Source organism: Salvia miltiorrhiza, chromosome 3 (genome assembly GCF_028751815.1).
Source record: "Salvia miltiorrhiza cultivar Shanhuang (shh) chromosome 3, IMPLAD_Smil_shh, whole genome shotgun sequence".
In the NCBI taxonomy this organism is placed as follows: Eukaryota; Viridiplantae; Streptophyta; class Magnoliopsida; order Lamiales; family Lamiaceae; genus Salvia; species Salvia miltiorrhiza.
In genome coordinates this window covers 24,449,249-24,521,337 of record NC_080389.1, presented here as the reverse complement: position 1 = coordinate 24,521,337, position 72,089 = coordinate 24,449,249, and the positions used below count along the sequence as shown (strand labels likewise).

The window sequence follows — 72,089 nt, the reverse complement described above, 5'->3', positions numbered from 1 at the left end:
GAATTAGACATCAAAAGTTTTCTTGTGACAACGTGGAATAGGAATTCTAGTTCTCAGGTGCAGAAGTTCTGGAAGGCTGGCATAATTACGATTATTTGGGCGGTTTGGACACAGAGAAACAGTTGTATCTTTGATAATAAGCAATTCTCTTATAGATAAGTTCTTTACTTAGCAAAAGTGGCCTTTGTCGAGATGGAACAGAACTTCAAACATCTAGGACATATGAATAATGAGTGGTCGGACTATGTGGTACTTCGTAAGATTGGTGTGAAGGGCAGAGCTGCGCCACCTAAGAATCTCATTTCTGTTAGCTGGTGGCCCCCCTCTCCTACTTGGATGAAGGTTAACACAGATGGCTCTGCTATGGGGGCGCCGGGAGCTATTGGCGTTGGAGGAGTTTTCAGAGATAACTGGGGTTGGGTAAGAGGTTGTTTCCACTACAAGCATGGCATTGGTTACGCGTTTGAGGCTGAGTTAATGGCGGTGATCACTGCCATTAGGATTGCTCATGCAAGAGGTTGGTTTCGTCTCTGGATGGAAGCTGATTCGACTTACGTTGTGAGTCTTCTTCAAGAAAGATCTAAAAATGTGCCTTGGCGCTTCATTGCTCTTTGGGAGAATACTTTGATTTTGCTTGATAATTTTCAGCTCCATGTCACGCATATTTATCGTGAAGGAAATAAAGTGGCGGACATCATGGCGAATCCCGTTCGCACTGAAGGGTGGTGGCCTCACGAAATTAAAGAAATAAAAAATGCAGCACGCTTGGACATGTGCTCTCATTCGCATGTTCGCATTGCATGATTTTCACCGGCGTTCTTATTCGCACGGGGCGTGGCTCCACAGGTGGTGGCGTGCTGCTGTTGCGACCTTCATGGATGCGCAGCCTGCTGCTGTTGTGCTTGCTCAGGGAAGGGTGACTTGGTTGAAGGTGGTGGCTGCTCGGTTTTGGTTAGGCGAGCGTGTTTTGGCTAAGCAGCTTGCTGGTGCTGCGCTTGTTCAGCGAAGGGTGGTTGCGGTCGGGTCTTGCTGGAGCTTTGTGGCAGCGTTGGTGGTTTTGGAGGCTGATCTCTCTTGTGGTGTTTGTTGGGGCGACACACAGCTTTTTTTCAGGTTCTGGGTGCGCTCGGGCTTGGGGCTGTGGGGTGCGTTTTTGTTTGGTTGCAAGGCGTTGGGTTGCGTCTGTTTTAGCCCTTCGGTCTTAAGTAGTTTAGTCATCAACTGGACCGTCATCGTGGAGTTGGTGATGGGTTTTTTAGCCCGACTTGGTTTGACGTCGTTTCTCGGCTTGTTTGATAGTGTTTGGGTTGTGTTTGGTTGGTTTTGGGGTGGCGGAAGGGACCGGAACTTCTTAGGGGCAATGGTTAGGCCGGAGCTCCTGAAGTCGTTTCACCTTTCGTTGCCTGTTTTTGGTCGTCTCTGGTTGTTCTTGTTTCTTGGTAGACGGGTACTCTTTTTCCTTGTTAAGGTTTTTCCCATTGGGTTTTCCTTAGCAAGGTTTTAACGAGGCCCGACCCTTAGTCTGCTTTCTGTGCTTTCAAGGGTTCCTTTTAGGTTTTCTTTTTAATAAAATCGCTAATTTAATAATTTATTGCATCTTTCAGTGATGAAACCCAATGATGATCTATGATTGATTTCGGCTTATGATTTTGATTTATATAATACTTGAAGCAGAGTTATTATTTTATTTCGCGTGAGAAACCACGATAAGGATTATTGAGCAGTCAATAATTTTTATTACAAGTTTATAAATGACTTAGCAAAGTCATGTTATTTAGTAGATGTATTATTTATATTATTAGCCATTATTATTATTTCACTTGAGTCGTGGATTATTCCGGCTTGTGAGGAAGATTAAATCTTCGGATTTAATTTAGATATTAGATGAGCAAATGAATTAAATCTACGGATTTAATTTAGAATTATTTTACAGTACTCTATTGACATTAGCAAGTCAAGAAATAGAATATCGAGACACGAGATTTATTAGAATATTCAGATACACAGATACGCGATATTAGCAAAAATCTGAAGCTAGTATTTTATTAAACACGTGTTACTATATTACAGATTTAAAATTCTCAACACTGAGGGATTTCCTTGTACATCCACCAAATCCTCTATTACTACTTCTTTATACCTATCTGCCAACACCCCATTGAAATTGGAAGAGAAAAGGGATAAGAGGCGTGTGTGCGTGTGAAGCTGTTATAGCCGTACTCCCCTCCAATCACCTTCTCCCTACCTATGCTCAAGCTGCAGCCGCAATATCCCCCAATCCCCTTCACTCTACCCCTATATCTATTCTCTAGCACACTCAAGTGTGCAGCAACAACTCCTCATTCTCTTAGTCTCAACTCCAGCCAAAGAACACAAGATTCACTATCACTTTTGACCAAGAATTTCCCAAAGAGCAGGGAAGCCTCCATTTCAATCTGCCAAAGTTCTCAGGGTAAAATTTGCTTTAATGCTCCATCTTCTTCCATTATCCACCTGCAATCACTGAGACAACAACACCAATTTATTTCAGCTTCAGTCCATTCAACACACCATAATCGAAAAGTGAGAGAAATCACTCATTCACTCTCTGCCAGAAACTTTAAGGTAAAAGTTTGTATTGATTCATCATCTCCTTCCAATTACAACTTACAGTTATTGAAAGGAACAAGTTCAGTCTATTCAGTTCAGTCATTCCAGTTCATTTAACTCAGCAACAACAGCCAACCAACATTTATACTTCAAGGTATTTTATACTATCCCAGTTCACTCTCTCAACATACGCATCTCACATCCTCAAGCATGATATGTTTATACATATGAGATAGATTTCACAGACTATAGAGATCGGACACAATTTTAGCTATGACATCCTCATACTGTTAGATGTTTAGTCCTGACTTTTCTTGCTCAAATGAATCAATATGTGATTTATGCCCAATTGTTCTTATTTTAGGGGTTTGCATGTGCGTTTTTTAAGTTAAATATCCTGGAAATTGGTGCAGTTATGGGTTTGTTTTATGCTTTTCAGGAGATTTAGGTTTTATAGATGGAAGAGTGTGATTTTGGAGATTTTTGGTTAGAATGGCGTTTGTAGGCGCAATCTGGTGTCCAGAGCTGAAAAGCCTGCGCCAGAGTAGAAAAGCCCGCGCGCAGAGCAGAGCTGACTTCATAGTCAGAGCTAAAATCTCCAGAGCTGAACTTCCCTATCAGAGCTGAAATCTCCAGAGCAGAATAAAACTCGACAGAGCTAACTTACGCGCCAGAGTAAACTCGGCAGAGCAGAGCTAAAGATCGACAGAGTCAACACTTTTCTCCAGAGTCAACATATCCAGAGCTGACTCTCAGCTCTGCCTTACCTTTCCAGAGTTTACGATTTCTCGCCAGAGCTACAAATTCTCGCCAGAGTTGAGATTACTTGCAGAGCACGCTGCCAAATGGACTTATCTTTGGATGCACGATTCTATTTCCTTAAGAGTCCAGTTTTGCAAGGCGAGTTTGATGATGATTAGGATTGGAATGAAGTCTATAAAAGGGGGCTTGAACTTGAATGAAGAGATCAATCCTTCTGCCTCCGGCACTTAGTTAGACTTAGTTAGATAAATCTTTGCCATAATCTTTAGTTTCCGCCTAGGTAGCCAAAGTTTAGGTTTACATGCTTTCTTAGTTAATTTAGTTTTAGTAACTTTTTGTTCTAGTTTATTTTCAAGTTTAGTTTAGTTTAGTTTTAGTTTTGTTTCGAAGATTGGGATTGAGTGACAACAATTTCATCTTTGTGACGTTTACGGTATTTCTTAATCAAGTTTATTTATTTGTTTTTACTTGCTTTGTTTAAATTATGCTTTCCTTTAAATTATGCACTTTAAATTCTGCAGTTTCAATTATGCGTTTTCATGCTTTCCTTTAAATTCTGCACTTTTAATTATGCTTTACTTTCAATTATGCAATTTCGTTTATGCCTAGTTAGATTAGAAGTTTTTAATTAAAGTTATTTAAATTCAACTCGCCTAGTTAATTCTTTTAGTTTATGCTTTTAATCATGCCTAGGTTTAATTGTTTAATTCTGCTGAAGCAGTTACGTTTGTTCTTTTCTACCTAGTTAATAATTCGTTTATGCCTAGTTAATTTTAAGATTAAGTTTTAGCTAAGTTTAATTTACGAGCATTAGTTAATTCCTTTTCGCCTAGATAATTCTTTAGTTTAAGTTCCTAGTTAAGTTTAAATTCCAAGTTTTAGTTAATTTTACTGCTTTCAATCCCTAGTTTACCGTTTTCGTTGTGACATAATTAAAAGCCCTTAAAGATCTTCCTTGAGAGACGACATTGGGTTAACTTACCACTGCTAGAGTGTCCTTGTCCTATTGCAAGTCAATCTAGAGGTGTTCTAGTTGAGTCCATATGTATACTCATTGACACCCAATCGCGTAATAGAAAGAAATGAGGCCAGAGACTTAGCTTTTAGAAGAGTGGGCGGCGACTCATGGGGACAACAACGTCGACAGCGTCGAGCGATGAAAGGCAGATGACTCCCGACCCCAACGATGGCTCCTCGTCGATTTTGGAGTAGCAGCAGCGGCTCGGTGCGCGGCGGCGGTAGAGTTTTAGGTGGAGACGGCCGAATTGAATCGGCATGAGAAGAGTTAGGGCTTCATTTGCTCTGCTCGCCAGAGCAGAGAGCGAGTGTAACACCCCGTACTTTTCCTTATTTAGAAATAGTGCCTTAAGGGCTTGTTTGATATGGGTTTAAAAGCAGGATAAGTTAAATTAATATGGATTTATGTAGTGTTTGATATTATGTGTTACTAATATGGTCAACTCCAGGTTTATCCTAAGACCTAGCTTATTTTGTGGGATTAACCCACACTAATTATCCCACCTCCCCCATGGGATTAACCCACACTAATTATTCCACCCCCTCCATAGGCTACTAATTTAGGTATTTGATATGTTAATTCAACCTATTTCAATGGATACCAAACATTTTTTGAGATTAATTACCAATGATATCAAACACCCATCTGAGATTAGAAATCATGACTAATCCACACCAAATTATCAGGATAATTTATATCCTGATTAATCCAATACTGAAAATCAAACGGGCCCTAACACTATAGAGAGTACTGAGATGTCGAGATGTGAGATTATTTTTTTTATAACCAGATAAGACAGATTGTCTTTTAAATAGAGATATGAGCGGACAAACCAATGATAGAGTTAGAGTGAAGAGATTTGAGAAATGAGTTGAGTTAGAGATGCTGATTGAATTGAGCTGAAATTTTATTTTATTTCCAACTACCGGGAATAGAGTTACCGGATACCGAGTTATCAAAGAGATTGACTGTCCTATTAAGAAAATAGGAATAATGAGTTGGAAATAGAGTCGAGAAAGAAAGAGTGAGAACCCTTGATGAAAAGAGTCGGTCTGAGAGACGTTTGGTTCGTCCGTGTTTTGCCGATTGCTTTGATGTGATGTTATGTGAATTTACGTGACTGATTGATTATGTGATTTTTATTACGTGTGCCATTATGAGCAAGTTATTATGATTTTTATTTGAGAACTTTAGAACTTGGAATTTTAATTAAGTTTCCAAAGCAAGTGCGGCTTATTTTTACCGAGAAATCAAAGAATGCCGGTTTATAGAATTTTCTCCAAACAAAATATTTTCAAATTATTTTTCCTATGATGAGGAATATTATAATTGAGTGAGTGCACTAATATTAGTGCTATAATTATTTTATTTTGGTCACATAAATAATTATGCTATGACATTTTATTAATGTGTAACATTTCATAATTATTGTTATTTTTCATTTACTACTCTCTCTCACATTATTATTTTATTTCCTTAAGCATGTGCCTAAATACAAATTGCCAAGTGGATTAGAGCATTAATTTAAGAGTGTAGAGATTAGGGAATCATGGCATTAAATGCCAAATCTTCTCAAAGATTTGAGAGATCCTCCATATCAAAACCAATCTTGGAAAATTCTCTCTCTCACTCTCTCACCCCCATTTTCGACCACCCCTCTCTCTCCCTCATCTCTCTCTCTTTTCCTCCATTAACAACCATAGATGAAGACCTTCGAAGCTTCATAAATTCATATCAAAAGAAAATCCACCTCTAGATCTATCCAAAACACCCTCTATCTCCTAGAATTCAAGAAAATCCTTGGAGTTTAGATTCAAGGTTAGAAAGAGAAAGTTTGATTTTTGGTGTAAGCTTGGGTAAGTGATCTTTAATTCCATAGATCTATCTTGTATGATGTTATATGTGAGCATATTTGGAAGATTGAAGCAAGAAATCACCCCCTTCTTTTTTTGAGAATTTTCGAAAATTGTGGGTTTCTACCCTTCGAAAAAAAATTTCTTTTTCTTTCCTTAAATTGGGGTGAGAAATGTGATCTATGATATGTTTGATGATGATTGATGTGTGAATTGAAAAGCTATGTCTTGAGATGCAAAGTTTGAGTGAGTTTAGTTTACCCAAAATTGGGAATTTGTGAGTTGATTTTTGAAATGATGAATTGATGATGAGTATGAGGTTATGAGGTGTCTAAGATGATGATTGATGGAGTAGATTGAGGATGTGATGTTAATTGATGACTTTGATGTGAATTAGTTTGGTGAAATTAGGGATAGTGTATCTATGCCCTAAATTGTTAATTGATGGTTTATATGTGTGATTAAATGGTTTTAAATGATAGATCTAAGGTTGGATTAAGGTTTCATATGTGTTTGTGAAATTTCAAAGAGTTTAGTGTAACCAAAATTAGGACTTTCATGCCTATGTGTTAAATAAGTAAATTGGCTTAGGATAAATGTAATTGAGCATGATATTAGAGTCTAATTATGCTTGGTTAGGTTAAATGTTAGCTATACAAAATTTTGACTTAGTTTAGTTTACACAAGTTTTAGGTTTTCATGTGTTATGAGGTCAATGATTGGTTTAATGAGGTTTAATTGCTATACGATCATTATGTGGACGTTTGTCATGCTTTATTTAAGAGTCCACGTTGATATGTGAGTTTTCTCCGAGTTTAGTTTGCATGATAAAAGAGAGTCTATGTGTGTATAATGAGTTATATGATGTATAAGGTCAAATATGTGTATTTGAGTACTTTTGAGCATGAAAACGAGATGAGATTTGAAATGATGCGTTCGTTGAAACGTTTTCTTGAGATTTGAGTTTGAGATGTAAGAGAAGAGTCAAGTTTGAGTTGTGATGAGTATTATGTTCGTGCTTGAATGTTTTGAGTGTTCTAAGTGTTTAAGATGAGCTTTGATAAGTTTTCGTTGAAGGAGTGTAGAGTTGAGCATGTTTGCTTGTGTGTTTGAGTTGGGAGTCATTTTTTGAGACGCACTGACCTACTGTTTTCGATGGGTTATCGTTACCTAAACACCTTGAAAATTTTGTGGTAAGTATATTTGAGAGTCTTGAGTACCCCGGTAAACTTTCAAGTCATTTGGACTTTCTTTACTATTTTTATAAAATGGAAAACCAAAACTGCTACGTTCTGCCAAAATGTTCGGTGAGTAGCCAATAGAGTCACCTTTTCCAGTATATTTTCCTAACCTTTTGGAGCCCAAATTTTTATTTTTAAGACATGAGTGTCTTATCTAATTACCCATCAAATTTCAAGCCTTTTTGACAACGTTTACTAGTTTTCAAAAATCAAAGTTTTCAATTGCTCAAAACTGCCGAATATGGTAGACTGTAGAAAAACAGTCATATATCCTAAAATACTTGGAGTTTTTCATCCTACTTTTTTTCTAAATGAAACTAGACTCAAAGAGGTTTTCAAATGGTATAGGTTACGACTCCATTGGAGTTCTGTACCGAGTCTGGTGAAGTTTTTAAATCGAGTCAGTGCAGAATGAAGTTTGTTTGCGACATGTCTATGTGTGAATTGATATGCTTATGTGTTTATGCTTGTTTATGTGCTTGATTGCTATGAGTTTGATCCGAGTTGAGTGTTAAGTCGAGTAAACCTAGGGGTTGAGATTTATTGGGTAAATAGAAGATGAGTGAGAAGTATTAGTTTGAGACGAGACTGGTTTTAGTAACGAGTTCTAACTAAGGTTTGTTTTATCACATGAACCTTCGATGACGATGATGATGATATATGAAGGCCCGAGCGAGATGAAGAAATAAGTCGCCTGTTTTCCTTTCCAAGTTGAGCGAAGGACTTCAGGTGGGCAATATTTTGAGTATACATATATCATATGAGCTTTCTAAAATGATTTGATGATGTTATGAGTTTAACAAATGTTTTGAGATAAATGATGTTTGAGAACTGTTTGACTTGCCAAGTTTTTGATGTTGAGCCTGTATGTTACCCTCTACGGATGAGATGAGACGAATTCGGATCCTGCCACAAGTGGGGTTGTGTACACAGAGGTGACCGTGAGCCGTCTTCGGGTCGGCCGGTCACGGTGCTTGAGAAGGAGGCCTACTTCTCAGTACCTTGATTATGATGATGAGTTGTAGATGCGGTACATACATGTCGAGTACTTGTCTGCAGACACTTATTTATGATGTTTATTATTAAAAACTGCATGCACAGATTCATTTACGCTAACTTTATTCCTGTGTATTGCTGAGATGTGGCAAGTTTCAAACCTATAGCTCTAAGAGCACCTTTCTTGTTTTTCGGCGTTTGCCCACTGGGTATTATGTACTCACGCCCTGCATGTATCTCTAAATGTGCAGGCTAAGCGAGGAGCGAGATTGGTCTGGTGCTGGTGGGGGATTGTTTAGTTGATGTATTTACTTTATCGCATTTCCATTTTGTCGATACAGTCTTGATGATTGAGTTACTTTGTTTTCTTTTGAATCAAGCAATGTACTCTCGGTTATGTGTCTTCATACATATAATCGGTTCGCCTTTTGCTGCGATACTCTGAATTTTATGATTCCTTATGAAAAATGAACTATACCCGCTTTATTTTTGTTCTTGAAATTCCTGATAATTACGAAGTTATGACGATGTTGACGTTTATACCCCTGGAGTTGATTTATGAAGTTTTCCTTAGCATTTTTTTATGCGAGCTTCCGCTTGATGTTCAACCTTTTCTTCTTGTCTTTTTATTCTTTTAAAATAGTCGTATCGATACTCGGTCCACGCTATCACTAGCGTCGGGGATCGGGCTGCGACAGCGAGATAGCAGAGCAGAGTAGAGTGAGCATAGCAGAGAGCGAGAGAGCATAGCAGAGTTAAGCAGAGCAGAGTAGAGAGAGCAGAGCAAAGTGGAGTGAGCATAGCAGAGAGCGAGAGAGCAGAGCAGAGTAGAGTGAGCAGAGCAGAGAGCGAGAGAGCAGAGCAGAGTAGAGAGTACAGAGCAGAGCAAAGAGTAGAGCAGAGCAGAGAGTAGAGAGAGCAGAGCAGAGAGCAAGAAAGCAGAGCAGAAAGAGCAGAGCAGAGAGTAGAGATAGCAGAGCAGAGAGAGAGGACCGAGGGACGAGTTTGAGAGGGAGGGTCTTGGGCCTTCCCCTTTATTTTTACTTTGTAATTGGGCCTTTGGAACAAATTCATTTTAATTATATGAGTTCCCTTAATTGGTTCATTATGGATTAATTATTATGGGATTATTGCTCGAGTAATCGGATTCAGCTATTCCCCTTTTTCGATTAAATAGGGCAAGATCTATTAGATTCTCATGTGAGTTAAAACACCCTAAGACGAAGGGGTTAGTCATAGTTATTTACCCGATCGTGCGAAACGAGTTTCAGTTAGTTTATTTTGCTTATTTAATCCGAGAGTTAGGATTAATAGTAGAATTTTCCGAACTATTAAGTCGGAATAATGAATCATGCATAAGAGATTCATGCATAGTTACTCACGCATTCTCATTATTCGAGCAAATATCTTATTTAAATTCTCGCAATAAAGGTCAAGTGCGAGAGTAATACCTAGACGAGAGTTATTGCACCATAACAAGAGTTGCCAGCAGGTGGGCATTACTTTCATATATATCAAATGAGTTTAAATGTTACGTTCAAGCAAGTTATTTCATGACAAAACCTTTGAGTTGAAGTTATTTCAAGTATTGTCTTGCCATAAAATGTTTCAATTTCAGTATGATATCTATCTGATGTGACTTTGCCAGTTATTATGTAATCGAATTCGGGTCTTGAGCAGTTGATAGCTATCCTTCCAAGGCTAGTGTACACCAGTGACCGTGAGTCATCGAGCGGGTTGGCCGGTCAAGTGTCCGTGAGAGGTGGCCACCTCTCCGGCACGCAGCTTCAGTTATGATAGATTATGAGAACTTAGTCTGCAGACGAACTTTAAGAATCACAAATGAATTTAGTAAGCTTGGGCTTTTTTAGCGAAAAACTCCCTTGTTGTGCTGTTTATGATGGCATGACAATTTACAGTTTTGAAGCATGTATTTTTATACTTAGGCATACGTGCCCACTGAGTACTTTTGTACTCAGCCCTGCATATATTTCTAAATGTTCAGGTTGAGTAGCTGTCGGTGGTGATGAAGTGACGAGTGGAACCCTTTTGTCTTATCTCTATGTACTAATGAACTCTAGGGATACATGTCTTCATACATGTAATCAGAACCCTTATTCCGCTGCATGCTCAGAAGTTTTATGTTATTTTGGCTAAGTCGGAGTTATCCGAACTTACTAGTTTATTTGAGTCTATATGACTAAACCTCCGTTATATTATAAATATTCCTTTTGTTAACAATGATAGAATACGATCCTCCATGTTTGATTATTCCCCTTTCTACCCCGCTTCTAATCTCCCTCCCTTAGTCACGATTTTCCCGGCTTAATTATCCTTAATTAGGCTCGGTCGTGACAGGATCCTTGGTTACCAGATGGGTCCGGGAGGTACTTTGTTGCGCGTGTGCCGAAGATATGGAAGGAGACCAAACTACAGGAGGTCTTGCTCGATGATAGGCTTTCATGGGATATGGAGAAGCTGTCGGAAATCTTGCCACCTTGCGAGCTTTGGAAGTTTTCTTCTTATTTTCGTCCGTCTGGAAGCATGGATATTCCTTTTTGGGCATCGGGAAAGTTTGACTCTTATTCGGTTAAATCTGGGTATATTTTAGCTTGTTCCATCAAGAAGCGAAATGAGGCTTCGGCCTCTTCATCCTCGGCCGAGCTATGGAAATGGATTTGGGGTCTGGAGGTTTTGCCCAAAGTTAAGTTCTTTATGTGGCGTTGTTTGGCGGGGGAGATTCCTACTGCTCAAGCTCTCATGAGTAGATCGATTAATGTCGATCCGATGTGTCGGCGTTGTGGGGATAAGGTGGAATCTTTGTAGCATGCTCTTAGAGATTGTCATTGGGCGGCGTCGCCTCTTCGCCGCTCACCTATTCCTAATTCCGGTCCTTGTTCCGTGGTGGATTGGTTTGATAGCATCAGAAGGATACCCCATCGCGAGGTTCACCAGACCTTTGCTACTCTTGCATGGGCGCTTTGGTGACCATTGTGCATTCTCATGTCTCTCCCAATAAGGTGGACTGTTGCCGAGAACACCAAACTAAGGTTGTGTGTGATGCGCTTGTTGCTGTCGGAATTGGTGTGGGGTTTGGAGTGGTGCTTTTGGATTTCAATGGCGTGATTTTGGGCTGCCATTATGGTTTCGTGCCGGGAGCCTTCACTGCTGAAGAAGGCGAAGCCATGGCCATTCTTGAAGGTATTCAGATGTGTGTGGATCGGGGAGATAATGATATTATTCTGGAAACTGATTGCCAAACTCTCTACTGGCGCCGCTCCCATCGCAATGCCGACCCCTCCTATATCGATGTTACTCTCTCAAGGATTTTTCTCCATGCTGACAGTTTGAGGCGTTGCGTTTTCAGTTGGACTGCTCGGGACGGGAATGTTATGGCAGATTGCTTGGCTCGCATGTCAATCGTTTTTCTTCTGTTAGTTATGAGGATATCCCTCATGTTTTGAACTTTTCTGGTTCTCATTAATCCAAGGTTTTCCCATTATTCAATGTTAAAATTAGACTTAATAAATAAAGCAATTTTATTTATGAAATAAATCATATCTTATTTGCATAATTTATATACTCATAATACAAAAGAGAGGTTCTTTTACCTTTAAATTTTTTCTCCTTTCAATTTTCCCACTAAATTTCTTTCTTACTCTTTGTTTTTTCTATTTTAATTTTTTTTTCAGAAAGTCGTTAACTTAAATTCATAAAATTTTAAAATTAAAGATTAGGAGAAGATCTTTAATTTGATGAAAAAAATTATAAAAATGAATAAGTTATGATAGTTTAAAGTGTCCAAATTAAGTTTTTATTGCTCTTATTTATCTCTAATGTTGAACATCATACTCTTTTTTCATTTTTTTTTCGTTTGTTGGTGAAAAAATAAGTAGACGACATTTTTTTCCTTTCAAAAAAGTTTACATGATTGGTTAATTATAATTATTTTAAGTTTAAATATTTTAAAATTATAGTAGTAGTTTTTAATGCAATTAATTACGGAGAATAAAATTTGTTTTAATTTTAATATGAATTTGTAGATAAAAAATAAGTTATATATCTTAAAATTAGAATTTAAATATTGCATAAATGTATTTAATTATGTGTATGAATTATTTATGTATATAAATATATTGATTGTTATATTATTCGTAGTTTTTATGATTTTATATTGATGGTTTTGTGTTATTTACTCAAAACGATATTTGATTTAAATTATTTTCTTTACAATCTATAAATTATTATACATATTTAATTATTATTATTATACAATATTCATTAAAATTAATATTATACTAATTAAATTCATAATATTGTTATTATACACTATTTTAAATCAAACATACTAATTTTAAATTAATATGATTTTTTTGTTACTAATTAATCTAATTCATATATAATAACATTAATTTTAATATTTTTATATCGTGGTCCGTGCATCACACGGGAAGGCATACTAGTTAAATAAATAATGCAAATTAATTAATTGATCTGGGATTTCAATTGAGAGAGAATTATACAAAGGGGAAATTAAAATTTACGTAGGAAAATTAAGATAATTAGTTAATGGCTGAGAGATGAAGAAAACAAAAAAAAATAAATTCTTGTATTAATAAATTTAATGAGTGAAAAAAGAAGAAATTAAATCAACAAGTCAATCCGTACAAACGATAATTGAAAAGGGCCAAGATGGCAGGAGCATAGCAGCAGCCACGGGTGATGAGGAAGCGCAAGAAGAGCTGCATGGTGAGGAGGCTATCGGAGCCGGCCTGGTGGCTCTTGCCGACGGCCCGCTCCACAAACAAAGTCTTGGCGATGGCGTCGAGGCCGCCGTGCAGCGCCATGGAGCGCGCAATGGGCTTCACATCATACACCTGCACCCCCAAATAGCGGCGCAGCAGCATCATGAAGTCGTGGAGATGGTCGGGCAGCGCGGCCCGCGTCAGGATCTTGATGAGGAAGCCGAAGTCGTAGAGGCCGTGGAACGTCACCCAGGCCCGACCCGAGCCGAGCCCGGATTCCAGGAAGTGGGCCGCGAAGGAGCGGGAGTTGATGCCCCTGCGCTTGTTGAGGTCGAAGTTGATGCCCTTGGAGCGGAGGAAGGCGACGGAGTAGGGGTTGTAGTCGTCGTAGTCGGAGTCGAAGTCGCGGAAGTTGAACTCCCAGACGCAGCAACGGGAGGAGGCGTCGGAGAGGGTGAGGCCGAGTTGGATGATGTTGAGCGCGTCCACATTTTTCTTCATCAAGGCGTACTGTTGGGCGGGGGAGAGGGTAGAGAAGCGGTGCTTCGGGATGTCCAGGCTGAACACGGTGCCCGGAAATTCAGTATCCATGGATGCCAACCTTAAATTCTTGGAGCAATGTTTGATCAAACCAAATTCCGCTTCAAGATTGCTCTGCCACACTTTGCGTATTACTACCGCCATTTTCTTTCTCTCTAATTTTTTGTTTTGTTTTGGGATGCTAATGCGTAGTGCTTATATATATAGATACCTAATACCAAGTCCTTTCCTTGCGTGGATTAGGAAACTTTATTATATACATACTTCAACTCCTCTACCAAAAGGATACTATCCTTATTATTATCAAAATATAATTACCAAAAGGATACTATCCTTATTATTATCTTAAATTGAGATTTATTAAAAAAGTGAAAAAGAAAAAAGATCCCTTGAAAGCACAAAGACGCAGACTAAGGCACAAAACTTTAAAAGCGAAGGAAAACAACTCAAAAAGGAAACTCAGGATAATTATCCATATCATTCGACCAACGCCTATGGACGACATTATTCATTGCAATCATACTAGGCCTATTGGTGACGTCAACCACAAATTCCCTCGGCTTGTGACCCCTTTCTTCCGCATTCCTGAGACGACTTTTAATACAACCTTCCGGAATTGCATGTACAGGTTCTCGTCCCTTTACCGAGCTCTTTGGACGACCACGTCCGCGCTTCTGCTCCGAGAGCAATTGCATCCCCTGATTAACCTGCTCCTCTAACCTAATTATACGACTCGCCATGTCATCCGGAGTAGGATTGGATTGCTTATCAAAATCAACGCCCTTAATCGGAGAATTAACCCGCTGGCTCGCTGAAACTTCTGCCCCAACTACCAATTGCTGCTCTACCACATCTCCACTATTCGTTCCAGGATCCAACTCCAAAGTTCCCTCTACACTCGAGCCCTCCTTATCACTAGCCTTGTCCGTGTGAGGCGACCCATCAATTTCTCCCCCATTTAAAGCCTCTGCTTCATAAATGGAGTCCGCAATGATAGTCTCATCCACTTCCTCTTCCTCATCCTCCTCAAGCGCTTGATATCGGTTAGCATCCCCCGCCAGAGGGAGATCATTTTCCTTAACCGGCACTGTAGCCGCTTCTAGAAGATCAGGACCTGAAAGAGGTTTAACAATATCAACTTTGGGCTGCCATGCAGGAGTCAGACCCTCTCCCTTATCAAGATTCTTCACCACCACAGCAGGAGGCTCAGTGATCTTTTGATTGCTCATGGCCCTATCAGCTCTCCGGCATTTATCCGTTGAATGACCTGTAAGTTTACAACGCGAGCAAAAAAGGGGCATAGATTCAAAACCAAACTCAATGTAGAATGATCTATCGCCGTCATCAATGTACATCGAGTTGAGAATAGGCAAAGCCATGTCAAGTTCCACCAAAACCCGCGCAAAATGTCCCACATGACCAGTAGCGGAGGCGTTATCAATTCGCAGCGGATGACCAAGCACACGACCTATACCAGCAATAATCACCGGAGTCCATAACTCCACAGGGAGATAATATATCCGAACCCAGACCTGAGCCAGAGACGACACTTCCTTATACGGATCGAAATACCTAGTCCATTCACGGAAACGTACGTGGCCGATTGACAGTTGGAGAAAAGAACTCCCCTTAGCTTTCTTTTTCGCTTCCATCATCAAAAATTTAACAACGAAGAATCCCTTAGCCATGGGCACCAGTTGACAGTCGGCGCACTGCCATATGGTTCGAAGTTCATGAGAGAGGTCGGCGAACGAGCGTGGCTTGTCCCCTTTACGTTGGATAAGCCTACCGATTAGTGCAAATTGAAACTCTTCCCACTTTTTTTGATATTCCGATTTGGGCACTGAGAGGGTGACAACCTCTCCTTCACGCTGTAGTGGAAGAGCTCGAAGGCCATGTGCAGTAACATTCGGTGCCTTGGGTTGAACTTTAGCAGCGAACGAAACAGCCGGGGCAGATCCCGACACTATCTGCGCCGCTGAAGCAACTCCTGGCAGCGGCTGAATCGAACCAGGGAAGTCCTGGTTAGGAGTCAATTGCTCACCAATTTGACTCGGTGAGAAGCCCGACGAGCGCTGCCCAGCAGCCACCGCGCCGGAAGAAAATCCTGGCGCTATCTGCGCCGCTGAAGCAACACCAGAAGGCAGCGGCTGAATCGAACCAGAGAAGCCATGGTTATGAGTCGATTGCTCATCAATTGGACTCGGTGAGAAGCCCGACGAGCGCTGCCCAGCAGCCACTGCGCCGGAAGAGAGGGGCGGGTGCCGAGACAGAACATTGGCAGGGGATTTCGATCGAAACCCGTCAAAATTAGTAGAAACCGGGGGAAGGTTGAGGCCCCCCTTATCTCGATTGACAGCCGGCGAACTCGAGTCCATCACCGGCAACGATCGGAAACTTAGGATTTAGGGCGGCTAGGGTTAGTGGCTTGGGGAGAGAGCATACCTGCGGCTAGGGTTAAAACATCGGGGACGGAAAAGGCCCACTATCCTTATTATTATCAAAATATAAAACTCTGCTTATTATACTTAATTCATTTATAATTTATTACTTATTTGTGTGTTAAAACTTAAAAGAACATAACATACGCGTGAAATTTGTAAACTTAACTTGTGCCATTTTTTTCAGTAAAGTTTAGAGTTTTGAATTAGACGGTGGGTTTGAGTTCCCACTTAATCTATATTCATATAAGTTAATACACATATAAAAAAATTATTATATCACATGGATTAAATTGCATTATAGTTTTATTTAAAAAATATTTAAATACGATGATCACTTCATAATATTTCTATTATCTTCTTTGAGGTCGGACAATGTTAGGTTAATTGATGATGAAGATAAAACATCTACAGTAAGGCACTTGAGTATAAATCATTCTTCTAATCTAAAATATATCAGTGGTGAAGCGTCTAATTACAAATTTCCAAAATTCATAAATTATAGAGAAAATAATAACCTCGTGTCGAGAAATGAAGAAAATTCATCTGAATTCACAATGTAAATGTGTGAATTTTGAAAATTAAAATTTTTGCTCAGTATGAGATTCAAATCTAGTACCTTAAATTTATCAAACAAAGTGATGAATTAACTGTAGATCATGATGATCTAAAGATTGAAAATGGTTCATGTTACATTGTACAACAGTTGTATTTGCATTTTTACTTTTCTCATCTTCCTATATTATATAAAAACTAAATTGTTGAAATAATATATAAATATGAAGATAAAAAATATAAGAATCCAAGTATAAACTGTTGTAAAATGCAACAAGAATTATATTATTGTGAATTTATAAAATTTGGTTCACTTCTAAAAAAAATTGGTTATGATTTCTTACAAAAGTTTGGTTCCACTAACAATCCTCCGAGGGATTGAATTTTTTGAAAAATAAATTTGATTATTTATTAATAACAAATATCATATTAAAATAAATATATCACACGACTAAACTAAATATATAAAAAGTATTATAAATAAATGTAGAATAAAAAATATATATAAAAATGAATTATTGCTACAGATGTTGACCAACGAAAGGATTGCTAATTAGAAATATAAGGATTTTAGGATACCATATAAGGATTTAGAATTAGTGTACTCTCTTAGTACTAGTTTGGTTCAAGTAGAAGAATAGAAATGGAATGAAATCAAATAAAGGGGAGAAATCATAATAATAACTACTCCATTATTTTTATTAACTGTTTGGTTTAATAACGGAAAGGAATCAGCAGTAAAAGATTCTCTTTCTTTTGTTTCTTCTCTATTTTGAGGGGTAACAAATTGAGTGATTTGGTTACGATTAAGTAAGGGTAATTTTTAACTCACTAGCAGAAAGAACGTAAGTCGTACGTGTAATTAATGTTATTTTAATTGATAATCTATAATTTTAAAAAAAATCTATTAATTCATTACTTTTATCAGATAATTTATTGGAAGGATATATTTATTTATAAGCTTTATCAATAGCAAATGTTAATAGAGATAAATCTCTAAACCCTACATGCCGCCTCCTCTAGGGTTTGTGACTGCTGCCGTTGTTTGCTGCCGGAGTTGCTGCCGCTGGGGCTCTGCTGATTCATGGCAACCTGTTCTTCCCTCATGATTTTTCTCGCAACTTTCCTCCTCTCCCAAATGGTCCCATGATGAAGACGTCGTCTTCTTCTCTCCAACAACATTCTGTTGCGACAACTGCGAAAGTCAACAACTCGAAAGAGACGATGCTGGATTTGGGGAAATGTATCTTCACTGAACAGAGAGATAACCTAATACAGGCCAATAAACCGCCGCACAATACTGAAACTCAAAACCCTAACCATGCTGGATTCATGTGATTAATTTGTTAATATCTATTTGCCTTCCAGTTTATGATTCATAATTCCTGGTGCTTGATTTCTTGTGGATTATCTTGCCAATAATTTGCATGTGTAGCTATTCGATTTGAGACCTGACGGAGATAACTGTTTAGCGGATTCAGGAATGTATGATATGATTTTAACCTTGAGACATGACGGAGATAGGTGGATCTAGGGAGCCATTCTTAGGAGCTATTGAGAGTTAGTAGATTATCTTGAGACCTGACGGAGATAGATAATTTATTAATCTATGATCTTTGCTGCTCTGATGAGAGTAATTGATTAAATGTGTGATCTCTCATCATAACTGGATTAAACTGGTAAATAGGATTAATAGGTTGATTGTGTAAATTTAGTTAACGACTTTACTACCCTAGGATTAGTTGCTTTATCATTTGATTTATTTACCTAAACTTTATTTGTTATTGTTTGCAATTTAGTTTTGATTAAATCTTCTTCCTATATCGATTGCCTGGATACTGTGATGGTTTAGATTAGTAGTACTTAGAGTCATTTCATTTATCAGTCCTTGACGATACGATATTCGGTTGCTATTTATTACTACAATTGCACTGTGTTAGTTGCAGTTTTAATTGCTAATAAATTAGTGATTAGTGTTTTCCCCTGTTATCAACATCAGATTACTCGTATTCTTGGGTTCCTGATCAGAAAGCTGCCTATGGTTTATCTAGGAGCCCCACTTTTTGTGGGACGTCCTAGATCGATACATCTTATTGCGATCAAGGATCGCATCATGAATAAATTTGCTCGCTGGAAAGGTTACAGCTCTCCATGGCTGGGAGAATTTGTCTGGTGAAGTCTGTCATTCAAAGTTCTGTAGTACACACTATGATGGTCTATATGTGGCCTAAGTAGCTTATTGCTGCGCTGGATACTGCCTATCGGAACTTCATCTGGTCTGGTGATATTACTAAGCGCCCTTCTTGCTCGGTGAGTTGGGATCGGGCCTGTGGAATCAAAGAGGAAGGTGGGTACTGGGTATCCGTTCCTTTGCCATGATGAATGAAGCATTTCTGATGAAACTTGCATGGAAAATTATTACGGGTCGCCAATTCAGTTACAACATGATGAAGAGTAGATACTTGGATGATTTCGGTCGCCCGTGCTCGATGATTTATGCTTAATTGTTCTAATTTTAGGGGTTTGCATGTGCATATTTTGTTGGATTTGTATACTGAAAGCAAGAACTTTATGCTTGTATACAATGATTCCTGTTTTCACTATTCTTATCTCCTATCTGATTGTGTTCATGATTGCATATGCATGTTCTTTATCTCTGTATAAGTAGATTATATGGTGTGTTGTAGATCACATAAGACCATATAATTGGAATAACCTTAAGAGATATAATATGATCACAGCCGAAATAACTCTAGGACAAGTTATTGGTTTAGGCTGCAGTATAGATGGAAGTAGTTTGTCTTGGCTACTTGTCTATACTGGTACGTCATTACGTATTGATAGGACCACAGTTTGAGATGTATTCTTCTATCTGACTTAAGTGAAGAATAAAGATCTCGGTGACTTATAAATCTTAATACTAATAAGTATTCAGATATATATATTAATTCGTATATCACTTTGACTTACTATGGGTGAAAGTTATATACTAACTTGAGTACTCTGTATCTTGGGTGATAGCGGTTAATATATGATGTTTGATTATCTGTATTAGTACCCGTATCCGGTATAGGATAATGACATCCCCTTAAGGAGCTCAATAAGGTTTATTACGCTAAACCCTGCAGGTTGATTAAGTTCAGGCGTAATAATAAAGTTTGAGTGGTACTGCTTAAGGAATTATTAAGAGATTAATTAATTTAAGCTGGCAGAGCTCTAATTAATTAATGGATGTCGGATATTTTAAATACGAAGATTTAATAAGTCTAAATACAAGCCCCGACTCATCACCGGCAATAAAGGGGTAAGTCAGTATTGGTTCTCTAGTGGAATGAACTGATATTTATAAATTAATTATGGTCTGGGCTGACCATAGATAAATTAATTTATTTGAGGTCCATCTTTATTCCTTGTATCTGGTCCCTGGGCTGGCCCAATGTCTCCTAGCCCAAGAAGATAGATTTTCGGCCCTCACATAGTGATTGGCGCCTCCTCCTCTTTTCTGTATTATTAAATACAGCTGTCAGCTCTCAGGAAAATACACTGATAATATTAGGGTTTTTTGAGAGCAGAGGGAGGCGCAGAAACGTGTGTGGCCATTCTGTCTTGGGAATTTCCATAGCTCGTTGTCCATCCAACGTTGGGAATTGAGCGGGATACAGTCGAGAAGATCAGAGCTGGAGTCAGATTCTTTCGACGCGATCATCAACAGTTTGTGCATCCGATTCTCAAGTAAGTTTTCCTAACATCTATGTGCAGCTGTTAAATTCATAGGAGCATGTTAGGAATTAATCGTTGTATGATGAATTAATAATAATCCAAGAAACGATCATCGGACAATCGAGTATTAATTCAATTTAATATTCCTTCAATTGGTATCAGAGCCCAGGATTAATTTCTTGGCTCTATTATTAATTTATGTACGATTAATAATGTGCGTTTGTTTAACTGCTGTTGTTCTTCGTGATTCGTTGATTCGTGGGATACGTCGTTTGACGTTGTAATCGTTTTTCACCACGAGAAAATCCGTGGTTAGATTAGAATTTCAATTGTATTTGTTTTTCCGTTGTAAATCTGTAAAACTGAGGAACGAAATGAGGATGACGACGAATCAACGACGAGGAAGGTGTAAGGAGGTTGGCACGGGCACGGTGTGGCACGGGCAGCCGGCGCCGAGGGCCGCGCGCGCACGGGTGCTTCGGCACCGTGCGCTGCGTGCGCCTGGTCAGGCAGCCGCGCTGCTGCGTGCTGCAGTCACCGAGGCGAGGCGAGGCGAGGCTGGGCTGGGGCGAGCGGGGGCGGTGCGCGCCTAGGGCTGCGCGTGTGCGCTTCGCGCGCTGCGTGCCCGGAGGGCGTCGCGCGGCCGCTGCTGTCTGCGCGCCGAGGCGCCGGAGTCTGCTGCTGATGGTGCGGGTCAGGGCGAGGAGGAGGCGAGCGATGGGGGCAGCGCGCGCCTGGGGCAGTACCTGCGCGCTGTGCGCGCGGCGTGCCCGGCAGGCGACGCACTGCCGCTGTCGCTGCTGCTGTCCAGTCCACGCCGGAGCCCGCTGCTACTGCTGCTGCGTTCATGCTGGAGGAGCTGCTGCCAGCGCCGGGGCGCCGCGTGCTGCCGGGCGGCGCTGTGCGGCGGCTGTGATGGAAGGTGGCGGCGGCGGCTAGGGTTTCTCAAACCCTAGCTGCGTTTCAAACCCTAGGGGGCCCAAACCCTAGCTTGACGGGCCCATGTGTTCGGGCCGAGTTTTTTATTCTGTTTTGGGCCTGTTCTTTTTCTATTTTATTTTGTAATAGAATAGATGTTGGGTTTCCACGAATGGGTCACGAAGAATTTTAATTCTTTTATTACTGTTTTTTGCATGTCGTGGTTGTTAATCCCTTATGCTCTTTACCTGCTTTTGCACGTCTTTGCTTGTTAATATTTGTTTTTTAATTGCGCTTAGACGAGCATGATAGTAGGTTTACCGTTTTCTTAAGCATGTTTTAGAATTCTGCGAGCATGTTTTACATGTTGCGTTCTAGAAAGCATGTTTAGGATTATGTGCTTGAGCATGTACAAACCTTTTGAAAGAAAAAGACTAAGATGTTTAATAATTTTTATAGTAATTAAAAATTATTTTAGACCTCCACATGCGGTCTCTAGACAAAGTGATTAGCAATATGAGTAAACGTCCACCCCACGTGGCTTACTTCATATTTGTTTCTCATAAGTTTGTCAGAAGAGGTTTCTATAAAAATATTTAAAACCATTAAAGTAGTGGGAGTTATGCAGTAAACGTCCACCCCACGTGGCTTACTTGTATAATTTTCACAAGTACTTTGGAGAATGGTATTAAATAAGATAACCAAGAAAATTAAATTGAAAGCGGTATGCTCCGAGTGAGTATGCTAATTTCGAGAATTTAATTTTCAAGGTTAAAATGTGGTCATTGCTTAGATATCATATCGAGTACAATGTACAACTCCCAAAGGAGTCCCTTCTTGATGATGATATGGTCTAGTTAAGGTGCCAACTATTAATTTCTTTTGTCAAAAGGTTAAGTTGACATGGATAGAAATTAAATGACTAGGTAAATAGTCTGGTTGAGGAGTTCGTGTGTAAACGTCCACCCCACGTGGCTTGCACATGGAATTCTTTGAGCCGTTGGAGGTTTCATTAATATTGTTTTATCAAAAGGTTACAATATTATTGTTACGAATTATGTGCTTCATGTTCTTACATGTTTATTTGTTTACTTTCAGATATGTCTATGTCTCCGATAATTAACATTCTAGCAAACAATCCTCTCATCGGTCCTAATTACACCGAATGGAAACGCCATATTATGTACATACTTGACGCTGATGAGCACAGTTTTGTGCTTACCACTCCACGTCCCGCGGCCTTAACTGATGAGTCGACTGATGCGGAACGTGAGGCGCATAAAAGGTGGCACAAGTCGAATAATATGGCCAAGTGCTATATTATGATGACTATGTCGCAAAATTTGCAACTCCAGCATCAGGTCATGGATGACGCAGCGACCATCATGTTAAACCTCAACGAGGTTTATGGGGAGTCCGAGAGGTCTGCTCGCTTTAACTTGATGAGAGAAATCTTATCTTGTAGGATGAGCGAGGGCAGTCCTGTGCACGATCATGTCATGCACATGACAAATTTGTTTGACAGGCTTGATCTGCTAGGAGGGGGTATCGAAGGCGAAGCCAAGGTCGATATCATTCTCAATACTCTCCCCAAAACTTTTGAGCACTTCCGTCTCAATGTCGTTATGAGCAAAGTCAAGTACACTCTTAATGAGTTCTTGAATGCTCTAGTTGCGACAGAGGGAGTGATGGGCCGTGGGAAAGAGGTCCTTGTTGCTGCCAAGGGATCTGCTTCTTCGTCGAAAGGCGGGAAAAAGAAGTGGAAAGGTCCAAAGGGCAAGCATGATCATGAGGCTAGTGGGAGCGGTAAAGCCAAAGGAGATGGCCCTACCGGCGGCGTGAAAAAGCCAATGGCCAGGGGAAAGTGCTTCAAGTGCGGCAAGATTGGGCATTGGAAGAAAGATTGTCCAGTGCTCAAGGCAAAGGGACAAGGTACGTCACAAGTTTTAGTAACTGAAACATGTTTAGCTTCGTTTTCTACTCATTCATGGGTAGTGGATACGGGGGCAACTGACCATGTTTGTTACACCTTGCAGGGCTTCACGCCGACAAGGGAGCTAGCAAGTGATGAGATCACCATCTCCATGGGCAACGCGTCGAAGGTCGCAGCTGTTGCAATTGGAGATTTATCTTTATGTTTTGATGATGACATTTTAGTTTTGAGAGATGTTTTATATGTGCCGGAGTTTCGGCGGAACATAATTTCTGTTTCAAAATTGTTTTTGAATGGATATACTGTTACTTTTGATAGGGGTGTCTCTATCATGAGAGATAACAAGACTATTTGTTCTGGAATTTTGAACAACTCTCTCTATACTATTACATGTCCAATTAACAACTCTGTCCATGTTGCATCTACATCACAAATCCTACCAAATCCGAATAAGAGGAAGTATTATTCTCATGAACAATATACACATACTTGGCACCTAAGATTAGGCCACATCAATCTAAATAGGATCCAAAGGCTCGTTTCAAATGGAATCTTGAAAGACTTTTAAGCTGTTCCATTTAGAACCTGCGAATCCTGTATAGAGGGAAAGATGACGGCAAGGCCTTTTAAGGCAAAGGGGAATAGGGCCTCGCATGTGTTGGAATTGATTCACTCTGACTTGTGTGGACCGATGTCCACTAGAGCTCGTGGAGGGTATGAGTACTTCGTCACTTTCATTGACGATTACTCAAGGTATGGGTATATTTACCTACTTCAACGCAAGTCTGAATGCTTTGAGAAATTCAAAGAATTCAAGGCGGAAGTGGAGAAGAATAAGGGTAAATCTATCAAGTCATTGCGGTCTGATCGCGGTGGCGAATACCTCGGGAACGAGTTCAAGCAATACTTGTCAGATTCTGGGATTACATCCCAATTGACTGCACCGGGTACTCCCCAACAGAATGGTGTAGCAGAGAGAAGAAACAGGACTCTTATGGAAATGGTACGATCTATGATGAGCTATGCATCATTGCCTATTTCGTTTTGGGGATATGCCTTGGAAACAGCGGTTTATTTGCTGAATCGGGTACCGTCCAAATCGGTTCCTAAAACTCCTATTGAGTTATGGTCAGGGCGTAAGCCCAGCTTGAATCATATAAAGATATGGGGTTGTCCTGCATACGTGCTAGACAAGGAAGCGAGGAAATTGGAGCCTAGATGCGAACTAATGCTGTTTATAGGATACCCTAAGGAAACGAAAGGTGGTTATTTTTATAATCCAAAGGATCAGAAAGTGGTTGTTAGCACCAACGCACGATTCTTGGAACACGATTATCTAGATAATCACAAGTCTAAGTCCGAGATTGTCCTTCAAGAAATCGAAGGCAATGGACAGGCGATTCCATTACCCCAGCCAAGTGTGCAAGTGAATGCACCACAAGACACTGCACGAACCATTGTCACAGCTGTACCACCACCGCTTCGTCGTAGTGGGAGGGTTGTAGTTCAACCCGATCGATTTATGTTCTTGGGAGAATCTTCGGATCTTCTTCCTGTTGATGAACAAAAGGATGTCGACCCTGATAACTATAGACAAGCGATGAAAGATCAAGATGCAGATTCTTGGTTTCTGAAATAGAATCCATGGGTGCTATGGATGTATACGAGAAGACCGAACTACCAGATGGCTTTTTAGCTATAGGTAGTAGGTGGGTATACAAGAGAAAAAGAGATTCGGATGGCGAAGTCGCAGCTTTTAAAGCTAGACTGGTGGCGAAAGGTTATACCCAGGAACAGAGTATAGATTATGATGAGACCTTTTCGCCGGTTGCCATGCTCAAGTCTATCCGAATACTCCTTGCCATAGCAGCCCACATGAACCTTGAGATTTGGCAAATGGATGTCAAGACCGCTTTCCTAAATGGTTTCCTTGAAGAAGGAAGGGACATCTATATGCAGCAACCTGAAGGGTTTGTGAAGAAGGGAGAAGAGCATCTTGTGTGGAAGCTTAAGAAGTCCATTTATGGACTTAAGCAAGCTTCGAGGTCATGGAACAAACGTTTTGACGAGGTCATTAAATCCTATGGATTTACTCGTTGTGAGAACGAAAGTTGCATGTACCGTTTAGATGCCAATGGTGACGTGGTTTTCCTTGCACTTTATGTAGATGATATCCTCCTCATTGGCAACAATGTTGAGCTATTATCAGACATAAAGAAGTGGTTATCCGAACAGTTTCAAATGAAAGACTTAGGAGATGCAGCGTACATCCTGGGGATCAAGGTCGTTCGTGATCGCCAGAAAAGGATGTTGAGCTTATCTCAAGCGTCTTACATTGATACTGTGATTGCTCGTTTTAGCATGCAAAATGCCAAGAAAGGCTTGCTACCTTTTAGACATGGCATTCCTCTGTCTAAGGACATGTGTCCTAAGATGCCTAGTGAGGTTGAGAAGATGAGGAAGATACCCTATGCTTCCGCCGTAGGTAGCCTCATGTATGCGATGCTCTGCACGAGACCTGATATTTGCTATGTCGTTGGCATGGTTGCAAGATATCAGTCGAACCCTGGACCAGGACACTGGACTGCGGTAAAGCATATTCTCAAGTACCTGAAGAGGACTCGAGATTATAGGCTAGTTTACCAGTCAGACAGTCTATTTCCTTTGGGTTACACCGATTCGAATTTCCAGGCTGACCGGGATGAGAAGAGATCTACCTCTGGTTATGTGTTTACCTTGGGCGGTGGAGCCGTATCGTGGTGGAGTGCAAAGCAGAAGTGCATTGCAGACTCCACCATGGAAGCCGAGTATGTAGCTGCTTTGGAAGCTGCTAAGGAGGCTGTATGGTTCCGGAACTACCTCTTGGATCTAGGAGTGGTCCCTAATTTGCCTAAGAGTATCATAATTTATTGTGATAACTCGGGTGCAGTGGCAAATTCTAAGGAACCCAGGAGCCACAAGGCGTCAAAACACATAGAGAGAAAGTACCACATCATACGAGAAATCGTAAACAGATGAGATGTGCTAGTAGAAAAGATTGATACATTGGAGAACCTAGCTGATCCTTTCACGAAAAGCTTACCGCAAAAGACCTATGAGAAGCATGCTCGAGGGATGGGATTACGGTTGATGCCACCCACTTAGAGAAAAACTTTCAGTATAAGTGGGAGAGATGAAGTGAAGTTTTTGTAATAGCTAGTATTTAGACACATTGTATACTAAAAGTTTTGCTTTAGTATAAGTGGGAGATTGTTGGATTTGTATACTGAAAGCAAGAACTTTATGCTTGTATACAATGATTCCTGTTTTCACTATTCTTATCTCCTATCTGATTGTGTTCATGATTGCATATGCATGTCCTTTATCTCTGTATAAGTAGATTATATGGTGTGTTGTAGATCACAGAAGACCATATAATTGGAATAACCTTAAGAGATATAATATGATCACAGCCGAAATAACTCTAGGACAAGTTATTGGTTTAGGCTGCAGTATAGATGGAAGTAGTTTGTCTTGGCTACTTGTCTATACTGGTACGTCATTACGTATTGATAGGACCACAGTTTGAGATGTATTCTTCTATCTGACTTAAGTGAAGAATAAAGATCTCGGTGACTTATAAATCTTAATACTAATAAGTATTCAGATATATATATTAATTCGTATATCACTTTGACTTACTATGGGTGAAAGTTATATACTAACTTGAGTACTCTGTATCTTGGGTGATAGCGGTTAATATATGATGTTTGATTATCTGTATTAGTACCCGTATCCGGTATAGGATAATGACATCCCCTTAAGGAGCTCAATAAGGTTTATTACGCTAAACCCTGCAGGTTGATTAAGTTCAGGCGTAATAATAAAGTTTGAGTGGTACTGCTTAAGGAATTATTAAGAGATTAATTAATTTAAGCTGTCAGAGCTCTAATTAATTAATGGATGTCGGATATTTTAAATACGGAGATTTAATAAGTCTAAATACAAGCCCCGACTCATCACCGGCAATAAAGGGGTAAGTCAGTATTGGTTCTCTAGTGGAATGAACTGATATTTATAAATTAATTATGGTCTGGGCTGACCATAGATAAATTAATTTATTTGAGGTCCATCTTTATTCCTTGTATCTGGTCCCTGGGCTGGCCCAATGTCTCCTAGCCCAAGAAGATAGATTTTCGGCCCTCACATAGTGATTGGCGCCTCCTCCTCTTTTCTGTATTATTAAATACAGCTGTCAGCTCTCAGGAAAATACACTGATAATATTAGGGTTTTTTGAGAGCAGAGGGAGGCGCAGAAACGTGTGTGGCCATTCTGTCTTGGGAATTTCCATAGTGGGAATTGAGCGGGATACAGTCGAGAAGATCAGAGCTGGAGTCAGATTCTTTCGACGCGATCATCAACAGTTTGTGCATCCGATTCTCAAGTAAGTTTTCCTAACATCTATGTGCAGCTGTTAAATTCATAGGAGCATGTTAGGAATTAATCGTTGTATGATGAATTAATAATAATCCAAGAAACGATCATCGGGCAATCGAGTATTAATTCAATTTAATATTCCTTCATATTTTAAGTTAAATCTTCTGGAATTTGGTGCGTTTTATGGTCTATTTTATGCTTTGCAGGAGATTTAAGTTTTCGAGATGAAGAGTGCAAATTTTGGAGTGTTTGGGCTAAGAATCGTGTTTTTGTGCATACTCTGGCATGTAAGAGAAGCAAAACCCCGCTTGCTCCAGCGCCAGAGGAATCGAAGCGAGCGAGGAAGCGCCAGAGGAATCGAAGTGAGCGAGGAAGCGCCGAGGAAGCGCCAGAGGAATCGAAGCGAGCGAGGAAGCGCCAGAGGAATCGAAGCAAGCGAGGAAGCGCCAGAGGAATCGAAGAGAGCGAGGAAGCGCCAGAGGAATCGAAGCGAGTGAGGAAGCATCAGAGGAATCGAAGCGAGCGCGGAAACGCCAGAGAAATCACTTTGCTGCTGGAATCATAAGTGCAGAGGAATCAAATGACAGAGAAATCACCATTTCTCTGGAGTCAGAGAAATCACCGTTTCTCTGGAGTCAGCGAAATCAAGAAGCCAGTGTAGCCAAGTAATCACCAGAGGAGTCAAGAGTCAGAGCAGAGGGGATAGAAGTCCATTACAGCGGAATCGAGAAGCCAGAGAAATCACCATTCCTCTGGCGAAAGCCAGAGCGGAAGCCATTCCGCTGGCGAACCATTCCGCTGGCAATAGCCAGAGCGGAAGCCATTCCGCTGGCAAGAGCCGCGATTTCCGCTAGGGTGGAGATGACTTGTAGAGCGTGTCACAGCTGGACTTACCTTCTTTTGCACGATTCTATTGCCTTTAGAGTTCTACTTTGCATGGCAACTTCCATGGTGATCCAGAAGGATTTGAAGTCTATAAATAGGGCCATACTTTTCATTGTAAAAAATCAATCCCTTGCCCTAGTTTTAGACGCCATCTTTGAGATCTGTTGGCATCCGAAGCTTAGGAATTTAATTGCTTTCATAGTTTCGAGTTTTTATTGTTCTAAGTTAGATTTCAATTTAGTTTTTACTTTAGTTTCTTGGATTGTGATTGAGTGACACAATTACACGATCAAGACGTTTACGGTATTTCGTATTTCAATTCAATTTATTTCATTTAATCATGTTTACGTTTTTAGTTTATGTTCATGCTTTCTTTTTAATTATGCAATTTAAATTATGCACTTTAGTTTCACGCCTAGATTAGTTGGTTTTTAAATTACAAGTATTTAATTTCTTAAGTTAGGTTTAATTTGAGTTGTTTAAATTCTTGCCTAGGATTTAATAGTTTAATTCGTCTAGTTAATTTTAAGTTCGGTTTTTAATTAAGTTTTTCATTCTAAGTTTTAGTTTAATAATCGATCTCTTTATTGCTTTCTTTTATTGCTTTTTCCTACGATACTACTAAAAGCCCTTAAAGACTTTCCTTGAGAGATGACACTGGGTCAACTTACCATCACTAGAATGTCCTTGTCCTATTGCAAGTCAAACTAGAGGTGTTCTAGGTTGAGTCAAATTTTGGCGCCATTGCCGGGGATCGAACCCGGGTCACCCGCGTGACAGGAGGGAATACTTACCACTATACTACTCATCTGCCCATAATCGGATGTCATGCACTGACCCTCTCCTCTGGAATTCTCCTTAGCATTCGCACCAGGGTCAAACACATCCTTTAGCAACACACCCTCTTTCTCTCGAGACTGCTCTGCCGATCTGAGAACCGGCGTCTCCTTTTCTTTTTTCGGGCCAGTGCTCATCAAATTCTCCTTAGTATAATTCTGGCAAGTGCTCATCATAGTAGGCTGGATGGGCAGCGCTGGGCTCGTCAGAACAGGCAAAAGATGTGCAGCGCTGGCGTCCTTCGTCATAGTTGACGGAGTAGTCAGAGCTGGGCTCATCAGAGCTGGAGTGCTGGATAGAGCTGGCAGAAGACTGTTAGCGCTGAAAATTCCCACTTCTTCCACTTGATCAGAAATCTCAACAAAAGAACAGAAATGCATTAAAGAGGTAGGAATAACAGGCTTCTTATCGAAAACCGAGAACGTTACCGATCTACCGGATCCCGCCATACTCACAGTTCCAGATCCCACATCAATGCGAGTCTGGGTAGTAGCCATAAAAGGCCGTCCGAGTAGAACAAGATGTCCATTATTTCCTATAACGCCCTGCCCTGAATCAAGCACCACAAAATCGGCTAGCACTGTGATTCCTCTCACCTTGACCTCAACATCTTTTAAAAGACCACGAGTGCTACAATATGCTCCATCAGCTAGTTGAAGTCTTGTTCTCGTGCTTTTAAGCTCATCTTCCTTCCTGCCCAATTTCTGAAAAATAGCAAACGACATTACATTGATTGCCGCACCTATATCTAACATTCCCGAGAACTCTCTAGCTCTATCCAAACCAATACTAAGAATAAAGCTGCCAGGATCTCCTTGCTTCGGTAATGGTTGGGTTGAATCAACAATCGGTGGTGGCAGAGGTGAGCTGGAACGTTGGACAACTTTCGGTGGTCGATACGGCGTAGTGGACTTGTGGAGAGATAGCTCTGGCCACCTTATCAACTTTGGCGCTCGTCTCAGCTCTGGTGCTCTTCTTAGCTCCGGCGTCCTTATCAGCTTAGGTGCCTTTCTCATGCCATAGTTTTGCAGAACTGGATTTGGCATGACTGACCATTGCAATGCTGCACTTGGCACGACTGCACTCTGCGGGGCCGGATTCTGCATAGCTGAACTACGCATGGCAGGATGCTGCAGAGCTAGACTTGGCATAGCTGGCTCCTGCAGAGCTGGATTCTGAAGTGTTAGATTCCGCAGTGCTGGAATCTACAGTGCTGAAGGTTGCATAGCTGAATTCTGCATAGCTGGTTTCGGCAAGGCTGGGCTCTGCAGAGCTGGGTTTTGCATAGCTGGAGTCTGCAAGGTTGGATTCGGCAAGGCTGACATCTGCGGGACTGTATCTGGCAGTGCTGAGCTAGGCAGCGCTGCACTCGGCAGGGCTGGACTGGGGAGCGCTGCACTCGGCAGGGCTGGACTGGGCAGCGCGGCACTCGGCAAGGCTGGACTGGGCAGCGCTACTACCTTCTTCTGCTCTAGTACCGGACTCGGTTCAGGCATCCACGTCAGCTCTGGTACCCTGGTCTGCTTCGGAATCCATGTTTGTTCCGGTATCCAAGTCTGCTCTTCGAGAGCAGTTATAGCTAAAGCTTGGTGAGTTTGCAGAGGTTGACCATGAAATTTTCCGGGCTGCTGCTGCTGCTGCAATTGGTTCAAGGTGCCCGACAGTTGCCCTACCGTGGTCTCAAGTCTTTTTATGGTGGATGCTTGAGACTCCATATTCTGCTTAGTCATCTCCATATTTTGCTTGCTAATCTCCATGAAAGCTTGCAACGTATCTTCAAGTGATGACTTCTGGGGCTGAGCGTGTTGCTGCGAAGGTTGAAAATTCCCTTGCTGTTGATACCTCGGTGGATATTGTTGGGGAAAATTTTGTTGCGGTGGGCAGGGCTGCTGACCTCTCCATCCATTATTGACATTCTGCCCTTGATTATAATTTTGCGGTCTGCTCTGCCCTTGATTATAGCTTTGCCCTTGATTGTAGTTTTGCACGAAGCCAGGTCTGCTCTGCATTTGATTATAGCTCTGAAATCCTTGTGCAGCATAGACTTCAGCTTCACCCTCCGGAGTAAACTCTCCCATTCTATGGCACTCATTAGCTCCATGGCTGAAATCTCCATAAATACCACAAGGTTAGCCATTCTGCGCCGGGACGGAAGGAGTTTCCATCTTGCCCATCTTAAGATGCTGCACTTGTCTCACAAGATCGGCTACTTACTTCTGCAGCTCAAACTATTGCGTCACAGAGCTGGCCTCAACTCTCTTCCCACGGACTGATTTCTGTTGGGAGCTCTCGGCCAAAGTCTTAAAAATCTCTTTTAGCTCTGTTGCCGTCTTCCGAGCTATGTTGCCTCCTGCCGTACTATCCACCATAAATTGGGCTGTTTGCACTAACACATCGTAGAAGAACTGCATCAACATAACATTTGTGAACTGATGTTGAGGGCATTGACGGATGAGTTCTTCATATCTCTCCCAAGCTTCATGCAAAGGCTCGTCCGCTCCTTGGGTGAACTCCATTATCCTCGTTCTCAGCTCTTGTGTTTTGTGGCTTGGGTAGTATTTCAGCATAAATTTTTCACAAGCATCTCCCCACGTAGTGATAGAGTTGGGCGGCAGAGATAGCATCCACGTCCTTGCCCGGTCTTTAAGTGCATAGGGAAAGCACTTGAGCTTGAGTTGGTCCTCCGTGAGGCTAAGCAGAGGAATCGTTTGCACTTGTGTGCAAAAATCTCGGATGAATTGCAGAGCATCCTCGCTTGGCATCCCATGGAACACCGGCAGCAAATTCGAGTCATTGGGTTTGAGATTGTAGTTTCTCACAGCAGTGGGGAGCACGATTGCCGATGTGTTGGTATCTCCAATCACCGGCCTGGTGAAGTCTCCCATGTACTCCATGTTTTGAGCCATGACTTCTTTCTCCTCGTGTAAATCCTGCTCAGTGCGAAAATTGGCGGAGCTGGCCTCTTCCTCCTTAGTGTGTTCTGCCGTGGCTGTGGTCTGCTCTGGCTGGTCAGAGCTGGCTTCCTTCTCTACTACGGTCTGCTCTGGAACGTCAAGCTCAAAGTCAGAACTGGAATTGGCAGGGCTTGCAGCGCTGTCCTCGGAGTCAGAGTCAGAGTATAAAGCGTCTGCTCTGGTATGTGCCAGAGAATTCACCGTTCCTCTAGTATGTGTCCGAGTATTATCCAGCGGGGACGTTAGTTTTCTTTTCAGACTACGGCGTCCCTGCATACACAACACTTAACACACGGATAAAATGCACCGGGTGGAAGAAGTAAAAACAAAAAACGAGAAAAACTGGAAATTAAATAAAGCAAGTAAAAACGACACAACTAAAACGCCTAAAACTTTCCCCGGCAACGGCGCCAAAACATGGAGTACACTATACATTCTCCGATGGTGGTGGAGTCAAATTTTGGTGCCGTTGCCGAGGAAAGTTTTAGGCGTTTTAGTTGTGTCGTTTTTACTTGCTTTATTTAATTTCCAGTTTTTCTCGTTTTTATTTTTACGTCTTCCACCCGGTGTGTTTTATCCGTGTGTTAAGTGTTGTGTATGCAGGGACGCCGTGGTCTGAAAAGAAAACTAACGTCCCCGCTGGATAATACTCGGACACATACCAGAGGAACAGTGAATTCTCTGGCACATACCAGAGCACACGCTTTATACTCTGACTCTGACTCCGAGGACAGCGCTGCAAGCCCTGCCAATTCCAGTTCTGACTTTGAGCTTGACGTTCCAGAGCAGACCGTAGTAGGGGAGGAAGCCAGCTCTGACCAGCCAGAGCAGACCACAGCCACGGCAGAACACACTAAGGAGGAAGAGCCCAGCTCCGCCAATTTTCGCACTGAGCAGGATTTACACGAGGAGAAAGAAGTCATGGCTCAAAACATGGAGTACATGGGAGACTTCACCAGGCCGGTGATTGGAGATACCAACACGTCGGCAATCGTGCTCCCCACTGCTGTGAGAAACTACAATCTCAAACCCAATGACTCGAATTTGCTGCCGGTGTTCCATGGGATGCCAAGCGAGGATGCTCTGCAATTCATCCGAGATTTTTGCACACAAGTGCAAACGATTCCTCTGCTTAGCCTCACGGAGGACCAACTCAAGCTCAAGTGCTTTCCCTATGCACTTAAAGACCGGGCAAGGACGTGGATGCTATCTCTGTCGCCCAACTCTATCACTACGTGGGGAGATGCTTGTGAAAAATTTATGCTGAAATACTACCCAAGCCACAAAACACAAGAGCTGAGAACGAGGATAATGGAGTTCACCCAAGGAGCGGACGAGCCTTTGCATGAAGCTTGGGAGAGATATGAAGAACTCATCCGTCAATGCCCTCAACATCAGTTCACAAATGTTATGTTGATGCAGTTCTTCTACGATGGGTTAGTGCAAACAGCCTAATTTATGGTGGATAGTACGGCAGGAGGAAACATAGCTCGGAAGACGGCAACAGAGCTAAAAGAGATTTTTAAGACTTTGGCCGAGAGCTCCCAACAGAAATCAGTCCGTGGGAAGAGAGTTGAGGCCAGCTCTGTGACGCAACAGTTTGAGCTGCAGAAGCAAGTAGCCGATCTTGTGAGTCAAGTGTATCATCTTAAGATGGGCAAGATGGAAACTCCTTCCGTCCCGGCGCAGAATGGCGAACCTTGTGGTATTTGTGGAGATTTCAGCCATGGAGCTAATGAGTGCCATAGAATGGGAGAGTTTACTCCGGAGGGTGAAGCTGAAGTCTATGTTGCACAAGGATTTCAAAGCTATAATCAAATGCAGAGCAGACCTGGCTTCGTGCAAAACTACAATCAACGGCAAAGCTATAATCAAGGGCAGAGCAGACCGCAAAATTATAATCAAGGGCAGAACGTCAATAATGGATGGAGAGGTCAGCAGCCCTGCCCACCGCAACAAAATTTTCCCCAACAATATCCACCGAGGTATCAACAGCAAGGGAATTTTCAACCTTCGCAGCAACACGCTCAGCCCCAGAAGTCATCACTTGAAGATACGTTGCAAGCTTTCATGGAGATTAGCAAGCAAAATATGGAGATGACTAAGCAGAATATGGAGTCTCAAGCATCCACCATAAAAAGACTTGACACCACCGTAGGGCAACTGTCGGGCACCTTGAACCAATTGCAGCAGCAGCAGCAGCCCGAAAAATTTCATGGTCAACCTCTGCAAACTCACCAAGCTTTAGCTATCACTGCTCTCGAAGAGCAGACTTGGATACCGGAACAAACATGGATTCCGAAGCAGACCAGGGTACCAGAGCTGACGTGGATGCCTGAACCGACTTCGGTACTAGAGCAGAAGAAGGTAGTAGCGCTGCCCAGTCCAGCCTTGCCGAGTGCCGCGCTGCCCAGTCCAGCCCTGCCGAGTGCAGCGCTCCCCAGTCCAGCGCTGCCTAGCTCAGCACTGCCAGATATAGTCCCGCAGATGTCAGCCTTGCCGAATCCAACCTTGCAGACTCCAGCTATGAAAAACCCATCTCTGCAGATTTCAGCCTTGCAAAATCCAGCTATGGAAAGTCCAGCTCTGCAGAATCCAGCTCTGCAGAGCCCAGCCCTGCCGAAACCAGCTATGCAGAATTCAGCTATGCAACCTTCAGCACTGCAGATTCCAGCACTGCAGAATCTAACACTTCAGAATCCAGCTATGCCAAGTCTAGCTCTGCAGCATCCTGCCATGCGTAGTTCAGCTATGCAGAATACGGCCCCGCAGAGTGCAGCCGTGCCAAGTGCAGCATTGCAATGGTCAGTCATGCCAAATCCAGTTCTGCAAAACTATGGCATGAGAAAGGCACCTAAGCTGATAAGGACGCCGGAGCTAAGAAGAGCACCAGAGCTGAGACGAGCGCCAGAGTTGATAAGGTGGCCAGAGCTATCTCTCCACAAGTCCACTACGCCGTATCGACCACCGAAAGTTGTCCAACGTTCCAGCTCACCTCTGCCACCACCGATTGTTGATTTAACCCAACCATTACCGAAGTAAGGAGATCCTGGCAGCTTTATTCTTAGTATTGGTTTGGATAGAGCTGGAGAGTTCTCGGGAATGTTAGATTTAGGTGCGGCAATCAATGTAATGCCGTTTGCTATTTTTCAGAAATTGGGCAGGAAGGAAGATGAGCTTAAAAGCACGAGAACAAGACTTCAACTAGCTGATGGAGCATATTGTAGCACTCATGGTCTTTTAAAAGATGTTGAGGTCAAGGTGAGAGGAATCACGGTGCTAGCCGATTTTGTGGTGCTTGATTCAGGGCAGGGCGTTATAGGAAAGAATGGACATCTTGTTCTACTCGGACGGCCTTTTATGGCTACTACCCAGACTCGCATTGATGTGGGATCTGGAACTGTGAGTATGGCGGGATCCGGTAGATCGGTAACGTTCTCGGTTTTCGATAAGAAGCCTGTTATTCCTACCTCTTTAATGCATTTCTGTTCTTTTGTTGAGATTTCTGATCATGTGGAAGAAGTGGGAATTTTCAGCGCTAACAGTCTTCTGCCAGCTCTATCCAGCACTCCAGCTCTGATGAGCCCAGCTCTGACTACTCCGTCAACTATGACGAAGGACGCCAGCGCTGCACATCTTTTGCCTGTTCTGACGAGCCCAGCGCTGCCCATCCAGCCTACTATGATGAGCACTTGCCAGAATTATACTAAGGAGAATTTGATAAGCACTGGCCCAGAAAAAGAAAAGGAGACGCCGATTCTCAGATCGGCAGAGCAGTCTCAAGAGAAAGAGGGTATGTTGCTAAAGGATGTGTTTGACCCTGGTGCGAATGCTAAGGAGAATTCCAGAGGAGAGGGTCAGTGCATGACATCCGATTATGGGCAGATGAGTACTCCGATGGTGGTGGAGTCTCACATTCTGCACGATCCTCACTAAGGGTCAAATCTGAAGTCGGGCTGGAGACTCTAACTCTAGCGCTTGGTGGGAGGCAACCCACCGTTGGTTTGTTTTTAGTTTTTGTTTTTCTTGTTTTCCGTTGTTTGTGTCTTTCCTAAGTTTTGGTTGCTTGCGCGGATACTTTGATGTGGTGTTCATGTTTTGACTTCAGCGCTGCAGTTCTAACTCTGTCGACAGCGCAGCCGCGCCAGCGCGTCTCTGCACTTTTCCGCGCTGCACCTTTCCGCCGCTGCACTTTTCCACGCTGCACTTCTCCGCGCTGTACTTTTCCGCGCTACACTTCTCCGCGCTGCTCTGCCAGCGCTAATCTGATTCAGCGTGGCCACTCTTCACTCTGCCACAGACCGCGAATTCCCCTCTTCACCACCTCGCACGATGCTTCAGTTTCTCCATGCCGATAATCAGGGACATTTTCTCAACTCTTCTTATTTCTTTTGTGCCCTGAGGACATGGCATGCTTTAAGTGTGGGGGGGTGTTTTATTGCGCTTATGCTTTCAATTGGGCGAAATTGATTTTTCTATGCTTAGTTTTTGGTCTCGAATCTGGCTAATTTTTATGAATTTGTGGAAGAGAAGATGGTTTTCGATGAGAATTTCGGGTTTGTGTTTGTTTGGTGGTTATTCTTGTTTTACTCTTGATATATGTTTCTTGATTGTGCAAAGGATTTGAGTTTTGTTGCAACATGTTTGTAAGTTAGTAAAACGTGATTTGTCCGGTAGATGCTAGAAGGAGTGTTGTCATTGTGATTGCCTACGATCGTATCTTATCTGTGAAAATGTTGGACGAATTGCCAACTTCAAAATTCAAAATCGCCAGCTCTGAAACATCTGGCCTGTTCTGAAATGTGATAGCTTTGAGTCTCTGCTCCTCTAGTCTAACTATGAGCATGGGAAACCACGTGAAAAGACTTTGGATTACATCCAAATGGTTTTTATTTCATGAATTATGGCTCAACTGTCGAAAATCTTAAGCACGGAAAGTGTGAAAAATGGTGATATTGATTATAAAGGCGATCACATTAGGGAATTCACTTATAGCGGAGAATTGGGTCTGATCGAATTACTTACATTACTCTTTTGTTGCTTCTTAAACTTTGAGTTACTTGCATGATCGAGAGATATGTGTTGATTGTAAAATTTTGAATTCACTTTGAGAATGTTTGGATGGAAATTAGCATTGTTGAAATCAATCTCTTCCTAGGATTCATATGGATTTTGCTTGAGGACAAGCAAAAGGCTAAGTGTGGGGGGGTTGATTTATGCTTAATTGTTCTAATTTAGGGGTTTGCATGTGCATATTTTAAGTTAAATCTTCTGGAAATTGGTGCGTTTTATGGTCTATTTTATGCTTTGGAGAGTTTGGGCTAAGAATCGTGTTTTTGTGCATACTCTAGCATGTAAGATAAGCAAAGCCCCGCTTGCCAAAGCAGCGAAATGGGAAGCCAGAGAAATGCCCCAGCGCCAGTGGAATCGAAGCGAGTGAGGAAGCGCCAGAGGAATCGAAGCGAGCGAGGAAGCGCCAGAGGAATCGAAGCGAGCGAGGAAGCGCCAGAGGAATCGAAGAGAGCGAGGAAGCGCCAGAGGAATCGAAGCGAGCGCGGAAGCGCCAGAGAAATCACTTCGCTGCTGGAATCATAAGTGCAGAGGAATCAAACGACAGAGAAATCACCATTTCTCTGGAGTCAGAGAAATCACCATTTCTCTGGAGTCAGCGAAATCAAGAAGCCAGTGTAGCCAAGTAATCACCAGAGGAGTCAAGAGTCAGAGCAGAGGGGATAGAAGTCCATTACAGCGGAATCGAGAAGCCAGAGAAATCACCATTCCTCTGGCGAAAGCCAGAGCGGAAGCCATTCCGCTGGCGAACCATTTCGCTGGCGATAGCCAGAGCGGAAGCCATTCCGCTGGCAAGAGCCGCGATTTCCGCTAGGGTGGAGATGACTTGTAGAGCGTGTCACAGCTGGACTTACCTTCTTTTGCACGATTCTATTGCCTTTAGAGTTCTACTTTACATGGCAACTTCCATGGTGATCCAGAAGGATTTGAAGTCTATAAATAGGGCCATACTTTTCATTGTAAAAAATCAATCCCTTGCCCTAGTTTTAGACGCCATCTTTGAGATCTGTTGGCATCCGAAGCTTAGGAATTTAATTGCTTTCATAGTTTCGAGTTTTTATTGTTCTAAGTTAGATTTCAATTTAGTTTTTAGTTTAGTTTCTTGGATTGTGATTGAGTGACACAATTACACGATCAAGACGTTTACGGTATTTCGTATTTCAATTCAATTTATTTCGTTTAATCATGTTTACTTTTTTAGTTTATGTTCATGCTTTCTTTTTAATTATGCAATTTAAATTATGCACTTTAGTTTCACGCCTAGATTAGTTGGTTTTTAAATTACAAGTATTTAATTTCTTAAGTTAGGTTTAATTTGAGTTGTTTAAATTCTTGCCTAGGATTTAATAGTTTAATTCGTCTAGTTAATTTTAAGTTCGGTTTTTAATTAAGTTTTTCATTCTAAGTTTTAGTTTAATAATCGATCTCTTTATTGCTTTCTTTTATTGCTTTTTCCTACGATACTACTAAAAGCCCTTAAAGACTTTCCTTGAGAGATGACACTGGGTCAACTTACCATCACTAGAATGTCCTTGTCCTATTGAAAGTCATCACCAGAGGAGTCAATAGTCAGAGCAGAGGGGAGAAAAGTCCATTGCAGCGGAATCGAGAAGCCAGAGAAATCACCGCTCCGCTGGCGAGGCCAGAGAAATCTCCATTCCGCTGGCAACCCATTCCTCGGGCGCAAGCAAAGAAATCGTCATTTCTCTGGCGCGACCCGTTACCCTGGTGACATCCATTCCTCTGGCGAGAGTTGTGAATTCAGCGAGTGTAGGAGTATTTTCCGGAGTGCGCATCCAGCTGGAAAGTTGCCTTATTTTACACGATTCTATTACCTTTAGAATTCTACTTTGCATGGCAACTTCCATGGTGATCCGAAGGAAATCTGAAGCTTATAAATAGGTCCTCTTTTGACCTATTAGAAAACACGACCCCCGAACCTTAGCATTCATATTTTCAGTTTCTTTTGGCTTTAGAATTTTATTGTTTTTCAGTTTTCAAGGCTTGGATCAAGATTGAAGATTCAAGCCGCTACTTCAGTTTTTATTCGGTTTTTATATAATTTAGTTTTTATTATTGCTTTCTTCTTAATTATGTTGATGTTTTATTTTATTATGTCTGGCTAGTTTCGTTTAGCTGATTCTAGGGTTTGTAAATAGTTGATTGAATTTATGTGATTCATTTGTTAATACCTTTGTGCCTTCCAGTTTATGATTCATAATTCCTGGTGCTTGTTTTCTTGTGAATTATTTGGCCAATAGTTTGCATGTTTAGCTATTCGGTTTGAGACCTAGCGGAGATAACTGTTTAGCGGATTCAGGAATGTATGATATGATTTTAACCTTGAGACCTAGCGGAGATAGGTGGATCATAGGGAGCTATTCTTAGGAGCTATTGGGAGTTAGTAGATTTTCTTGAGACCTAACGGAGATAGATAATTTACTAATCTACGATCGTTGCTGCTCTAGCGAGAGTAATTGATTAATTAAGTGATCTCTCATCATAACTGGATTAAATTGGTACATAGGATTAATAGATTTATTGCATGGATTTAGTTAATGAATTTACTACTCTAGGATCAGTTGTCTTTTATATTTGATATTTCCTACGTGCTTTTAATTATTGTTATTTGCGTTTTAGTTAATCAACCAATCTCTACGTTCTGTTGCCTGTCTACTACTTAAGTTTGTTTAGGAGATAGCTAAAGTAGTTTCGTTGTGTCAGTCCCTGTGGATACGATACTTGGTTACCAATTTGTGCTACAATTGCACCGTGTTAGTTGCGGTAATTTGTTGCTAATAATTTAGTGATCAACTTTTTGGCGCCGTTGCCGGGGATTGATTAGAAATTACTTTAATATTTCCGATAGGACTTTATAGTACTTCAGGTTTTTATTTGTTTTTATTTTTTTTCTGTTCTAATTTTTTTTTAGTGTGGTTTTGTAGGGTGCGCATGAACACTAGATCTCACGGAAATCCTCTTTTTGAGTTGGACCTTGAAATCAACAAGACTTTGCGCGATATAAAGAAGCAGAACAATCAAGTTGAGACAAATATGATGGCTACTCCTGAGCAAATCCATATTCAAATGCGAGCTCTGCAAGAGAAATTGAAGAAGCTGATTGATAAATCGGAGGTTGAAGAGGGTCAGAAGCAACCAGCCATCAATGAAGCATTCATACCACAGTATGTGTACCAGGAGCCCCTACGAGTGAACGTAAACAACTTTGAGCTGAAAACGGGGTTGATCACGATGGTCCAACAGAGCCAATATGGTGGACAAGCGATCGAAGACCCTAATGCGTACTTGGCGCATTTCCTGGAGCTGTGTATCACGGTGAAGATGAATGGTGTCCCTGATGACATTATCCGTCTTCGTCTTTTTCCCTTCTCACTGCGGGATAAGGCGAAGTCGTGGTATCATACGCTACAGCTGGGAGATAATATCGTGTGGGAGGATTTGGCTCATGCATTCTTACGCAAGTTTCATCCGCCTGGCCTTACGTTGAAACTGAAGATGGACATCGTACAGTTTCAGCAGTACGATGGAGAAAAGCTAGCGGAGACATGGGAGCGGTATCAGGAGAAGCTCAGAAAGTGCCCAAGCCATGGATTTGATGAAGGCACGCTTGTAATAATGTTCTACAATACCTGCGGAGAGCGTACAAGGATGCACATGGATACAGCTGCAGGTGGCTCTCTCCTCCAGAAAAGTAGTTCTGAAGCATGGAGCATTATTGAGAGTATGGCTTCTACGAGTTACCAATGGCCATCTGAGCGAGTACAATTGAAGAAGGTAGCAGCTGCGTCAAGTTCTGATCCTATGGCAGCAATGGTTACTCAACAGGCAGCGATGGCTACACAGCTGGCAGAGCTGACTACAAAAATAGGTGAGTTGAATGTTGGACGCCATGAGAAAGCTGTGATAGACCCTTCAGGCATGGAAGATGTCAATTACGTGAATGGCAGAAATTATGGGAATTTCCAGCGAGGACAGCCAGGAATGTATGGCAGAGGTCAACAATTTCAGCAGGATCAGCAGCAGTTCCAGCCAGGAGCACACCCGCATCCTAACCTTTCTTACGGAAATCCGAGCAATGCTTTGCAGCCTCCACCTGGATTCTCTGTATCTGGCTGGCCGGACCCTGGCACCGCTCGCCGCTGCTGGCTGGCCGGACACTGGCCGCACCCACCACCGCCGCTCGCGCCTCCGCAGCAAGCGCAGTCAACTCGCTCCAGCTGACCGAGTTCGCAACGGCAAGCTTCGATCGCTCCTCCCGTCGCTGCTCCAGTCTCACGTCGCTTTCCGCGACTCCAGCCACCGGCGTTCAAGGCTCTGCTGTCAGAATAATCGAGGTTTGACTGGAGAGAGAGACGTGCTCTGTGAGCATTTTCCCATTTGAGATCTCGGCGGTTGCTGCGTTTCTGGTGGCCAAACTCTGGTGGCCGGATCCGACAGAGTTTCTGGTGGACCGATCTGGTGGCTGCTGTCTCCGTGGCGTCTCCAACCTTCACAAACCAGGTCCCAAAAACAGCACACCAGCTGTTTGACAAAAAGCACCAAAGACCGATTTTGGCTCTCCCTTGTTTAGCTGCTGTCTGTTTTGCTTTTTCCGGCTCCTGCTGCAGGAGTTTTTTGGTTCCACATGACTTCTCCGGGAGGTCTGAATCTCCCAATAGTTTCGAACAATTTTGCCTGCAATAATTCCCCGATGAATGACTACACAAAGACTGGTGCGGGCTCGGCTGGCGGTAACGGAGCAGATTCTGCTTTTGTGGAGGAACGAGAAGTTGCTATTCCCAACGCCACGGCTATCTCAAACCCTAATGATTCGGATGTGGGGGCTGAAAAAATGCCCAACTCCAAATCGTATGCTGATATCACGATGAACAGGCCACCGAGACGTCCCGACCTAGCTGCTCATCGGTTTCACTCATTGCGTTCCACCAAAGAGGGAGAGCAGTTTTCCTTAAAAGTTCCACAGCACCTATATGCGCAAGAAGTCAGTAAGGAATTCTCTCATGCTATTATTGGTCGTCTTCTCCTTCGTAAAGGAGACAAACCTCAACCTGCATTGCTTCTCAAGGCAGAACTTCACAAAATTTGGAAATTAGAATCTGAGTGGCAACTTATTCCTCTTGGGAAAGGGTATTATACGCTGGCTTTCCGGACTCCTGAAGACAAAACTCGTGCTAAAGCCAAGCCGGTCTGGGAATTATCTTGTGGTCATGTACGTCTTCGAGAATGGTCCAAACACTTTGATCCATTTAAAGAGCATTCTTCCATGGCGAATGTATGGGTGAGGATACATTATTTGCCAATTGAGTATTGGCATCCTGAGATTCTAGCCGGGATTGGGTGGTACATTGGTCATCCTATTAAAATTGATGGAGCCTCGGCTCGTCGTGATTTTGGGCAGTTCGCGCGCCTTCTTATTGAGTTAGATATGTCCAAATCCTTTCCTACTACCCTCTTAATTGATAACGATACTTTTTCGTTCTATGTTGAATTCACGTATGAGAATTTACCTTTCTATTGCTCAAAATGTAAACTTACAGGACATCCCACCGAAAAGTGTCGGAAAATTTCGGTTAAGAAGGTTGTGGAAGAGGATGTTCAAGATAGAAGTCAACAGCCTTTGGTTAAAAATGGGAAACAGTGGCAACCTATCTCTGGTGATGCAAGAGACGAGAGAGAACATGAGCAGGAGACAGCAAAGGGAGATAGGCCAGTTGAGGTGGGTTCGAGACGCGAAGACATACAAGTTTCCCCAGCTCGTTTGGACCCGGGATGTTACTCACTTCAGAAAAATGATCACCACAAACTGTTAGGCTTGCCGGTTTCGGCGTCGAACAACAGTTTTGCCCTGTTGGATAACGAAGGCACTGAATTGCTTGAAGAACCGGAGCAGCAGCGGCGGGTACGTCTTTCTAGGGGTAAATCTTTGGATGATTCCAATTCTGCTGAACACTACGGCCCTGATAGGTTGGCCGAGTGTCTAAAACCTTGTAAAAACTCGGTGTTTGATCAGCCAGTCAACATTTCTGCGATCCATGATGGCCATATCTCGGAGGAGGTTTCGGATGAGGATGAAGAAGTGAACTATGACAGCAGTGGGAAGTACGTTTCCACAACGGATGATATTGCTGTTAATAATGCCTTGAAAGCTCAAAGACTTGAGCAGATTTTGGCGATAGCTAAAGCGCCCATGCCAGAAACAGTTCCTCCTGCTAAGCGACGAGGAAGACCATCCAAACAGGAGCAAGCTGCTAGGGCAGCGGAGAACACAGCCAACAGGCCAGCGGACACAACCATTAAAAGTAGACTTCGTAACACGGGTGATACGTCGCGTACTTTTGTGATTGATAAAAGTAATAGAGACAGCGCTCTAGCCATGGAGAGCGTCGCCAAAGAGAGCTGGGCGGAAGAGGTTGAAAGAAGCGGAGCTGCCTCCGCTAACATAAATCAATTCTGATGAATATTATTGCATGGAATGTCCGTGGTTTGACGGATGAATCCAAACGTCTGCTGAAGGAGCATTGTAACTCTTTTAGCCCGGTGGTGTTGGGCATTCTTGAACCGAAACGGGCGTTTCGGAAAGTTAGACAGAGTTACTGGCATTCGTTGAATCTTGTCCCGGTGCATCAAAACTGCCGGTCTCCTCGCTGTTCGAATATTTGGGTTTTTGTTCACTCTTCTGTTGTTACTAATGTTTTATTCTCTTCTGATCAGGTGGTTGTGGCGGACTGCCTGTGGCATAGTTATGATTTTCGTATTGCTTTTGTTCATGGTTCGAATGACCAAAATGACCGCCGTGATCTCTGGCATGATCTTCTTCGTTTCATCTCTGGAAAAATGGTTTTCATGGGCGATTTTAATGCGGTGAAAGGTGCTCATGAGCGTCTGAGTTTAGCTTCGCCACATAGAGGTTCTTGTGAGGAGTTTTGTGATTTTATTGATAACTCTGGCTTTATTGAATCCCCTACGGAGGGGCTTCGTTTCACTTGGTCGGGATGTAGATTTTTACCACACCATGTGGAATCTGTTTTAGATCGTGCTTTGTTTTCGCAGGGTTTTGCTGATCTCTGGTCGTCGTTGGTTACTGCTATCCTGCCTCGCCTCACTTCGGATCACTCTCCGTTGGTGTTGCAATGCAAATTGACAAACCCTACTGGTCGTAGGCCTTTCCGTTTTCTTAATATGTGGACCTTGCATCCGACCTTTCAGGAGATGGTGGCGACATCTTGGAGGGAGACTGTCAGCACACGCTGCCCTATTTTATGTGTTATGTTGAAATTGAAAAGGCTTCGTAAGGAGATTGGGGTTTGGAATAAAGAGGTTTTTGGCAATGTGGATTCCTCCATTTCTTCTCTCATGAAACAGCTTGAGACTACTCAGGGGAAGATTTCTGCTTCTGGATACACGAACGATCTCTTTGATGAGGAGGTTAGTCTTCAGGCAAAGCTAAATGTATCTTTGACACATAAGAACTGTTTGCTTCAGCAAAAAAGCCGTGCGAACTGGCTTCGGGATGGAGACAGGAATACTGAGTTTTTTCACCGTTTGACCAAGTTCAAGAAACGGAATGCTCCTTTCACTCGCCTCAAGATTGATGGTAGAGAGACTTATGATGCCACTATTATTGAGAATCATATTATTGACCACTTTACGTCTCTTTTCGCTGATGATGGTCGACCTTCTGGAGATCAGTTAGAGATTGATGCGCTTTTTGAGTCGGGGGTGTCTGATGATCAGAATGCGCGGTTGGTAAGTATACCCGATGAGAGTGAAATTGCGGCGGCGGTTTTTAATATGGATGCTTCAAGTGCTCCTGGCCCTGATGGTTTCTCTGGTAACTTCTTTCAAAGTTGCTGGGATGTGATTAAAGCGGATGTCATTGCGGCTGTTCAGAATTTCTTTCGCCATTCTTATTTACCTTCTGGGTGTAACTCCAGTACGATGATTTTGATTCCCAAGAAGGATTCTGTCGACACTGTTGCCGATCTTCGCCCGATTGTCCTTTCGAATTTCTTATTCAAGATCATCTCGAAGATTCTTGCTTCTCGTCTTGGCGTGGTGGCTGCGTCTCATGTTTCTGACAATCAATTCGGCTTTATTAGCGGGCGTAATATTCATGATTGCATCATGCTCAGCTCGGAAGGTTTCAACTGTATGAAACGCACGGACAGGGGACGTAACATGGCTTGTAAAGTTGACATCCGAAAAGCCTTTGATACTATTCGATGGGATTTTATCTTGCAAGTTTTGCGAGCTAATCACTATCATGAGAAATTCATTTACTGGATTTCTATTATTTTCAGCTCGGCGAGGCTTTCTATTCTCTATAATGGTCAGCTGCGGGGATATTTTGCTTGTTCTCGCGGAGTGCGTCAGGGAGATCCCCTTTCTCCGATTCTCTTTGGAATTGCGGAGGATATCTTGAGTCGGCTTTTTAAAGGCTGCGTTGATTCTGGGCATCTTGAACCTATGCGCTATAGTCGAACTTTTCAGTTCCCTACTCACTTGTTCTATGCGGATGACGTTATGATCTTTTGTAAAGCTACGGTTCGGAATGCTAGAAAAATTCATCAGATCTTTTCTTACTATGACTCTATATCGGGTCAGCAGTGTAGTCTGGAGAAGTCTTGCATTTACTTTGGTTCGGGAGTTCTCAATGACAGGAAAAATGCTATTCATTGTGAGCTCAGTTTCACTACCGGGAACCTCCCTTTCAATTACTTGGGAGTTCCAATTTTCGTTGGGCGTCCAAAAGCTTCTTTCTTTCAGGCAATTCATGATAGGATTGTCCAGAAGTTTGCTCGATGGAAAGGTCGTCATCTTTCTATGGCTGGGAGGCTTTGTTTAGTCAAGTCGGTTATTCAGAGTTCGATTGTTCACTCCATGATGGTTTACAAATGGCCAAAATCGTTACTGCACTCCCTTGACAGGAAATGTCGTAATTTCGTTTGGTCGGGAAATATTTATAAACGGCCCAACTGTGCTGTTAGTTGGGGTAGAGTCTGCTCCCCCTTGAAAGAAGGCGGCCTCGGCATTAGATCTTTTACGTTAATGAACAAATCTTATTTGATGAAGCTGGCTTGGAAGTTAATTCAGGGAACTGTTTGGGCGCATTCAATTCTGAGATCGAGATATCTTAACAATTTTGGGGTTGCAAAGGATTCAGTGTCCAACTCTTCTGTTTGGATTGGGATGAAAGAAGAAGTCAATCAGTTGGTAGATGATTCTTATGTTTGTATTGACCGTGGTGAGCATACTTACTTTTGGCGGGATGATTGGCTTGGGTACAAGCTTGTGGATAAACTTAAAATTCCGATATATATGCATGATTTTCTGAGCTTCTCGGTTAGTGATTATTTTTATGATGGTGTTTGGCATTTCACGACATCCTTTGTTTCTCGTTATCCTGATATTGTGGATGATATTCTGCGTATTCCGATGGGCGGCCAGAGGGATACGAGATATTGGAAACAGTCGGTTAAGGGTGAGGTTTCGGCCTCTTTGGCATTTTCTAATATTTGCCATCGTTTTCCTGCTGTTAGCTGGGGCAAATGGATCTGGGAGGACTTTATTCCGATGAGGAGATCTATTCTCTGTTGGCGTGTCCTCCATGGGCGCTTGCCTACTATTGATGTTCTGATCCGGCAAGGTTTAATTGCGCCCAATGCGTGTTCTTTGTGTCTCCGAGATAGTGAGATGATTTCGCATGTGCTTTGGGAGTGCTCGTGTGTTCGCCCTCTTTGGACTGATTTTTTAGGTTGGTTTGGTAAAGAGAATCTCTTGGGGTGCATGGATTTTCATTCCTTCTTAGTTCTGGCTTGGAATCTCTCTTGGAGTTCCCAAATTGGTTCTTTTTGGAAGGCGGGAATTATCACTCTGATGTGGCGTATCTGGTCGGGACGCAATGCGCTTATTTTTGAGGATTTGTGCTTTGATAGACGTGCGGTTTTGGCCTTTGTCAAGGCTTACTTTATGGAGATTGTTGGGGTTTTCCGGAAGTTGGGTAATATTTCTAATTCTTGGGCTGACTATTCGATCACTCGTGCGATTGGGGTGAGGAGCCGTGCTGCTCCTCCCCCCTCTATGGTGGAGGTTCACTGGTGGCCTCCCGTTGGTCAATGGATTAAAGTTAATACAGATGGCTCGGTGGCGGGAGCTCCTGAAGTTATTGCTGCGGGTGGGGTTTTTCGAGACAAGTGGTCTCATGTCCGAGGTTGTTTTCATTTTAAAGGCGGCAAAGGCTTTGCTTTCGAGGCGGAATTGTTGGCTGTGATCTATGCTATTCACATTGCTCATACCCGAGGCTGGCGGCATTTGTGGGTTGTGGCTGACTCTATGTATGTGGTTCACCTTTTGTACTCTCGCTCGAGTGATGTTCCTTGGAGATTTAGGGCGTTTTGGCAGCATACTCTTCGCCTGCTTCGGGATTTTTCTTTGATGGTCTCGCATATTTACCGTGAGGGTAATCAACCGGCAGATATTATGGCCAATGATGATCGGCAGGAAGGCTGGTGGCCTTTTGCGATTGAGGAGATTCGGATTGCGGTTGCAAGGGATATGTCGACGCATAGTCATATCCGTTTGGTTATATAAGCAGGTTCGTTGGTTCCCTTGGGCTTTGGTTGGGTTGTTTTCTTTTGTTGTTGGTCTCCTGTTTTCTTTCTTGGTTCTTCTTCTTCCGGTTTTCTTGAGCCGAGCTTCTTAGGGGTGATGGTTAGGCCGGAACTCCTGAAGTTGTCTCTTCCCGCTCCTGAACCGGATGTGAGTCTTTCACGAGTACTCTTTTTCCTTCTAAGGTCTCTTCTTCTTAGAAGGTTTTAATGAGGCTCGGTTTTTTGTTTGCTCTCTTTTGCGCTTTCTTGGATGTTTTGTACTCTTTTTCTTTTCCTTTAATACAAGCCTTATTCTCATCATTTGAGAAACGGAACCCAGTATCAGAATCATCCAGAGCAGCGGGATCAGCCAGAGCAGTGGGATCAGCCAGAGCATCGGGATCAGCCAGAGCAGCGGGATGGCAAGGAAAAAGGTGTCGTGATTGTTGAGGAGGATGATTTGGAGACGATTGTGTGCGATTCACCGCCTACGTCTAAGGGATCGTCGAAAACCTCTACTGTTAAGAAGCCTATTCCAACTCCTACGATTCCTAGACCAGAGTACAAGCCTGTAGCACCCTTCCCGAATAGCCTGGCAAAGCCGAAGATGGATCAGAATTTAGCCAAGTTCATGGAGATGATTTCAAAGCTACACATCAACATTCCTTTACTTGATGCTTTAAGAGATATGCCAGGTTATGCCAAGTTCCTCAAGGATGCAGTCTCCAACAAGAGGAAGTTGGGGAAATATGAGACAATTAATCTCTCCGAGGAATGCAGTGCAGTGCTACAAAGGAAGCTACCATTGAAGCAAAAGGATCCTGGCAGCTTTACTATAGCTTGTGTGATTGGAGGGCAGAACTTCTCCCGCGTTCTTTGTGACCTCTCTCTATTTTCAACCGATTGGAGATTGGAGATATCAAGCCTACCTCGATTGCTTTGCAGATGGCAGATCATTCCATCACATATCCAAAGGGAGTTGTGGAGGATGTTCTAGTGCAGGTGGAGCAGTTTATCTTTCCTGCAGATTTCGTAGTCTTGGACATGCCGGAGGATAAAAATACTCCATTGATCTTAGGACGTCCGTTTTTAGCTACGGGACGTGCGTTGATAGATGTGCAAGAGGGAGATCTGACTTTCCGCGTCAATGATGAAAAGATGACGTTGTCCATTTATGATGTGATGAAGAAGCCAGCTGAGCCACAAATCGAGGATTGCAACTCAATTGAGTCTATAGTGGATTCCCCTGCAGCCGTGAAGGATCCTTTGGAGGAGTGCATCACACAGTCATTATACCCTTATTCCAATCTAGACGAGGCGTGTGATGAGATCTTAGATTATATTGCAGAGCTGGAGGCCGTAGAGAGACATCCCATCGATCCTGTGCCTTACATGGATATTCGTAAACCTGTTGATGGGGCAAGGAAGTCGGTGGAAAAAGAATTCCCTGCGCCAGAGGAATCAGCCAGGCCAGAGGAATCAAGCAGGCCAGAGGAATCAGCCGCGCCAGAGGAATCAAGTAGGCCAGAGGGATCAGCCGGGCCAGCGGCCGCACCCAAAATTGAGCTGAAACCGCTTCCTGAGCATTTGAAGTACCAATTTTTGGGTGACAATGAAACTTTTCCTGTTATTGTTTCTGCCTATTTATCTCCGTTGGAGTTGGATAAGTTGTTGCGAGTTTTGAGGAAATACAAGTCTGCTATAGGATGGTCTATTTCTGACATCAAAGGCATTAGTCCTTCTATTTGCATGCATCGTATTCTATTGGAGCAGGAATACAAGCCTAAGGTGCAGCAGCAGAGACGTTTGAATCCAGCTATGCAAGAAGTGGTGAGAAAGGAGGTGTTGAAGTGGTTGGATGCCGGCATTATTTATGCCATTTCTGATAGTGAGTGGGTAAGCCCGACGCAAGTTGTCTCTAAGAAGGGAGGCATGACTGTGGTTAAAGATGAGAGAGATGAGCTCATAGCTACGAGGCTGGTCACAGGATGGCGCGTGTGCATTGATTACCGAGCTTTGAATGCAGCCACACGTAAGGATCACTTTCCTTTGCCGTTTATTGATCAGATGCTTGACCGATTGGCAGGATACGAGTACTACTGCTTTCTGGATGGGTACTCGGGCTACAATCAAATCATGATAGCCCCGGAGGATCAGCATAAGACCGCGTTTACTTGTCCCTATGGCATCTTTGCTTTTAGGAGGATTTCTTTTGGTCTTTGCAATGCTCCTGCCACTTTCCAGCGCTGCATGATGGCGATTTTCCATGGGTTGATTAAAAATATCATGGAGGTATTTATGGACGATTTCTCTATCTTTGGATCTTTGATAATTGTCTGGACAATCTTGCTCAAGTGTTGCAGCGTTGTGAGGAGACGGCACTCGTGCTCAATTGGGAAAAGTGCCACTTCATGGTTCGTGAGGGCATTGTTTTGGGGCATAAGGTTTCTGCCCAAGGTTTGGAAGTCGATCGTGCCAAGATCGTAGCCATTGAAAAGTTGCCGCCGCCTACTTCCGTCAAATCAGTGCGGAGCTTCCTTGGGCATGCAGGATTTTATAGGCGCTTCATCAAAGATTTCTCCAAGCTGTCCAAGCCACTTTGTGCTTTACTAGAGAAGGATGTGAAGTTTGTCTTCACCGATGAATGCCGCGTCTCCTTTGAGAAGTTAAAAGCCGCGTTGATCTCTACGCCAGTGTTGATCACGCCAGATTGGAGTGCTCCGTTTGAGTTGATGTGCGATTCTAGCGATTGGGCCGTGGGAGCTGTGTTGGGGCAAAAGAGAGATAAAGTATTCAAGGTAATTTACTACACTAGTAAAACTTTGGATTCTGCTAAGAGGAATTACACAACCACGGAGAAGGAGCTGCTAGCTGTGGTGTATGCCTTTGATAAGTTCCGTTCTTATTTGATTGGAACTCATTCAATTGTCTACACTGATCATGCCGCCATCCGCTACTTGTTCACAAAGAAGGACTCCAAGCCCCGCTTGATTCGATGGATCTTGTTGCTTCAAGAATTTGATATGGAGATTCGTGATCGAAAGGGGTGTGAGAATGTGGTAGCCGACCACTTGTCTCGATTGGAAAATCTGATCGAAGGAGATGATCCGAAGATGTCCATCAATGAGTCGTTTCCCGATGAGCAGATTTGGGCTCTGTTATTTAAGGATCCTTGGTATGCAAAGTATAGCAATTACTTGGTTATTGGAGCTCTTCCCGAGGGGTTGTCACACTATCAAAAGAAGAAGTTCCTCCATGATGTCAAGTTTTATTATTGGGAGGATCCTTACCTATACCGGAGGTGCGCCGATGGTTTTATTCGGCGATGCGTTAGAGAACATGAATGGCCCAAGATCATTGAAGAGTGCCATAGCTCACCTAGTGGAGGCCACTTTGCTGCCAACCGCACTGCCATGAAGGTAAATCATAGTGGATTCTATTGGCCTTCAATTTTCGCAAACTGCCATGCTTTTGTGAAGTCGTGTGATCGTTGTCAACGCATGGGCAATATCACCAAGAAGGATGAGATGCCGCAGAATATCATTATTGAGGTGGAGCTGTTTGATGTTTGGGGAATTGACTTCATGGGTCCTTTCCCTGCTTCTTGCGGTTTTTCCTACATATTGCTTGCTGTGGAGTATGTGTCTCGATGGGTGGAGGCGATCCCAACTACCACCAATGATTCCAAGGTAGTCATTAAATTCTTACAAAAGAATATTTTGACTCGGTTCGGAGCACCGAGAGCGTTGCTTAGTGATGGGGGGTCGCACTTCAACAACAAGTTACTAGCAAGCGTGTTGGCAAAGTATGGAGTAAAGCACAAGGTGACGACTCCATATCATCCTCAAGCTAATGGACAAGCAGAGTTGGCGAATTGAGAGATCAAGCAAATCTTGGAGAAGAGCGTCGCCAACAAGAAGGATTGGGCGAAGCACCTAGATGATGCTCTTTGGGCGTATCGCACTGCTTACAAAACTCCAATTGGTATGTCTCCCTATCAACTTGTCTTCGGCAAGTCATGTCATTTACCTGTTGAGATTGAGCATAAGGCATATTGGGCGACGAGGAGAATCAATTTGGAGTTCAAGGAGGCCGGTCACACAAGGCGAGATCTATTGACGGAGTTAGATGAATGGAGGAATGAGGCCTGTGAGAGTTCCCGCATCTACAAAGAGAGGGCCAAGAAATTCCATGATCTGAGCATCCGCACCAAGGAAATCAAGCCAGGAGATGAGGTACTTTTATACAATTCAAAATTACGTTTGTTTCCTGGCAAGCTACAATCAAGATGGACAGGGCCATATGTGGTGCATAAGAGCAATTGGAATGGGACGTATGAGTTGTTTGCCGCTGATGGCACTACCTTCACTGTCAATGGTCATCGTCTCAAACCATACTTCAAGTCAAACGTGGATCGTGGTCTTGAAGTTGTCAAATTCAATGACCCATGAGTTTGAGGTATCGTCGAGCTCTAGACGTTAAATTAAGCACTTGTTGGGAGGTAACCCAAATATTTTACTTTGGTTTGTTCGTATTTCTTTTAGTTTTGTTTTGCTTTGTTTTGTTGTTTTGTTCGGGTTTTTAGTACGGGGTTGAGCTTGGAAGTTGCCAGAGCTCGGGCTTTGTTCATGCCACCGCCAGAGGAACATGTGTTTCTCTGCCAGATTTCTGGAGATCTTCATGTCCAGCGCAGCCATTCACTTCGTTGCCCTGCCCAGCGCAGCCGATCTCTCCGCGCTGCTCTGCCAGCGCCGCCACTCTCCACTCTGCCCAAGATCACAAACCTCATTTCGCCGCCTCTCACGATGGTTCAGTTTTTCATTGCCGATAATCAGGGACGTTTTCTACACTCTTCGTATTTCTTTTATGCCCTCAGGACATGGCATGTTTTAAGTGTGGGGGGGTGTTTTGGAGCTTATATTTTTCAAAAATTGGGTGAAATTGATTTTTCCATGCTTAGTTTTTGGTCTCGAATCTGGCTAATTTTTATGAATTTGTGGAAGAGAAGATGGTTTTCGATGTGCATTTTGGGTTTGTGAATGAATGGAGGATATTCTTGTTTTACTTTTGATATATGTTTCTTGTTTGTGCAAAGAATTATGAGTTTTGTTGCAACACTTTTGTAAGTTAGTAAAACGTGATTTGTCCGGTAGTTGCTAGAAGGAGTGTTGTCATTGTGATTGCCTACGATCGTATCTTATCTGTGAAATGTGAAAAATGTTGGACGAATTGCCAACTTCAAAATTGCCAGCTATGAAACATCTGGCCTGTTCTGAAATGTGATAGCTCTGAGTCTCTGCTCCTCTAGTCTAACTATGAGCATGGGAAACCACGTGAAAAGACTTTGGATTACACCCAAATGGTTTTATTTCATGAATTATGGCTCAACTGTCGAAATCTCAAGCACACAAAGTGTGAAAATTGGTGATATTGATTATAAAGGCGATCACATTAGGGAATTCACTTCTAGCGGAGAATTGGGTCTGATCGAATTACTTGCATTACTCTTTTGTTGCTTCTTAAACTTTGAGTTACTTGCATGATCGAGAGATGTGTGTTGATTGTAAAGTGTTGAATTGACTTTGTGAATGTTTGGATGGAAATGAACATTGTTGAAATCAATCTCTTCCTAGGATTCATATAGATTTTGCTTGAGGACAAGCAAAAGGCTAAGTGTGGGGGAGTTGATTTATGCTTAATTTACTCTATTTTTAAGGGTTTGTATGTGCTTGTTTTAAGATAATCTTCTGGAAATTGGTGCGTTTATGGTGTATTTTATGCTTTGCAGGAGATTTAGGCTTTCGAGATAGAAGAATGTAGTTTTAGAGAATTTTGGATGAATTTGGCATTTTCTAGGTGTTCTGGTCTCCAGAGCAGAGGAACCGAAGTCTCCAGAGCAGAGAAATGTTCATTCCTCTGGAGTCAGAGAAATCACCGTTCCTCTGGAGTCAGAGAAATCAAAGACCAGAGCAGAGAAACCAATTGCCAGAGGAACCGACATCACCAGTCAGAGAAATCACATTTTCTCTGGAGTCAGAGAAATCGCCATTTCTCTGGAGTAAGCGAAATCAAGAAGCCAGTGTAGCGAAGTCATCACCAGAGGAGTCAATAGTCAGAGCAGAGTCCATTACAGCGGAATCGAGAAGCCAGAGAAATCACCGCTCCGCTGGCGAGGCCAGAGAAATCTCCATTCCGCTGGCAACCCATTCCTCTAGCGCAAGCAGAGAAATCGTCATTTCTCTGGCGCGACCCGTTACCCTGGTGACATCCATTCCTCTAGCGAGAGTTGTGAATTCAGCGAGAGTAGGAGTATTTTCCGGAGTGCGCATCCAGCTGGAAAGTTGCCTTATTTTACACGATTCTATTACCTTTAGAATTCTACTTTGCATGGCAACTTCCATGGTGATCCGAAGGAAATCTGAAGCTTATAAATAGGTCCTCTTTTGACCTATTAGAAAACATGACCCCCGAACCTTAGCATTCATATTTTCAGTTTCTTTTGGCTTTAGAATTTTATTGTTTTTCAGTTTTCAAGGCTTGGATCAAGATTGAAGATTCAAGCCGCTACTTCAGTTTTCATTCGGTTTTTATATAATTCAGTTTTTATTATTGCTTTCTTCTTAATTATGTTGATGTTTTATTTTATTATGTCTGGCTAGTTTCGTTTAGCTGATTCTAGGGTTTGTAAATAGTTGATTGAATTTATGTGATTTATTTGTTAATACCTTTGTGTCTTCCAGTTTATGATTCATAATTCCTGGTGCTTGTTTTCTTGTGAATTATTTGGCCAATAGTTTGCATGTTTAGCTATTCGGTTTGAGACCTAGCGGAGATAACTGTTTAGCGGATTCAGGAATGTATGATATGATTTTAACCTTGAGACCTAGCGGAGGTAGGTGGATCATAGGGAGCTATTCTTAGGAGCTATTGGGAGTTAGTAGATTTTCTTGAGACCTAACGGAGATAGATAATTTACTAATCTACGATCGTTGCTGCTCTAGCGAGAATAATTGATTAATTAAGTGATCTCTCATCATAACTGGATTAAATTGGTACATAGGATTAATAGATTTATTGCATGGATTTAGTTAATGAATTTACTACTCTAGGATCAGTTGTCTTTTATATTTGATATTTCCTACATGCTTTTAATTATTGTTATTTGCGTTTTAGTTAATCAACCAATCTCTACGTTCTGTTGCCTATCTACTACTTAAGTTTGTTTAGGAGATAGCTAAAGTAGTTTCGTTGTGTCAGTCCATGTGGATACGATACTTGGTTACCAATTTGTGCTACAATTGCACCGTGTTAGTTGCGGTAATTTGTTGCTAATAATTTAGTGATCATTATGCCGAAATACTGCTCTTTTTGCTTACGTGCGGCGGAAGACATGAATCATACTTTTTGGTCCTGCGAGAGAGTCAAGCCGATTTGGACCGTTGTTTTAAGCTGGTTCAACCACCTTGAGGGGCTTGGCTACTCGGATATCCACAGCTTCCTTATGTTTTCTTGGAATATCAAACTGAGCGCTCAGCTTAACAACTATTGGAAGCTTGGCATCATCACTTTAATTTGGGCTCTCTGGACTGCAAGAAACAAAAGCTATTTTGATGGAGTTAATATGCATCCCTGCGCTATTCTTACTTTTCTTAAGTCTTCGTTCATGGAAGTCGGCAGCTCGTTTCATTACATGGGACATATTGATAACCTTTGGGCAGATTACTTGACGGTTAGGCAACTTGGTGTTCGGGTTAGGGCTCGGCCCCCTGAAGGAATATTAAACTGAATTAACGTTCCACTTTGCCCGATGATCGTTTCTTGGTTATTATTAATTTACCATACAACGATCAATCCTAACATGCTCCTATGAATTTAACAGCTGCACACAGGTGTTGGGTTTTACTTACTTGTGAATCGGATGCACAGATGATTGATGATCGTATCGAACAACTCCAGTTCTGATCTTCTATACTGTATCCCGCTCTAGTCTCACCGTTGGATGGACAACGAACTGTGAGAAAACCCAAGCCAGAGAGTATCCCACGTTTCCTGCGCCTCCCTCAGTTCTCAAACCCTAATTAATTATCAGTGTATATTTCCTGAGAGCTGACAGCTGTATTTAAATAAATTAAATACGTGTGGGGCGCAGATTAAGGTGTGTGGGGCGTTCTCTGCTTATTTCTGGGCTAGGAGACTTTGGGCCAGTCCAGGGACCAAATACAAGGAATAAAGATGGGCCTCAAATAAATTAATTTATCTATGGTCAGCCCAGTCCATAATTAATTTATAAATATTAGTTCATTCCACTAGAGAACCAATATTGACTTACCCCTTTATTACCGGTGATGAGTCGGGGCTTGTATTTAGACTTATTAAATCCTCGTATTTAAAATATCCGACATCCATCAATTAATTAGAGCTCTGACAGCCTAAATTAATTAATCTCTTCGTAATCCTTAAGCTGTACCACTCAAACCTTATTATTGCACCTGAACTTAATCAACCTGCAGGGTTTAGTGCAATAAACATTATTGAGCTCCTTAAGGGGATGTCATTATCCTATACGGATACGAGTACCAATACAGATAATCAGATATCATATATTAACTGCTATCACCCAAGAAACAGAGTACTCAAGTTACTATATAACTCTCGCTCATAGTAAGTCAAAGTGATAGACAAATCAACATATATATCTGACATCTTATTAGTATTGAGATCTTATAAGTCACCGAGATCTCTAATTCTTCACTTAGGTCAGATAGAAGAATATATCTCACTGTGGTCCTATCAATACGTATTACGTACCAGTATAGATAAGTAGTCAAGACAAACTACTTCCATCTATACCGCAACCTAAACCAATAACTTATCCTAGAGTTATTTCGGTTGTGATCATATTATATCTCTTAAGGTTAATCCAATTATATGGTCTTCTGTGATCTACAACACACCATATAATCTACTTATATAGAGATAAAGAACATACATATGCAATCATGAACCCAATCAGATAGGAGATTAAAAGTGAAAACAGGAATCATTGTATACAAGCATAAAACGTTCTTGCTTTCAGTATACAAATCCAACAATCTCCCACTTATACTAAAGCAAAACTTTTAGTATACAATGTGTCTAAATACTAGCTATTACAACATCCACTTCACTTTTTACTTCTTCTCCCACTTATACTGAAAGTTTTTCTCTAAGTGGGTGGCATCAACCGCAGCCCCATCCCTCGAGCATGCTTCTCGTAGGCCTTTTGCGGTAAGCTCTTCGTGAAAGGATCAGCTAAGTTCTCCAAAGTGTTAATCTTCTCAACTAGCACATCTCCTCTGCTTACGATTTCTCGTATGATGTGGTACTTTCTCTCTATGTGTTTGGTCGCCTTGTGGCTCCTGGGTTCCTTAGAATTTGCCACTGCACCCGAGTTATCACAATAAATTATGATACTCTTAGGCAAATTAGGCACCACTCCTAGATCCAAGAGGTAGTTCCGGAACCATACAGCCTCTTTAGCAGCTTCGGAAGCAGCTACATACTCGGCTTCCATGGTGGAGTCTGCAATGAATTTCTGCTTTGCACTCCGCCATGATACGGCTCCACCTCCCAAGGTAAACACATATCCAGAGGTAGATCTCTTCTCATCCCGGTCAGCCTGGAAATCCGAATCGGTGTAACCCAAAGGAGATAGACTGTCTGACTGGTAAACTAGCCTATAATCTCGAGTACTCTTCAAGTACTTGAGAATATGCTTTACCGCAGTCCAGTGTCCTGGTCCAGGGTTCGATTGATATCTTGCAACCATGCCAACGACATAGCAAATATCAGGTCTCGTGCAAAGCATTGCATACATGAGGCTACCTACGGCGGAAGCATAGGGTATCTTCCTCATCTCCTCAACCTCACTAGGCGTCTTAGGACACATGTCCTTAGATAGAGGAATGCCATGTCTGAAAGGTAGCAAGCCTTTCTTGGCATTTTGCATGCTAAAACGAGCAATCACAGTATCAATGTAGGTTGCTTGAGATAAGCTCAACATCCTTTTCTGGCGATCACGGACAACCTTGATCCCGAGGATGTACGCTGCATCTCCTAAGTCCTTCATTTGAAACTGTTCGGATAACCACTTCTTTATGTCTGATAATAGCTCAACATTGTTGCCAATGAGGAGGATATCATCTATATAAAGTGCAAGGAAAACCACGTCACCATTGGCATCTAAGCGGTACACGCAACTTTCGTTTTCACAGCGAGTAAATCCATAGGATTTAATCACCTTGTCAAAACGCTTGTTCCATGACCTCGAAGCTTGCTTAAGTCCATAAATGGACTTCTTCAACTTCCAAACGAGATGCTCTTCGCCCTTCTTCACAAACCCTTCGGGTTGCTGCATATAGATGTCCCTTCCTTTGTCGCAGCCCGAAAACCCGACACTAGTAATAGTGGGGTACGAGTATCGATACGACTATTTTTAAAGAATAAAAGATAAGAAGAACTAGGTGAACATCATGCGGAAGCTCACGTATAAGCATGTTAAGGAAAAACTTATAAAATTAGTCCAAGGGTAAAATCGTCAACACTGTCATAACTTTTTAATTATTAGGAATTTCACGAACAAAAACAAAACGGGTATAGTTCATTTTTCATAAGGAAGCATAATTTGCAGAGTATCGCAGCAAAAGGCGAACCGATTATATGTATGAAGACACATAATCGTGAGTGTATTGCTTGATCCCAAAAGAAACTAAGTAATTCAAACATCAAGACTCTATTATCATAGAGGCAAAATAGTAATTTAATTTACATCATTTGAAACTCTCCCCCATCAGCACCAGTCCAATCTCACTCCCAGCTTAGCCTGCACATTTAGAAATACATGCAGGGCATGAGTATATAATACTCAGTGGGCAAAAGCCGAAAAACAAGAAAGGTGCTCTTAGAGCTATAAGTTTGAAGCTTGCCACATCTCAGCAATACACAGAAATAAAGTTAGAGTAAAAGGATCTGTGCATGCAGTTTTCATAATCATGACATCATAAGTAAACGACTGCAGTCAAAGATCTCAACATGTATGTACCACATCTACAACTCATCATCATCAAAGGTACTGAGAAGTAGGCCTCCCTCTCAAGTACCGTGACCGGCCGATTCGCTCAACGGCTCACAGTCACCTCTGTGCACATTAGTCCTGGCAGGATAGCTATCAACTGCCCAGGACCCGAATTCGTCTCATCTCATCAGTAGTGGGTAACATACAAGCTCAACATCAAAAATTGGCAAGTCAAACAGTTCTCAAACATCATTTATCTCAAATCATTTGATAAGCTCATAACATCATTATATCATCAAATCATTTTAGAAAGTTCGGATAATATATGTAACTCAAAATATTGCCCACCTGAAGTCCTTCGCTTATTCTGGAAAGAAATCAGGCAACTTACTTCTTCGTCTCGCTCGGGCCTTCATATGTCATCATCACATCGTCATCGTCATCGAAGGTTCATGTGATAAAACAAACCTTAGTCAGAAACTCAATTTCTACATCCAATCTCTTCTTTACTTTAACTACTCACTCAACGTCTATTTACCCGTTATAACTCAATCCCTAGGTATACTTGGCTTCTAAGGATTCACACGTCCAATTCTCGACTTAACTCTCAACTCGACTCAAACTCATAGCAAACAAGCACATAAACAAGTATAAACACTTAAGCATATTAAAAACACACATAGACAAGTCGAAAACAAGCTTTACTCTGCACTGACCCAACTTTAAAACCTCACCAGACTCTGTACAGAACTCTCCTGGGGTCGTAACTTATACCAAAAGAAACCTCTTTGAGTCTAGTTTCATTTAAAAAAAAACAGGATCAAAAACTCCAAGTATTTAGGAGATATGACTGTTTTACTACAGTCTACCACATTTGGCAGTTTTTAGCAATCGAAACGTTTAATTTGTTTAAAATAGTAAACGTTGTCAAAACGGTCTGAAATTTTGTGGTAACTTAGCTAAGACACTCAGGTCTCAACCATAAAAATTTGGGTTCCAGAATGCTAAGGAAAGCTACTGGAAACGATGACTCTATTGGCTACTCACCGAACAATTCGGCAGAACGTAGCAGTTTTAGTATTACATTTTATAAAAATAGCAAACGAAGTCCAAATGACTTGAAATTTTACCGGTATGCTTAAGACTCTCAAATATACTTACCATACAATTTTCAGGGTGTTTGGGTATCAAGAACCCCTCGAAAACAGTGAGTCAGCGCGTCGTGAAAAACGACTCCGAAACATACACACAAACAAACATGCTCAACTCAACATTTTAACCATGCAAACTCATCAAAACTCATTTTAAGCACTTAAAGCACTTAAAAACATTCAAATACATCAAAATACTCGTAATATACAATCTCGACTCTTTTCTTTCATCATCAACTCAAATCTCATAGAAAACATTTCAACGAACGTATCTAACAAATCCCTTTTTAATATCATGCTCGAAATTTCTCAAATACTCAAATATGATCATTTACATCATATAACTCATTATTCACATATTTACTCTCTTTTTATCATATAAACTAGATTTTATAGAAAATCCATATATCAACATAAAACTCTCAACAAAACAAGGATAAAGTTCACATAATGATCATAGAGCAATTAAACCTCATTTTATAAAGCATCAAACTCACATCATATAAAAACTCAAAACTCATACAAACTAAAATAAGCCAAAATTTTATTTAGCCTACAATAGACTTAATCAAAAACACAAAAACACTACTATCATGCTTAAAAACATACATCTCAAGCAAAACCACTTAAATAACACATAGACTAGAAAGTCCTAATTTTTACTAAACTAACTCTTTGAAATTTACAAACACATACAAATCTTTAATCAACTTATAGATCTTTCACTTTTAACCAATTATTCTCACATCAAGACCATCAATTTACATATAAGGGCATATATACACATATCCCTAATTTTAGTAAACTAACTCACATCAAAAACTCCAATGGACATCATATGCTCAAATTACTCCATCAATCATCATCATATACATCTCATAAACTCATTTACATCATCAATTTATCTATTAACTCATTGACTCAAAATTTCCCATTTTTGGGTAAACTAACTCCCATCGAAGTTTTCACATATCAAGGCACATATTTCACAACATACCTCTTTCATCAAAACACATCACATAACTCTCATTTTTCACCCCAAAACAAGAAAAGAAAAAGGGAAATTTTAGAAGGGGTGGAGACCCACTTTTTTCGAAAATTAAGGAAAATAGGGAGGGGTGATTTTCTTGCTTCATCTTTCAAGAATACACTCACACAACATCCTTCAATCAAGAATTTAAAAAAAATGGCCACTTACCCAAGTTCTCACCAAAAATTCTCACTTTCTCACTCTACTTTGGAGCTTCTTCTTCAAGGATTCTCTTGATTAAAAGTGTATAGAATATGTTTATGGAGGATATTAGAGTGATTTGAAGTGTTTGGTAATATTTTAGGAAGCTTCGAAGGTTTCCATCAATGGAGGAAAATGGTGGAATTGAGAAATGGAGAAGATGAGTGTATGTGTGTTGGGCGAAAATTGTGTGAGGGAGAGAGATGATGTTGGCCGAAAATTGTAGTGAGGGAGAGAGAGGTTTGGCTTTGCAAGATTGAATTTGATCTTGTGATCTTTAAAGGAGATTTCCAAATCTTAGAGAATATTTGCAATTAATGGATGATCTCTCTCTCACTCTAATCTCTCTCTAATCTCTACACTCTCCATAATATACTCTCAATCTCTACTCTCTCAATCTCTATACTTAGTCATTTAAGGCATATAACATATGGTAGAGAAATTAAAATAAAGTGTGAGAAGGGTGATTAAATAAAAATCACAATAACTATGGAAATGTCACTTATTAATAAAATACCATAGTATAATTATTCATGTGACCAAAATAATAATTATAGCACTATTATTAGTGCACTCACTCAATTATAATATTCCTCTTCGTAGGAAGAAAAATAATTTAAAAGTATTATGCTCGGAAAAATTTTCATAAACCGGCATCATTCGATTTCTCGATAAAAATAAACCATACTTGCTTTGGAAACTTAATCAAAATTCCAAATGCTAAGGTCTCGAATAAAAATCATAATAACTCGGTCACAGTGACACACATCACGAAAATCACATAATCAATCAGTCACGTAAATTCACATAATGTCACATTAAAGCAGTCGGCAAACAAACAAACTAGACATCTCTCGGACCGACTCTTTTCATCAAGGTTCTCACGCTTTCTTCCTCGACTCTATGTCGGACTCATTATTCCTATTTTCTTTAATAGGTCAGTCAATCTCTGATAACTCGGGATCTGGTAAATCTATTCCCGGTAATCGGAAATAAAATTAAAATCTCAACTCAATTCAATCAGCATTTCTATCTCAGCTCATTTCTCGAATCTCATCATTCTAACTCTATCATCGGTTTAGTCACTCGTATCTCTATTTAAAAGACAACTGTCTTATTTGGTCATAACAAAAAAGTAGTCTCGCATCTCGACATCTCAGTTCTCTCAATAGTGTTAAGACACTATCTCACAACATAGGAAAAGTACGGGGTGTTACATCCTACCCCCCTTAAAAAAAAATTCGTCCCGAAATTTGAGTTATTCACCTTCGGGAAAAAGCTCTGGATACTTCTCTTTCATCTTCTCTTCAAGTTCCCATGTTGATTCTTCTTGACCGTGATGTCTCCATTGAATTTTCACCAAAGGAATCGACTTGTTCCTCAATTGTTGGATCTTCCGGTCCAGAATAGCATCAGGTCTCTCTTCATAGCTTAAATTTGGTTCCAGGGATACTTCTTCTTGATGAATGACGTGTTTTGGATCAAACACATACTTTCTCAGTTGAGAAACATGGAAAACGTCATGGACGTTCGCGAAGCTCGGAGGCAACGCTAGTTTATAGGCTACAGGGCCTACCTTCTCTAATATATCATAAGGTCCTATATACCTCGGTTTAAGTTTTCCTTTCACTCCAAAATGGTGAACTCCTCTAGATGGGGAAACTTTTAGAAAAACCTTGTCTCCCTCTTCAAAAAGAATCTCTGTCCTTCTAGTGTCTGCATAAGATTTCTGACGATCTTGTGCCTCTTTTATTCTCTGTCGAATCTGTCTCACAATAGTGATCATCTCTTCTATCGCGTCAGGTCCAAGTACCTTTCTCTCTCCAACTTCATCCCAATAAAGCGGAGATCTACACTTTCTTCCATACAAGGCTTCGTATGGGGCCATGTTGATAGTTGACTGAAAACTATTATTGTAAGCAAATTCAATCAAGGGTAAAACTTGCTCCCATTGATTTCCTCTATCAAGTACTACAGTTCGGATCATGTCCTCCAAAACCTGAATAGTTCTCTCGGACTGTCCATCTGTTTGCGGATGAAACGCTGTACTAAAATTCAATTTAGTACCCAACTCTTTCTGCATGCTCATCCAAAATCGTGAAGTAAACTTCGAGTCTCGATCTGATGTGATCGTCATCGGTACTCCATGCAATCGCACTATTTCTCGGATATAAATCTGAGCTAACTTGTCAGATCCATAAGTAATCTGAATCGGTATAAAATGTGCACTCTTCGTCAATCGATCGATAACTACCCAAATAGCGGTATTTCCTCTTTTTGACTTTGGCAATCCTGTCACAAAGTCCATGGCTATATCACTCCATTTCCACTCTGGAATTTCCAATGGCTGTAACTTGCCATAGGGTCGTTGATGTAACGCTTTCAGTTGCTGACAAGCTAGACATCTTTCAACGAAAGACGCTATCTCACGCTTCATTCCTTCCCACCAAAACTTCGTTTTCAAGTCCTGGTACATCTTTGTACTTCCTGGGTGTGCGGTATAAGGGGTGTCATGAGCTTCACTCATGATTTCATTCTTCAGCTCCTTTTTATCAGGCACACACAGTCTTCCCTCAAACAAAATGGCATTATCTGCCGCCTCTTGATAATTCTCCACTTTTTCGGTTCGAATCTTCATTCATAACCTTTCCATCTTCTCATCCTCTCTCTGAGCTGTGACTACTCTCGATCGTAAGTCAGGTGTAATACTCAGTGCAGAAATTACTATCTCTGTCGTTTGTGGTGGTATTACTACCTCCAAATTCATTCTCTCGAATTCCTTGATCAGGTTCTCTTCTCGAGTAAGGAGAAATCCTAACTCTCCCTGATTCTTTCTGCTCAATGCGTCAGCTACAACGTTAGCTTTTCCGGGATGATAATTTATCCCGCAATCATAGTCCTTCACCAACTCTAACCATCTTCGTTGTCGCATGTTCAGATCTTTTTGCTCAAAGAAATATTTGAGACTTTTATGATCAGTGTATATCTCACACCGTGATCCATAGAGATGGTGTCTCCAGATCTTCAAAGCATGCACTACGGCTGCTAATTCTAAATCATGCGTCGGATAATTCACCTCGTGCGGTCGCAGTTGTCGTGAAGCATATGCTATAACTTTTCCTTCTTGCATCAGTACACAACCTAGACCATGCTTCGATGCATCAGTGTACACTGCATATTCTTTGTCTGCTTTTGGAACAGCTAAAACTGGGGCAATAGTGAGCCTCTTCTTCAGCTCTTGAAAATTTCGCTCACATTCGTCCGTCCAGACGAATTTGACTTCTTTCTTTAGCAGGTGCGTCAATGGCTTAGCGATTTTCGAAAAGCCCTCTATAAAACGTCGATAATATCCTGCTAATCCCAGAAAACTGCGAATCTCGTGCGGCGTGGTTGGCGATCTCCATTCCTGTACCGCTTGAACTTTCGCTGGGTCTACCTCAATTCCTCTCGCGGAAACGATATGGCCAAGAAAATTAATTTCTTTAAGCCAAAACTCGCATTTGCTAAACTTAGCATACAGCTTTTCCGCTCGTAATCTTTCCAACACGATCCTCAAATGCTCTTCGTGTTCTCGTTTACTCTTCAAGTAAATCAAGATATCGTCTATGAAGACTAACACGAACTTGTCTAAGTATTCGTGAAAAACGCGATTCATGAGATCCATGAATACTGCCGGAGCATTCGTCAAACCGAAAGGCATAACTATAAACTCATAGTGTCCGTATCTTGTACGAAATGCCGTCTTCGGAACGTCTTCCGATCGTATCTTCAGTTGATGGTATCCCGTTCTCAAGTCAATCTTTGAAAAGGTGCTCGCACCTTGTAGTTGATCGAACAGATTGTTTAGCCCTATTTTGTGATGAATTTGTGGGTGTTTACATCTTATATTGACTTTTATTTTGGTCTCTTTCACTCAAGAGTTGATTGATTTGAGTTGTTGTGCTAATTTTGTTGTCTCAGGATTGTATGCTCAAATTGATTGATATGTGGACAAAAATAAAGTCAGGATTTAGTTGAATGGTCTGAAGAAGAATCGAAGCTCATCTCGATACGAGTTCGTAGGCGAAAACGGATCTAAAATCCGACTTGAAACAAGGGAGAACGGACCAAAACAAAAACGCCGCGCGCACGGCGCCCGCCTAGCCTCGCCGCTCGCCTACTTTGGATTTACGAAAGGGGTAGTAGGCGGCCGCCTACTTCTCTAGGCCACCGCCTACTTCTAGGCCACCGCCTTCTCTAGGCCACCGCCTACTTCTAGGCCACCGCCTTCTCTAGGCGGCCGCCTACTGCGTGATCTGGCAGTTACGAATTTTTTAGTTTAAAACCCATCTCTAGGGTTTCACTTTATATTCTCGTCTCCAGCAGCCTCCAAGGGCGATTTCCACATTTTTCCTTGGGTTTTTAGAGTTTCAAATCAATTACTTTCGATTGTGGATTCATTGGATTGCTTGGGATGTCAATTAACACTTCATCGGATTGGTTTTCCTTGGATTGCTATGTTTTGTAAGAACTCCCTTTGATTCTCTTTGTTTATGAATCCCTTGGTTATTTGAGTTTTTGTTTCTTGTCTTTGATGAATATGATGATTGAAGATCATTGTTGTTGATGCTATATTTTCTTGGTTATATGAATCTTTTGGTTAATTAAGTTTTGTGTTTTATGCTTTGATGAATGTGATGATTGGAGATTAAGATTTTCTTTGCATTCGAATCTTATGCTTGATTTAGTTTCTTGCCTAGGTAGTTATTAATCTTTGATGTTTACAAGTTTATGATCGTTTGGTTTAGTGTTGGAGTTGGAAACTCTTGTTGATTTCGTTAATGTTCAAATACCATGTTCTAGTTAGTTCGTCGTTGAGTTGCTTGCGGAATTCTCTTGGATTGTGTGTGTTTGCTTAACATTCATTTGATTAAATGTTAATATGTTATTTCGCCTAGATAATCGTTGTTTATGGTGTTGAATTGATGATTGCTTTCTAGATTGCTAGTTTAGAACCTTAGCTTTGTTTTCCTTCTTGCGTTCTTATTGGCTTCCTATCTTTTGCCTAGTTAACTTTATATGCTTTATTTTAATTACGCATTAGTTAATCGGAGAGAAAGTGTCAGACCCAAACTTCTGATTAGAGTGTTTAGGTTTATTTCATGTTTTCTGTGCGTAGCATGATCAAAGCCCTGTTTAGCCTTCCTTGAGAGACGACTTGGGTTAGCTTATTACACTAGGACGACCTCGTACGATTGCGAGTCAATCCATTAGGTGTTTTGGGTTGAGTCACAGATCGTCGATTCGAGGTAACGGGTACTTATTCTTTAACGTCACTTTGTTCAGCTCTCGATAATCGATACACAACCTCAAGCTTCCATCCTTCTTTTTAACGAAAAGAACTAGTGCTCCCCACGGGGAAACACTAGGTCGAATGAAGCCCATATCTAGAAGTTCTTGAAGTTGCAGCTTCAACTCTTGCAACTCAGCAGGGGCCATTCTGTAGGGTGCTTTCGACGTCGGTGCTGCGCCGGGCTCTAAGTCGATCGTAAACTCGAGTTGTCGATCTGGGGGTAATCCTGGTAAAGTTTCAGGAAAAACGTCTTTAAACTCTCGCACGACCGGCACATCATCAACGTTTGCCTTGGACTCGTCTCTCTGGTTCAGATATACAACGTACGCGGTTGTATCCTTCCTTCGCAAGAGCTTTCTTGCTTGCAGTGCCGAGATGATCGGCGTCTTCTTCCATTTTCCCTCAATGCCAATGAAGGAAGTAGGTTCTTGGCCAGGTGGCTGAAAAGATATCCGTCTCTCCTTGCATTGTATCTTCGCATGATTCTCCTCTAACCAATCCATTCCCAAAATTATATCCAGATGCCACATAGGCATCAATCTCAGGTTTCTAGCCTCGAGCTTAATCGATTCTAACTTAAATTCTAAGTTAGGGCACACGTGCGAAACCGTAGTAGTTTTGCCTATGGGTGTGAGTACTCTTAGAGATTGTGGGGCAGGCTCTACTTTCAATTCTAAGGTATCGACACAAGTATGTGAGATAAAAGAATGCGAAGCTCCAGTATCAAACAAAACTACGATAGGCACTCCTTTCAACTCGCCTATACCTGTCAAATTTCTTTGATTCTTCTCTGGTGCCTTCTGATCCAGTGCAAACACCCTCTGGTGATGCTGTTGAGTTGCCTGCGGGGTTGGTGGTTGCCTTTTTGACTGTCTCGGTCGATAGGCTTGCTGTTGTCGTTGTGGCGGAGGTAGCGGTAAGATTCCATCCATTGCTTTGAGTTGCGGCCGAAACTGGTTCAGTCGTCCTCCGCTCCCACGATTCGGACATTGGTTAGAGTAGTGTCCAACTTTTCCGCAGGTGTAACAGGTATTCTGTTCCATTTTACACTCTCCCAAATGGAGTTTATTGCACTTCAGGCAAGGCAGTAATCCTCGCGGTCCTTGAAAAACTGCTGCTGGGGCAGCTGGGCCAACATAAGGTCGTTTATCTCTGTTCTGAAATTGCGGTGGCGCATTCTGACTCTGCCACGGCTTCTTGGGACCTTGACTTCGGTCATCCCATTTTCTCTTGCCCTTTTGGCTTTGTCCAGCAAAAGGATGATTTCCCGATTGAACATTCGGGTTTGATTGTGGAATCGAGCCTTGACTCGGTCTCTCTGGCTGCATTGCCAGTTCCATGTCTAGCGCTCGGTTTAAAGCCTCAGCGTAAGTTAGCGCACTCTGACTCGCTAAAACGACTCGTATCTCTTGCTTTAATCCGGAGCAAAACAGTTCTGACATCTTTTCATCTGTATCCACTCGATATGGAGCATATCGAGCCAAATCGCAAAATTGTCGGTCATACTCAGCTACCGTCTTACTCCCTTGCTTCAAATTTACAAACTCCATCTCTTTCTTCTTTCGATAGCTTCGGGGTACGTATTTTTCACAAAGAGCTTCTTTGAACTGCTCCCAGGTAAGAGCTGCTATCTGCTCCTCGTTCATCGTCTTCTGCTTCGCTTCCCACCAGAAATCTGCGGATCCCTTAAGTTGATATGACATACACATGAGTCGCTCAACGTCATTACATCGAAGGAATCTAAAAATTCTCTCCATACTTCGAATCCACTCCTCGGTTTCAGCGGGATCTCCTGATCCATTGAATGTTGGTGGATTTTGTCGCAGAAATAGTTCCTCTACCCTTCTCTCATGTTGTGGGGGAGGTGGTGGTGTGGGATCTCTCTGCTCCTCTTCCTCCTCTTCTTCTCGATCTATGTTCCTTCTGTTCCCCCTTCTTCTCGGAGGCATACTAAACAGGAAAAAGAAACATATAACTATCGGCCTCGAAACTAGCCGTTCGTCATAAAAAAAACAAACAAACGATTTCTCTTTTTCTCACTTCGCTTCTATATCTCGTTTGAAAAACTCAAAACTCCCAAAATTCTCGTGTACTCAATTTTTTTTTTGCCTATCATCGATCATTATTCTCATCAATCTCTATTTCTCATTTATCACTATGCATCAGCATCATCATTCTCAAAGCTCTGATAAGGAAAGTGAAACTCACTAATCATCAACATCTCAGTATATATATAGGGAAAATTGCCTCTCTCTCGAGGTCTTTTACAAAAGTAGGATCCTATATACAACGGTCCTAATACTAAAATGATGCTCTAACTATACAAGCATCATAGGTACTAAGCACCTATAGATATATGCTATCTACCTATACACACTATACTATGCCTCTCTACCTATATATATATACACATATATATATATATCAACTATGCGTCTATACATACATATATATGCGTCTACTAAGTACACGTGGTCACCAGTCGTCATCTCCTGCAACCCTGCTCGTCGCCTCGTCATCATCCATATCTTCACTCGGCTCCGTCTCCTCGTTCTGCTCTGCCTCCTGACTCCCGTACTCGTCAATCAGTCGATAGACGCTGTCATCACTCGGCTCGTCCTCAACGTCAATGTCCATCATCGGTCCAAAAACCGGCACCTCGGAAACAGGTACCCATGTCTCGGCTCCATCGGCTGTAGTGTGACGCTGCAACGGCTGAGTCCGTCCGTATCCGACCGTCATCTTTGGAGTCTCCTCATCTGGGTCCTCCTCATCACTGTCAAGGAGTATAGGCCGAGAACTTCCCTCCTGGGCGTCTCGGGACGGTGGGTATAAAATCGAATGCATGTACGTCTGAAAGGCCAAAGTGCCAGGCTCAGGCAACGGGGCAACCCTCGGATAAGGATCGAAGGGGACATACTGCATCTCAGGCTCGGTGGAAACAATCGGCTGTGCCGACTCAACAGGTGGAAGTGGCGAAGGTGCCGTCGCCGGTGTCCAATCCCAAGGCGGTAACTCGGCACTGGGAAAAGGAATGAGTGATAGAAACGCAAACTGGTCATGCTCTACCACTGGAGAATATGTCTCAAAGATAGTCGGCTCGAAAACAACAGGCTCAGATAGAACTGGCATCGGATCAACCGGGGGTGGAGGTGCAATCGGAAACGGCTCATCGGGAAGTGGGGGCACAACAACTAGCTCCCCTCCCTGGGCTGGTCCCTCTAACTGTCCATACGGCGGTGGAGGTGGCTCGTCAAAAGCAAAATAGCGGTGGCTCAACGTCGCGATGAAACCACGGAAATCGGCGCTCACTAACCGCCCAAACTCAGTCCTCCTGATATACTGCGGCACCAGCGAAGCCGCCCAGTCTTGCCATCCGAGTGGCAACTGTGGAATCAGGTGAGTAATAGCCTCAGCCTCATCTATCCCATGGGCACTAGCCTCCAACCATCGTCTGTGGTAATATGCTAGAAACTCCCCAAGAGTATCGCCCTCTCGCAGTCCAGTGGTCCTGAACCATCGGCGCATCGCCTCGCTGTATCGTCTCTGTATCGATGCCTCCTCTTGACTCTGCATCCTGTAAAATATCACGTTCATTAGAAAATGGATACGAAACTTACTTGGTACATCTCAATCAACAACATACTCGTCCTCGTTTGATATGGTGGGGCATCAGCTATACTAGCCTCAACATTTCTCCTCATATTCCACATCAACCGCCTCATATCAGATTCCATCCTCTCAAACAATTCCGTCATCAAAACAATTCATAACTCATTAGTGAAACAAACTCAACTTTCAAACAAGAAAGCAACAAGAAACAACATCAACTTCTTACCTCGTTTAAGCCGGAGGAGATGGGGTGTTGGGTTTCGTTTCAAACTAACTTTCTCAAATTAGTCTAAGAATCCAAATTAGACTAGTACTCAATTTTTAAAAGAGTAGAAGCAACCAAGGGTTCAACTTAGTCAAGCAATAGACTCAGAGCAGATGACCTGCTCTGATACCACCCTGTCGCAGCCCGAAAACCCGACACTAGTAATAGTGGGGTACGAGTATCGATACGACTATTTTTAAAGAATAAAAGATAAGAAGAACTAGGTGAACATCATGCGGAAGCTCACGTATAAGCATGTTAAGGAAAAACTTATAAAATTAGTCCAAGGGTAAAATCGTCAACACTGTCATAACTTTTTAATTATTAGGAATTTCACGAACAAAAACAAAACGGGTATAGTTCATTTTTCATAAGGAAGCATAATTTGCAGAGTATCGCAGCAAAAGGCGAACCGATTATATGTATGAAGACACATAATCGTGAGTGTATTGCTTGATCCCAAAAGAAACTAAGTAATTCAAACATCAAGACTCTATTATCATAGAGGCAAAATAGTAATTTAATTTACATCATTTGAAACTCTCCCCCATCAGCACCAGTCCAATCTCACTCCCAGCTTAGCCTGCACATTTAGAAATACATGCAGGGCATGAGTATATAATACTCAGTGGGCAAAAGCCGAAAAACAAGAAAGGTGCTCTTAGAGCTATAAGTTTGAAGCTTGCCACATCTCAGCAATACACAGAAATAAAGTTAGAGTAAAAGGATCTGTGCATGCAGTTTTCATAATCATGACATCATAAGTAAACGACTGCAGTCAAAGATCTCAACATGTATGTACCACATCTACAACTCATCATCATCAAAGGTACTGAGAAGTAGGCCTCCCTCTCAAGTACCGTGACCGGCCGATTCGCTCAACGGCTCACAGTCACCTCTGTGCACATTAGTCCTGGCAGGATAGCTATCAACTGCCCAGGACCCGAATTCGTCTCATCTCATCAGTAGAGGGTAACATACAAGCTCAACATCAAAAATTGGCAAGTCAAACAGTTCTCAAACATCATTTATCTCAAATCATTTGATAAGCTCATAACATCATTATATCATCAAATCATTTTAGAAAGTTCGGATAATATATGTATACTCAAAATATTGCCCACCTGAAGTCCTTCGCTTATTCTGGAAAGAAATCAGGCAACTTACTTCTTCGTCTCGCTCGGGCCTTCATATGTCATCATCACATCGTCATCGTCATCGAAGGTTCATGTGATAAAACAAACCTTAGTCAGAAACTTAATTTCTACATCCAATCTCTTCTTTACTTTAACTACTCACTCAACGTCTATTTACCCGTTATAACTCAATCCCTAGGTATACTTGGCTTCTAAGGATTCACA

The 72,089-nt window shown here is 42.0% G+C and overlaps 2 protein-coding genes and 3 long non-coding RNA genes across 5 annotated transcripts in view; 2 read left to right on the top strand and 3 right to left on the bottom strand.

Annotated features, from left to right (window-relative positions):
* Positions 1–6,013: 6,013 nt before the first annotated feature.
* Positions 6,014–8,936, top strand: LOC131015696 (uncharacterized). Its single transcript, XR_009098664.1, has 3 exons — positions 6,014–6,225; positions 8,130–8,192; positions 8,711–8,936. It is a non-coding gene; the product is annotated as an uncharacterized LOC131015696 (long non-coding RNA).
* Positions 8,937–13,038: 4,102 nt separating this feature from the next.
* LOC131018567 (probable CCR4-associated factor 1 homolog 11) lies at positions 13,039–13,888 on the bottom strand. The gene has a single exon (XM_057947281.1). It carries the CDS (start codon positions 13,886–13,888, stop codon positions 13,109–13,111), a length of 780 nt encoding a protein of 259 aa, XP_057803264.1. The 3' UTR covers positions 13,039–13,108.
* Positions 13,889–34,735: 20,847 nt separating this feature from the next.
* On the top strand, positions 34,736–35,446 carry LOC131018565 (vegetative cell wall protein gp1-like). The gene has a single exon (XM_057947280.1). It carries the CDS (start codon positions 34,736–34,738, stop codon positions 35,444–35,446), a length of 711 nt encoding a protein of 236 aa, XP_057803263.1.
* Positions 35,447–58,722: 23,276 nt separating this feature from the next.
* Positions 58,723–61,716, bottom strand: LOC131015695 (uncharacterized). The gene is made up of 3 exons (XR_009098663.1): positions 61,487–61,716; positions 59,486–59,547; positions 58,723–58,945 (listed from the first exon to the last, which is right to left on the bottom strand). It is a non-coding gene; the product is annotated as an uncharacterized LOC131015695 (long non-coding RNA).
* Positions 61,717–71,088: 9,372 nt separating this feature from the next.
* Positions 71,089–72,089, bottom strand: part of LOC131015694 (uncharacterized) — a 2,891-nt gene continuing 1,890 nt past the window's right edge. The window contains exons 2-3 of the long non-coding RNA XR_009098662.1: positions 71,853–71,914; positions 71,089–71,311 (exon numbers count right to left, since the gene is read on the bottom strand). This is a non-coding gene — a long non-coding RNA (uncharacterized LOC131015694). The remainder of the gene's footprint in view (positions 71,312–71,852; positions 71,915–72,089) is intronic.

Bases quoted from the DNA above. Each gene is read 5' to 3' on its own strand.
- LOC131018567 (XM_057947281.1), bottom strand. From the start codon at position 13,888: ATGGCGGTAGTAATACGCAAAGTGTGGCAGAGCAATCTTGAAGCGGAA.
- LOC131018565 (XM_057947280.1), top strand. From the start codon at position 34,736: ATGCCTGAACCGACTTCGGTACTAGAGCAGAAGAAGGTAGTAGCGCTG.